The sequence below is a fragment of the Onychomys torridus genome, chromosome 2 (genome assembly GCF_903995425.1).
Source record: "Onychomys torridus chromosome 2, mOncTor1.1, whole genome shotgun sequence".
NCBI classification, from domain to species: domain Eukaryota; kingdom Metazoa; phylum Chordata; class Mammalia; order Rodentia; family Cricetidae; genus Onychomys; species Onychomys torridus.
The window spans coordinates 140,027,859-140,099,725 of record NC_050444.1 but is presented as its reverse complement, the minus strand read 5'-3'; the positions used below and the strand labels follow the sequence as shown (position 1 = coordinate 140,099,725).

Below are 71,867 nucleotides of genomic sequence, written 5' to 3'. Positions count from 1 at the left end.
AATAATACTTTTGTCTAAAAAAAAAAAAAAAAAAATACTTTCAGGAGCTAGAGAGATGATTCAGAGGTTAAGAGCCCTGGCTGCTTTTCCAGAGGACCTGGGTTCAATTCCTATCACCCACATGGCAGCTCACAGCTGTCTGTAACTCCAGTACCAGGAGATCTGATACCCTTTTCTAGCCTCCATGGGCAACAGGCGCAAACACGGAGCACAGACGTACATTCAGGCAAAACACCCATATGCATCAAAATGAATAAAACATTATTTTCATCTATTAGTCTAGTCTTTCAAGAAGTTAGGCACTTTGGATTTTGATACAGCGCACAAGATATTTACAAGCTGGTTCTAGGCCAGCAAGCTGGCTCAGCAGGTAAAGGTGCTTGTTGCATAGATCAGTGACCAGCGTTCTGTCCCTTGAACCCACAATGGAAAGAGAGCACTGACTCCTCACAGTCACCCTCTGACTTCCACGTGGATGTTATGGTCCATGTGTGCTGCACTCACTCACGCACATTGTACACATACAAAAATGACCTCAAAAAATAAAAATAAATTCTGAGAAAAACAGAACCTAACATGTTCAGGCAATTGCCAAGTGTTCTGTTATGATTTGTTCCGTGGCAGATAAACAAAACAGATGCTAGAGATTAAGAAAAGCTTGAAGAGATGTCTAAGCCCTGCCTTTCACTCCTTTGGATTTTGTTGCTGCTAGGCTGAGAATCAAAGCAAGGAACCTCATCCATGTTAAATTAGTGTTCTCCCATCCTGATCATTCTCTAGGTTTTCTTTTTCTTCTTTTTATGAAAGAGAGCCTATCATGTTACAGTTTTACTACAATTCTGTAGAATTTGTGAACTGCTGTATTCGAAAGGCCTAGGTCTGGGGTGCCTCATTTCTGGAGAAGCACTGCCCCCAAGTGGTAGGTCTCCGTCATGTCAGTCTACTTTTTTGTTGTTCTTGAGACAGGGTTTCGGGCTGTCCTGGAAGACTTCCTGAAGACCAGTCTGGCCTTGAACTCATAGAGATCCACCTGCCTCTGCCTCCTAAGTGCTGATATTAAAGGCATGTGCCACCATGCCTGGCTTTAATTTTTTATGGTAACTCCCCCCTTCCCGTTTATTTATTTTATTTGGCGGGGGATGGGTGGACATGCCAAAGCCCGTGTGTGGAAGACTGATAACAGCTTGTGGAAATCAGTTTTCGCATTCTGGCATGTGGGTTCTGGGACTCGAATCTCCTAAAGCTGGAGTAAGAGGTGGTTGCAGATCCCCAGATGTGGGTGAAAGCAGTGAGCACTCCTCTGAGCCATCTTTCCAGGTCCCTCATTCTATTTCTCATCTTAAAGAAGTCTTGAGTTGTGTGTGAGTGGGAGAGTCACTGTAAAATTATTCAAAGAGTTATTTAAACTGCGGTGGTGGCGCACGCCTTAATCCCAGCACTTGGGAGGCAGAGCCAGGCGAATCTCTGTGAATTTGAGGCCAGCCTGGTCTACAGAGCGAGATCCAGGAAAGGCGCAAAGCTACACAGAGAAACCCTGTCTGGAAAAACAAAAAACAGAAGAAAAAAAAAACAAAAAAAAAACTTGTCTTTGGTAGAATGACATATTTATATCACCTTACATTCTGAAGCATGGGACTTCAGAAAAATTTCCTATTTCAATTTCAAACAGCTTTAAAGCTCTTAGAGAATGTTCTTGTTAGAGGTTGCATCTGATTGTCTTGCTTAACACAATACCTCCTGGTCAAAAATAAAATAAAATAAAAGGTCATGCAAGACTTGAAACAGAGTAGGTGCTTAATTGTTGAATGAGTGAGCAAAATGTCATACTAAAAGCAGAAAATGGCTAGCGCCTTTCTTCAAGTTAAGCCAGCATTCTTTCTGTGCAGAGGCTCCTGCGTTACAACTTTGTCCAACTCAAGTACCTGTAAAATAGTCACCTGTTCGTTCAACAAACGCCAAGCTCCTATTTTAAGGCTATGTTAGACCCGAAGAATGCAAAGACGTATAGAAGGCAGTGTGTTCTCAGAGGGTCTCCCACTGCCAGTTGGAGACAGGCGAGCAAGTATGTGCAATATGTAAATGTGTCCACGAGATTGTGGGGAATTGGAGGGAGAGGCCACTAGAGCTGGTGGCAGACTATGGCTGGGGCAAGTCAGGGGAAATGACTCACCAACTGAATTTCAAAGATGAATTAGTCCCTAGGCAGCTCAAAGAGAAGAAAGAGTTCCGAGCATGTGTAGGGCTTGATAAAGCATGTTGTGTTTAGGGAACTGAAAGTAGGTCACTACGGCTTGAGCACAGGGTGTGTATGGAGGTTTGGAGGAGGGGTCAAAACCAAGGCTGCAAGTTACACCTGGAACAAAATGTCTGGAATGTTCTACTCCGAATTTAAACAGAATGAACTGGGCAGTTGAGGAGCAGGGGTGGGCATTGTTAAGGAGAGCGATACAGCAAATACACGCCAGAGAAAGATTATCCTAGCAGTGTGTGAAAGATGAATTGAAAGGGGATTAAACTGGAGGAGAAAGACCAGTTGTCTCTGGGAGATTATGGGAACCTGAATTAGGTCAATGGTAGTAACAATGAAAGAGAGGGGATGGATTGGAAAAAAGAGACAAAATTAATAGTGATTGGTGAGTGATTAACCTTGAGGGGTGAGGGAGAGTCAAGGTGACTCCAGTGATGTCCACATTTTCGGTTTGATATAGGTGGACCATGATACTATCCATCAAAACTAAGAATGCACGTCACTGATTAAAAATCCACGCATCACTCAGGAGGTCTAGGGAAGGAAGAATCTGAGTTCGAGGCCAGGGGAAGGAGGAGAAAGAGACAGACAGACAGACAGAGAAAGAAGAAAAAGGAGATTTGAAATGTAGCTCAGTTGCTAGAGTGCATGCCCAGTAAACTCAAGGCCCTGGATTCCATCCCTAGCACCAGAAAAAGTGGGTATGGCGGCACACTTCTGTCATCCTAGCATGAAGGAGAACCCCAAGGCAGTGGCTTTTTGTGTTCCACTGACATGTCATCTCTTCACCACTTCATTACTTCCCTAGTTCCCTACCCAAGAAATACATAGAGCAGAAATTCCTCCACCCTGGTTGGATTCAATTTTCCCAGGTGTTGTTGGGTTTTTCTTTTTTGTTTTGTTTTGGTTTTGGGGTTGTTTGTTTGTTTGTTTGTTTGTTTTTGTTTTTTGAGACAGGGTTTCTCTGTGTAGTTTTGCGCCTTTCCTGGAACTCACTCTGGAGACCAGAACTCACAGAGATCCACCTGCCTCTGGCTCCTGAGTGCTGGGACTAAAGGCGTGCGCCACCACCGCCCGGCCTTCCCAGGTGTTTTTATATCAGTGCAAAGAAAGTGTATTGAGACATGAGCATCCCCAGCTTGATCAATCAGTCTGGGCTTTAGAGATGGCTTAGCAGTTAAGAGCACTCGCTGCTCCTGTGGAAGACCAGAATTCTGTTCCCGCGCCCACATCAGGTGGCTCATAACTGCCTATAACTCCAGCTGTAGGTGATTGAACATCCTTTTTTGTCTTCCGTGGGCCTCTGTACACACATTTGCATACATACATATGTAAATAAAACTACAGCTTTTCAATGTATATGTGTATCTATAAAGAACATATATTATGTATATATTCATCTATATTATTATAAACTAGCTAATCATATATATGTATACTTTGATCATATAAACCTCAGCCAATGTAGGGAGACTTGTTATTAATTATACATGTTTGGCCGATAGCTCAGGCTTATTACTAGCAAGCTCTTAAATTAACCCATTTCTGTTATTCTATATGCTGCCCTGAGGATCATGGCCTTTACTTTTCCTGCATGTCCTGCTTCCTTTCCATCTGGCTGGTAACCCTCCTCTGACTCTGTCCTTCTTCTTCCCAGCATTCTTTCTGCCCCCAAAATCCTGCCTAGCCATCAGCCAGCCAGCTTTTTATTAACAAGAGCAATGCATATCCAGATTCCAGAGTATAAATCTTTAATCGAGATCCTTCTATCAGCTTTTTTTGTTTTGTTTTGTTTTTTGTTTTTTGTTTTTGTTTGTTTTTGAGACAGAGTTTCTCTGTGTAGCTTTGTGCCTTTCCTGGAACTCGCTTTGGAGACCAGACTGGCCTCGAACTCACAGAGATCCGCCTGGCTCTGCCTCTCGAGTGCTGGGATTAAAGGCATGTGCCACCACCACCTAGCTCTATCTGCTTTTAAATCTTATAAAATCACAAGAGATCACCTCTGGAAGAAATCTTAGAAATCAGCTTGTCTTGTCTCATCACATCACTGAACTCCAGATAAAGTGTTACCTTTTCTATAATTCTTTAAATAGTGTAAATTAGAAACAACATAAAACATCATATATTTGTATATATGCTCTGTATATGTACAAATCATAGTGTTTTAATGTACATTAAGATTTGACACTTGCATGTGTCAACTATCTTTAATGTAAACTCCAGAGGCCATAAGAAATATACATTCCAGAGGTGGGAATGTAGCTCAATTGGCAGAGTGCTTGCCTCACATTCACAAAGCCCACAACATATAAAGCTAGGTGTGGTGGTGTATGCCTCTAATCACAGAACTGGAGAAGTAAGGCTGAAGGATTTGAAGTTTAAGATCATACTTAGCTATACAGCGAGTTAGTTCAAGATCAGCCTGGACCATATGAGACCTAGTCTTAAGAAAAAAAAAAAAAAAAGGAAGAAAATACTTTTATCCTCTAGGAGTGGTTAGAAGTATCTGAGAAATTCCAAGCAATAATTCCAGTGCATTCCAGTGGCAGTTACTGTAAGAGCGGCTGTCATTCCCTCCAATCAATGCTCCAGGGTTTTAAATGTATTTCAGCTTTGGCCATGGCTTTTTCTAAGTGAAATGGGTGGGAAGAAGGTGTGAGATTTGGTTAGATTTGCATTGCTTCTTACAGCCTTCTCCACCCTTGTGTATTCAGGCAGAAGAATCTAGTGAGGCCAGGAACTAGATTGTTCAGAGTAATGTATAGGCTAAGTCCTGTTCAGGCCTTTACACCTCTTTCAGCCTAGAATTCTGTTACCTGTTTCTGAGTAGGATAGACAAATCTGGTCAGAATGTCTAATTTACCTAAAGTAAGGCTTGCGTGAAAGGTTCTTGACTAAGTACCTAAAAAAAAGGGGACCCAGAGCTGAGATATCATTGAGCTTATAACTTGTATGAGTAAGTAGTTTTACTTGATTGCTAATAAATGTTTGAGCCTGCGTCCGATTTCAGTCTGAGATTTGGTATAACTGTATCACGGGACTTGGTAGTAAGATTGAGGAACAGGTGGCCAACCTCTCAGTGTTGAGGTGATGTCCGCTCTCCACTCTGCGACAACAAAGTCCAACATGACAATACGTTCATATAAGATTACTAATAAAAAAAAGATTACTAATAAATGATCAAATTGGATCAACTTGAAACAGAAGATGGCTTACCTCAATTCACATAACAGGTTGGTCCTTGGTGGCATTAAATACCCAACCAAATTAAACCTGTTACCAAAGAGAAGTCAAGCTGAACAATCAAGTTGGACAATGCAGTGTTTTCTGAAGTTGAATTTGCTTCCGTCTGGAGAATGGACCAGGAAGGAAAGTACTGGATCCAGGAACATGGGAGAGGAGATTGCCACTGTGGCCCAGGTCAAACAGTGAGAAGGGCAGATGGTACACTGGAGCAAGGTAGGCCCCAGCACCAGAGGCATCCTTGTTCAGACACTGCCTCTGCCACTCAGCCGTGTAGCTGAAGAGAAGTTGTTTCTCTTTCCTTAGCTTCAATGAGCACGTGCGCGCACACAAACACAATAATACATTGGTACCCATCAAGTTCTCTAACTCACTGACTGGTATGTGGCAAGTGCAAAATAAATACCGATTAAGTCAGCCACCATCACAACCATAAAATGCTATGGTAGATGGCGAAAGCTGAAAGACTAGTGAGTCTCGGGTTTAACTATTTCTCTGTCACTGAATATTACAAGGAATTCTTTGACGGAAGTTGGAAAAATGCTCTTGCTCGCCAGGCGGTGGTGGCGCATGCCTTTAATCCCAGCACTTGGGAGGCAGAGGCAGGCGGATCTTTGTGAGTTCAAGGCCAGCCTGGTCTACAGAGCAAGATCCAGGAAAGGCACACAAAGCTACACAGAGAAACCCTGTCTCAAAAAACACCAAAAAAAAAAAAAAATGCTCTTGCTCTTCTGTCATGGCAAAGTCACTTTAACAATACTTAGATATACTGAAAGTATAGCGGTGATAATAAGATGTCGGCTTTCAAAGAAGTTTAGTGTTACTGTTTTGTATCAATGCTTATTCTCAGTCTGAGTTAAAACTAGCCTTCCAACAGTGTGACATCAGATTCAACTGTTTTGTTTTTGCAGTACTGAAGATGAAATCCAGGGCCTCCTACATGCTGGACAAACCAAGATACTCCTGAGCTTTATTCTCAGACATACCCCACCTCCAGAATCAAATACTGTTACTATTTTTTTAAAGATTTATTTATTTATTTATTATGTGTACAGTGTTCTGCCTGCATGTGTACCTGCAGGCCAGAAGAGGGCACCAGATCTCATTACAGATGGTTGTGAGCCACCATGTGGTTGCTGGGAATTGAACTCAGGACCTCTGGAAGAGCAGTCGGTGCTCTTAACCTCTGAGCCATCTCTCCAGCCCCACTGTTACTATTTTTTATTTTATGTGTATGAGTGTTTTGCCTGCATATTTGTCTGTGCACCACTTTTGTGCCTGGTGCCAGCAGAGCCCAGAAGGAGGGTGTCAGATCCCCTAGAACTGGAGTTACAAACAGTTGTGAGTTGCCATGTGGGTGCTAGGAACCCAGGTCCTCTGGAGGAGCAGTCAGTGCTCTGAACTACGGAGCCATCTCTCCAGCCCCCTCAGCTATTACTTCTGAGAAATGAATATGTAAAGCACTAGGCTAAATCCATCATATACATTATTTAACCAAATACAACTAATCTATAAGGTAATACTTTTATTATCTTCTTTTTTATAGCTTAAACTGAGATCCAGAGAATTTAAAAAAAAAAAGATTCATTATTCAGCATCACATTGATGGTTAATAACTTACATGTTATTTTATGAGAAGACAGTTATCAATTGACAATGTGTGTGTGTGTGTGTGTGTGTGTGTGTGTGTGTGTGTGTGTGTACAGGTAATTTACTGTCTGTGCTGGGTGTGTGTATGCTAGGATTCAAGTACAGAGCCTCATTCATGCCTGCTAGGTATTCTACCACTGAGCTATCACCCCAGCCTTAGAGACAATTTTTGAGAAGTCATTTTGTATTTCTACAGATACTTAGAATGTATTCTGCTCTTCATTTCTCCTAATAGGTCCACACTTAGATCTAGTGTCATTTTCTATCAGTTTCTAGAACTTCTAGCATTTCTACAATGCAGGTCTGCCTGAAATAAGTTCTTTAAGGTTTTGTCCTGCTGCAAATGATTTTATTTTCTTTAATTTTTAATTTTGTTGTTTTTTTTTTTTTTTTCAAGACAGAGTTTCCCCTGTAACAGCTCTGACTGTCCTGGAACTCACTTTGTAGACCAGGCTAGCCTCGAACTCACAGAGATCTGCCTGGCTCTGCCTCCAGGCTAGGATTAGAGGTGTGCACCACCACTGCCAGGCCTGACCTCCATTTCTTAGTCTCCCTTTGTTTCATTGTTCTTCTGTATATAATATTTTTATTCCTGACCCCACCCCCTACTACTTTTAACTTTTTTGTTGTTGTTTGGTTGGTTGGTTTTTTTAAATGAAGTCTCACTATGTAGCCAGGCTGGTGGCAAATTCACTTGGCTTTATCTCTGCTGGGATTAAAAGCATGCCCCACCACACCCTGCTTCCCCTCTGCTACTTTTAATACAGCTGACTGAGAGTGTGCACATCTGTGTATGGGTATGTGCCTGTGAGTGCAGATGCTCACAGAAGTCAGAGGGGTTGGAGCCTGTAGGGAAAGATTTGTTTGTGTTGATTGCTCTGAGACTGTCAATGGAGTCCAATCTTGTGTTAATACACCATGAGACTCTTAATCTCAGGGTCCTGGGTTTGTGCTCCAGGTTGGGCACCAGATATTGTGATTTCTTTTTTCATCTTATTAAAAAATAAAACTCGGGCTGGAGAGATGGCTCAGAGGTTAAGAGCACTGCTTGCTCTTCCAAAGATCCTGAGTTCAATTCCCAGCAACCACATGGTGGCTCACAACCATCTGTAATGAAATCTGGTGCCCTCTTCTGGTCTGCAGGGATACATGTAGGCAGAATACTGTATACATAATAAATAAAGAAATAAATCTTAAAAAAATTAAAATAAAATAAAGCTCAGGAGTAAATATTAGGGAATAAACCTGAGGGATCCAGGGAGCGACAGAGCCATGAACACCTTCCTCTCCCCACTTCCCAGATTGAGGAGACTGCACAACTTCTTGGCTCCTCCCTTTACTCCTTCTTGTGTCTTTCTATCTCCCCCTGAGTCCTCCAGGAAACTCTATGGTCCATTCCGTCCAGCTGAATGTGAACTCTGCCCTCCAAACCAAGGTTGGATTCTATTGGTGGTCTTGGAGTGATCAATGCAAACAAATCTCCCCTAACCAGAGCCCCTGGAGCTAGTGTTTCAGGTGGTTGGGAGCCACCTGATGTGAATGCTAGAACTCAAAGTCAAGTCCCTTAGATGAGAAGTATGTGCTCTTAACTGGTAAAACATCCTGTTCTGTTTTGTTTGGTTTTTCAGTAGTTTGACTATAATATGTCCAGGTAGGATTTCATATATATTTATCTTGCTTACAGTTTTCTAAGCTTCTTGGAGCTGTGCATTTTATCTTCTATTTGTTTTAGGGAAATACATGTTAGGCTTATATTTATCTCCTTTGTACTTTGATTTCTCTGTCTGTCTGTCTGTCTGCCAGTCTGCCTGCCTGTGTCTGCCTGCCTGCTTGCCTGTCTTTCTATGTGTGTGTGTGTGTGTGTGTGTGTGTGTGTGTGTGTGTGTGTGTGTGTGTGTGTAAGAATAAAGGTCAACACTCTGTCCTCTTTAATTACTCTCCACCTTATTTTGTTAGACAGGGTCTCTTATTGAGCCTGGAGCTCACTGATTTGGCAAGACAGCTGGCCAGCAAGCCCCAGGGATCCTCCTGTCTCTGCCTCCTTCACGCTAGGATCACACGCATGCACCATGGCATCCATCTTTTCACCCAGGTACTACAGATCCCAGTTCCTGTCCTCATGCTGTCAAGCAAGTGTTTTACTTTCCCATGAGGTATGACAGCACGATGAAGCTGGTGATGAGATGGGCCAGGAAACAGATGTGGCTGCTGCAGTAATGGCAGGAGGTGACAATGGCAGCGTTCAGACCACCCAGGAGTGGATGGCAGTCATCATCTTACTAAACAGTCACCTTCCCTGTCCCTGCTTTGATTTCTTTAACAACAAATGGGATATGACGGTGGTAACGACATCATAGCCATGTTGAAGATTATATAGCTAATATGCAATTACTTATTTTACAAGTAAGTATTTAGAGCTGTGTGTGGTGATACATAATCTGAGCACTCAGGAGATGCAGGCAAAGAATCGAGTTCAAAGTCATGCTCAGCTATATAGTGAGTTTGAGGCCATCCTGGGCTACATGAAACCCTGCTCTAAAAAACAAACAAACAAACAAACAAAAAACCCGAAAACCAATGGGACTAGGTATTGTAGCACAGTTGGTAGAGTGCTCACCTAGCATAGACAAGATACCATGGCCAAAACCTCAGCTACAAAAACAAAACAAACTTGAAAAGCCATGGTGGGCCTCAGCCGTTGAGCATGCATATTACAGAGGATCTGGATTCAGTTCCCAACACTGAGGAAACAGAGAAGGAGGAAAAGGAGGAGGAAGAGGAAACAAGTTGGAGAGATAGCTTAGTAAAGTGCTTGCTGTATACAAGCCTAAGTACCTGGGTTCAATCTCCAGAACTCATGTTGGGGGGTGTGGGCAGGGGAAGGCAGCTTTGTGATTCCGGGACTGTAGGACAAATCTAGACCAGTGAAAGACTCTGTCTGTAAAAGCAAGATGAATGAGGACTCCTGAGAAACAACACCTGAGGTTGCCCTCTGGCACCCATAAGCACATGTATGTGTGTACTCAAGGAACACACACACACCTTAAGTATCTAGAATAGTACTGTTTTACAATGAATATTATGGAAGTGTTATCAATTATTCTTAGCATCAGCTTTATAATTGGGCAGCACATTCTGGGGACTCCTCTGTGCTATAGAGACTGTTATTCCACTTCTCAATAAAATCTCGCTTGGTTGTCAGAGAGAGAGAGAGAGAGAGAGAGAGAGAGAGAGAGAGAGAGAAGATGACACTGATATAAATTTAAATTTGTGACCTAAATCACCCTTATCCATGCCACAAGCATGCGCTCAGTCCAAAGTTTGTAAATATTTTCTCCATATGACTTAAAGATTCCTTGTTATCATTTGCTATTTCTTTGAGGACTTAATATAGTTGTGCATATTGTTCAATGACAAGTTCTACGTGACACACAGGCTTGACAGTGAGGAGTCAGCTTGAGTTGATTCCTTGGAAAGTAGGAGATGCCCCTGTAGTCAGCTAGCTGGAAAATAGCATGTGGACTGTGCAAACAATACTGCTGATTCACTTTAGCCTCTGGAAAAAAAAAAAAAAAAAAAGGAACTCCCAGCATCCCAAGGGGCCTGCAAGAGAAGACTTTCTCCCCTGAAATTCTGTTCCCAGAGCTGATAGCTAAGCAGCAACCATATCAAAACATGCTTGATAAGGAAGGCAATGATGGCATTGAACATAGATGCTTTTCTCCTGTTCTTCCCAGAGCTCCACCAAAGTGGGAGCACGTGAATACCACTGGAATAAACCCACGAAGATAAGGAGTGGGAGCATGTGAATACCACTGGAATAAACCCACGAGGATAAGGAGTGGGAGGGGAACATCAGATGAAAGAAAGGCTGAGTGGAAAAAAAAGAGCCACACTGAGAGAGTGGTAGAGCAAGTGTGTAGAAACCATCCTAAGGACAAGCAAGCTCGTCCAGCCCCAGAACTACAGCTCGGTTCAAATACTAGAAAACCTTGAACCCCAAGTAGAAAGACCAAGGAGAAGAAGGGGCTGAAGACAGGCGCATTAGCGGGAGGTGCCGGTCAGGGGCTTTCCTTTCTGACTCCGAAGGGTTATATAGAAAATGAAAGAAAAGGGGGAGGCGGATCCGAAACTTATGACTCAGTTCTTTGTCCACTCCCATTTCAGCCCCCACAGACTCCTTATTCTGTAGTGAGGCATGGAAATGGTGAATGCTCCAGAGAACTGAACTCCCTTAGAGAAATGAAGCTTCTGTTATAAAAGGCCATCAACTGGCAACACTCATAAATAGATAGAAAATTCCAATCAACTTTTTTTTTCCATTTTGAGATAGTATCTTACTTTGTTCCAAAAGCTGGCCTTGAACTCACTATCCTTCTGTCTCAACCTTGAAAATGATGGCGTGTCAAGCCTGTGGCACCAAGCCAATTTCCAATCAACGTTTATTTTTATTTGTATTTATTTTTTCCAGAGCTGAGGACCGAACCCAGGGCCTAGCGCTCTACCACTGAGCTAAATCCCCAACCTCTTATTTTTATTTTTAATGATTTTTATTATGCACATGTCTGGGTGTGGGTTTGAACACATGCATGCAATGCCCAAAGAGGCCAGAAGATGGCATCAGAACCCCTTGGAGCTAGAGCTATAGACTTGGCTGTGCCCACACACCTGTAATTGCAGGACTGGGGAGGTGCCACATTTGGGGCAGTCCTGGGTTATCTTACACATCACTGTCTCATGTGAGGGAGGTAGGAGCTGGGCTATTTATACACTGATTCCAGAGAGCTTGCTTTTTTTTTTTTTTTTTAAATGCAGTTTAATCTCTGGCACTCCAGGTCTAAGACTGGAACTGTTAGGGTAGCTTTTCTTTATCCTTCTGGGAAAGCCCTCAGGCATGGAGAGGCAGATACCTGGAGCACTGACAGCACCGGAATTTTGGAATCATTTTTAACCACTCTCCTTTTTTCACATGCCAAATTCAGCTCATCAACAAATTCTATGAGCTCTATATTAAAAACACAGCTGGGACTTACAGCTACACCCCTTCACCTAAGCCACTGTGGCGGTTCACTCTGCGACCTGCTGCTTCATCTTCCTGTTTTTGCTTCTGCCATATTCGTTTCCTAGAGCTGCCATAACAAGCTAGCTGGTACAAGCAGCAGACGTGTACTATCTCACAGTACTGTAGGATAAAGATCTGAGGTCAAGGTATTGGCCCGGCCACACTTCCTTTGATGACTGAAGAGCTAGCTTGCTTTCCTGGTCTCTTCTTAGCATCTGGTGGTTTGCCAACAATCTTTGAATTTCTTTGGCAGGTAGATGCATCACTCCAAACATCTGACTGCACATGTTGCTCTTCCTGTACCTCTTTTGTTTGTTTGAGACAGGGACTCATTATGTAGCATTAGCTACTCTGGAGCTCTGTATCTAGACCAGGCTGGCCTCTAACACAGAGGTCTGCCTGCCTCTGCTTCCCCAGTAGTGGAATTAAAGGCGTGCACCACTTTGCCCTTCAACCTAGCCTCCCTAAATCTCTGCATGTCTGTGTGTTTGCCTGGGTGATCTGTTTCCAATTCTTATTCTTCTTCTTCTTCTTCTTCTTCTTCTTCTTCTTCTTCTTCTTCTTCCTCTTCCTCTTCCTCTTCCTCTTCTTCTTCCCCTTCTTCCTCTTCCCCTCCTCCTCCTCTTCCTCCTCCTCCTCCTCCTCCTCCTCCTCCTCCTCCTCAATATGGAGCTCTAGTTGTCCCAGAATTCACTCTATAGACCAGGCTGTCCTCAAACTCACCTGCCTCTGCCTCCTGAATGCTGGGATTAAAAGTGTGTGCCACCACACCTGGAAAAATGTCTTCTTTTAAGGATGTCAGTCATGCTGGATTAGGATCCATCCTAAAGATGCTATGTCATAATAATTGGCTGTATCTACAAAGACCCTACTTCCAAGTAAAATTTTGTTCAGTGCTATTAAAGACTTAACCTACCTTTTGTAAGGAACACTAGTCACTATTCCTGCCCATTTCCATCGTCCATTCTTAAATCTTATTTATTTGTTTGTTTATTTATTTATATTGAAAGATCCCCTACAATAGCTTTAGCTTGACTGCTGTAACGCCATTTTGCAAGGCTTAAACATAAAGAACAGGATATCTGCAGTTCAGGGGAAGAAAGCCAAACAGGAGTTCATAACTATAGTCAGCTACCCGGCCTTGGGAGAGAAACTGTTGAGTCAAAGCAGGATATCTATGATGGGCCACCTGGCCTTGGGGAATAGACAGTTGGGCTAGGAAAACACTCACTATGCCCTAGACAAGGCCAAGTCAGTCACACACATCCAAATTCCGAGATGTCCCCAAGTTCACCCTGGCCTTATTTGAATCAACCAATGGGAACCCTGTAACTATGCTTCTTGCTTCTGTAACATGCTTCTGCTCCTGGGATCCTATAAAAAAGTCCCCCTTTCCCTAGGAAGGCGCGCAAGACCTCCGAGAGACTTGTCGCCCCAGGTACCTGTGTATTCAAATAAACCCTCTTGCTGTTTGCATCTGATGGATGGTTTCGGTGTGTTCCTTGGGTCCGGGGTCTCTCCTGAAGGAAGATCCCCCCCCCCCCGGGAATCTTTCAATATGTGTGACTGTATGAGTTTATGTATACCATACACATATAAGTCCGCTCGGAAGTCAGAGGGTATCAGATCCCATGATGGAGTTACAGGCAGTTGTGAGCCACTTGATTTGGGTGCTGGACCCAAGCCCAGGACCTCTATAAGAGCAATAAACTCTCTTAGCTGAAGAGCCATCTCTCCAATCCTTCATATTCTATTTTTTAAAACTTTTATTTATTTTTGAGACAGGGTCTCATGTAGCTCAGTCTAACCCTCAACTATGTAATTAAGGATGACCTTGGACAACTTCTCCTTTTTTTTTTTTTTTTTTTGAGACAGGGTTTCTCTCTGTCCTTGGTTGTCCTGGAACTTGCTCTGTAGACCAGGCCAGCCTCAAACTTGGAGATCCACCTGCCTCTGCCTCCAAGTGCTAGGATTGAGACACACAACACCGTGACCTGGCTGACCTTGAACTTCTGACCTTCCTGCCTCTACCTCCTGAGTGCATGTGGGGGGAGGGGTCGCAGGCAGGCATGCACCCCAGCACACCCCATTTTTGCAGTGCTGAAGGTCAAGCCCAGATCTCTGAGCATGCTCAGCAAACACTCTACCAATTCGGGTCCCACTCCCAGACTGTATTTTGATTCTTTCAAAGAGCAGATGAGGTTTTTATTTCTGTTTAAATGATCTCAATGATTCAGAGTGAAAATCCAACATTTTTAAATGGTCTATGACACCACATTTGTCAGCCTGCCCATCTTCTCTCTGACTGTCTCTCATTTTCTTCATTTAGTCCATTTCAGTCCACAGCTTTATTGTTCCCTGCAACCCTATGATGCCCCATACTCAAAAGATTAAATGTGTGTATTAGGTGAGGACACTGTCAGCTTCTTCCCTCCTATTCGACATCAGTGAGCAGTCAAGCTCATATTTCCCCATTTGGAGATTTGAAGCTCTTCCCCAGGGAAATTAAGCCAGGAGAAAGCCCACAAACTCACAACTAGAAGTCTTCTAATGCAAAAAGAGGTGTCAGGATGGCCAAGTGGTCTAAGGTGCCAGACTCAAGTTTAACTTCCTCACATTGAAGGCTCTGGTCTCCCATGGAATCCCACTTCTGACACATCTGCTTTTCTGGGGGCTGGAAAGATGGCTCAGTGGTTAAGGGCACTGGATTGCTCTCCCAAAGGACCCAGGTTCAAATCCCAGCACCCACATGGCAGCTAACAACTGTCTGTAACTCAAAGATCTGACTTGCAGGCAAAACATCAATGCACATAAAATAAAAGTAAATAAAAATTTTTAAAAAGAGGAAAAAGAGACCACCTCATTTGTAAAGCCCACCAGAAAATAAGCCATGCCTCTGTGTACAAATATCCCACTGACTTTCATCAATGCTTCCCTCTCTGCTAGATGTGGTGGTCCACACTGCGGAGGGGCCCCAAAACAGCTTGACCACACAGCTGCCATGACAGGGCTAGGGGCCTAGACATAGTTTCTGAGACAGGCTTACTGACAGGCAATACCCAGATCCAGGAAAAGCCTTAAGCGACACCACCCAGGGATCCTCCCAGGGATGAGGAAGTACCTGACATCCCAAACATCCAACCTTTAGATAAGGTGGCCAGATGTCCTGGAGCCTATCCTACACAACTATCTCCCCTTCCCGTACCTAGACTATCGTCAGCTAATCAGGGTCCTGAACCCTGGAAATCCCCACACCCCAACCTCTGCTATGATAAAATCCCACCTGCCTGGGCTCGGGCACTCTGCTCTCACCGCTGTGTCAGACGGACAGAGGGGCCAAGCTCCGCAGTTAAAGTAAAGGCTCTTTGCTTTTACTTTCAGGACTTGTCTCCGTGGTTTCTTTGTCTTTTTTGCCAGAGCTGAGGGCTGAACCCAGGGCCTTGCGCTTGCTAGGCAAGCGCTCTACCACTGAGCTAAATCCCCAACCCCTCCGTGGTGGTCTTTTGGGGGTCCCTGCCATCTGGGCATAACAGCACCTGTAACAAGAGCCAGGACAATCATGTTTAAGGCCAGCATCAGTTACACAAGGAGTTGATGTCAGCCAGGGCTATATAACTAAACCATGAGGAAGAGATTTCTTAAAAGACAAATGAACAAGAAACATTTCTCTGGGCTAGCAAGACAGCTCAGCAGTCAAGAACACCTGCTACCTGCTGCTCTTCCAAAGGATGAGGGTTCAATTCCCAGCACCCACATGGTGGCTGATAAACACCTGTAACTCTAGTTCCAGCGGATCTCACACCCTCCTTGCGCATGTTGCACAGACATATATGTGGAAAACATCTATACACATAAAATGTTTTAAAAATAAAGTAAGATGGCCGGGCGGTGGTGGCGCACACCTTTGATCCCAGCACTTGGGAGGCAGAAGTAGGTGGATCTTTGTGAGTTCGAGGCCAGCCTGGTCTACAGAGAGAGATCCAGGAAAGGCACAAAGCTACACAGAGAAACTCTGTCTCGAAAAACAAAAACAAAAACAAAAACAAAAGAAAGAAAGAAAGAAAGAAAGAAAGAAAGAAAGAAAGAAAGAAAGAACCTAATTGGGGGCTCACTTACAGTTTCAGAGGGTAAGTCTTTAGCCATCATGGTGGGGAGCATGGTGGCAGGCATGGTGATGGAGCAGGCATGGTGATGGAGCAGGCATGGTGATGGAGCAGGCATGGTGATGGAGCAGGCATGGTGATGGAACAGGCATTAGCTGTTAACTTACATCTTATCCACAAGTTGGAGGGAGGGAGGGAGGGAGGGAGGGGGAGGGAGAGAGAGAGAGAGAGAAAGGGAGAGAAAGAGAGAGAGAGAGAGAGGCCGACTGGGCCTGGCATGGGCTTTTGAAACCTGAAAGCAGTCAGACATGGTGGCGCACACCTTTAATCCCAGCCTACAGGAGGCAGAGGCAGGTGGATCTCTGTGAGTTTGAGGCCAGCCTGGTCTACATAATGAGTTCTAAGACAGTCAGAGCTTATATAATAGTATCTCACAAAAGGGGAAAAAAAAAAAGGAACTTCAAGGTCTACCCCCAGTGACACACCTCCTTCAACAAAGCCACACCTCCTAATCTTCCCAAACAGTTCCATCAACTAGGGACCAAGTACTTAAATATGTGAGCCTATGGGGCCATTCCCATTCAAACCACCACAGAAGAGTTGGAAAAAAAATTGGAAATTTGGAAGACAAGAAAATGAAGATAAATTTAGGAATAATCAATTAATTAGGAAGTCCAGAGAAGAGAAATTAGGAGAAGAAATTATCAAAGAAATAACAGAAGAAAAACTCCAGGGGCAGGCTGGAGAGATGGCTCAGAGGTTAAGAGTACCGACTGCTCTTCCAGAGGTCCTGAGTTCAATTTCCAGCACCCACATGGTGGCTCACAACCATCTGTAATGAGATCTGGCACCCTCTTCTGTGTATATAATAAATAAAAATAAATCTTAAAACAAAAAACAAAAACAAAAACAAACAAACAAACAAAAAACCTCCAGGGGCTGGAAATGTAGTTGGTAGAATGCTTGTCTAGCATGCATAGTGTTCTGGGTTTGATCTTCAGCATGGAATAAACTGGGTATGACAATGGTACATAGTTATAATGTACTGGACACGTAGAGGTGGATACAAGAGGGTTAAAAATGCAAGATCATCCTCAGCTACACACTGAGCTCCCAACCAGCCTGTATTACATTAGACCCTGCCTCAAAAATAAAAAAATTAAAAAATTAAAAAAAAAAAAGAATGAAAACAAAAAAACTTCAGAACTTAAGATTTTTAGCACTAAGGAGTTCACTAAATTGCCTGATGACTAAAAGAGAAATCCACAGACAGGTGTATTATTCTAAAATTCCAGCATATCAGATGTAAAGAGAAATTTCTATAAAACGTTCTAGAAAGGAAATTAGGTCACATACAAAGTATCAAGGAACAGAATGGATTTCATTTTCTCTGCTGATAACCTAGGACGTAAAGGAATGGTGTAGGTCTTGCAGGCCACAAGATTATAGAGATTCAGCTGTGAATGGAAGCTATACTTAGACATGCCAAAGGTCTGTCGAAAGGCAGGCCATTTATTACGAATATTTGGTGTTATACAACTTTTAATATTTCAGCTGTCTTCTCCTATGAAATTCTTGTGTGCCCAAATACTTCCATGCCATTTTAACAAACAGCTAAGCTTCTCAGACACTGTTCCACGGGGTACTAACTCCCGCCACCCACCGCCAACTGAAGAGACTTACAGCATAGTAGATGTATTGTTTGCAAATCAAGTTCAGATTTTGCACTGCTCCAGAGCAACTTCTTAGATCAGAGGGGTTTCCTCTCACCAGGTGCTTCCAGCTGTGATGCCGCTTGACTAGCTGTCAGTACTCCTCCCCTGCCCTGTCAGGAAACTGGTAGTAGAGAAGAACAGTGGCAGTTTTTTTATTTTGTTTTGTTTTATTTTTTTTTTTTTCGGAGGCAGTTTTATTTTTAGTGACTTATAGATTTCTTTCCCTATCACCTGTAAATTTATAGTTTGAGCACATCTATGATAGACTCGTAATGTCTTCACCTAACCACAGTAAGGATATATTCCTAGCATGTAAATTCCTTCTCTTATTTATTCTTTCTCCTATCTAACTCCACCTTTATTCTCCTCCCCTTTTTGGGTTGCAAATGAAGTTGCCAGGAAGCTTCTGGTGGGAACCTTGCAATTTTTTTTTTTAATATTTTTATATTTTGGTTTTTCCAGACAGGGTTTCTTTGTGTAGCTTTGGGAGGTGTCCTGGAACTTGCTCTATAGACCAGGCTGGCCTTGAATTCACAGAGATCCACCTGGCTCTGCCTCTCGAGTGCTAGGTTTAAAGGCATGCACCACCACCGCCCGGCTGGTCCTTGCAATTCTTATGTTGTATTGTAAATATGAAGATGTTGCTGGCTTGGTATAGATATAGACAAGTCCCGACAGAGGCGAGGAGAATTTTTGGACAGAATGGTGGTGGCGGACGAAGAAATGAGTTGGACGAAAGAGCTCCGTGTATCTAGATTCATTCCTGAGGTGCTGGTAGCATCACTTCTGGGCATCCTGGGATAGTATAATATTAAGGCTGGTCTTATAATATTATACAAAATGTAGGCAATGTTCTTAAGAAGAATTATGCTAACCCAGAGTTCTATACCCAATTAACAACTGGTCAAGTATGAGAATAGAATCAGAATGAGACAAAGACGCTGGGATATCCTAACTTTAATCACAAAGGTTGGAGGATGGAGAGCAGGAAAGATGTCAAAAGTCCATAACTAATAACCTTGAGGCAGAGAACAAATCAACATAGGAGCTAGAGAGATGTCTCAGTGGTTAAGAGCACTGCTACTCTTTCTGAGGTCCTGGTTTGGTTCCCAGCACCCACATGGTAGCTTATATCCATCTCTAACTCTTGTTCCAGGGGAGCCAATGCCCTCTTCTAACCTCTGTAGGTGCTAGGCAGGCATGTGGGTCAGACACATGTAGACAAAACTCATATACATAAAATAAGCTTTTCCCTTTTTCCTACTGGATACAGAGATCATGGCCTACATAGCAAGTTTGAAGCCAGTTTAGGCTACATGAGACCTTGTCTTAAAAACAAAAAGAAGGGGCTGGAGATAGCTCAGTAAAGTGCTAATCATGAAGACACAATTCCAGTTCTCAGATTCTATATAAAACATGCATGGTAGCACACACTTGGAACCCCAGTCCTGGGAAGGCACTGACTGCTGATCCCTGGGATTCCCCAGCTCGCCAATCTAGCTTACTTAGCAAGTTCTAAACCAGTGAAAGATCCTGCCTCAAAATAATGATGAATGGCACCCGAGGAATGACATCTGAGGTTATCCTCTGACCTTTGACTTCACTCACTCACACACACACACACACACACACACACACACACACACACACACACACCCTAAGGGGGAAAAAAAAGAAATGAAAGAATGTGAAGAAATTATAACCTTCATAAATTGCCAGTGGGAATGTGGTGGTCACCACGGAAAACAGTGTGTCAACAAATTGAACATAGAATGATCATATAAGCCTGCAACAATTTCATCTCCAGCTATACATCCAAAAGAGATGAAAATTTATGGTCATACAAAAAGTTGTGTATGAATGTTTATATTGGTATTACAGCCAAAACATGTACAACTCAAGTGTTAACTAACCAAAGGATAAATAAAATGTGGTGGCATAAGGCTGGCAAGATTGCTCAGTGGGTTAAGCCACCCCAAGGCTGATGACCTGAGTTGGAACCCTGGAACCTATATGGTAGAGGAGAGAACCAACATCCTCAAGTTGTCCCTTGACCTGCCTATGTGTGCTAAGGCATGTATGTACACCCAATCATTCCAAGATAAATAAATGTGCTTAAATAAACCCCACATCTTTTTTATTTACATCTACATGCCTGTGTCTGTATAAGTGTATGCCAGATGCCTGTGGGTGCCTGCAGAGGCCAGAAGAGGGTGTTTTATTCCCTGGAACTGGAGTTATAGAGGGTTGTGAGCCACCTGACATGGAAGCTGGGAACTGAACTCTGGTCCTCTGGAAGAGCAACAAACGCTCTTTTTTTTTTGAGCTGAGGATCGAACCCAGGGCCTTGTGCTTGCTAGGCAAGCGCTCTACCACTGAGCTAAATCCCCAACCCAACAAATGTTCTTAATTGCCGAACCTCTCTCTCCAGCTGCTGTAATAAAGTTTTTTTTGTTTTGGTTTGGTTTTTTTCGAGACAGGGTTTCTGTGTAGCTTTGGAGGCTGTCCTGGATCTCGCTCTGTAGACCAGGCTGGCCTCGAACTCACCAGGACAGCCAGGGCAGTTACACAGAGAAACCTTGTCTCAAACTCACCCCTCCAAAAAAATATATGATGAGTGGAAGAAATGAGACATAAAAGGGCACATATTCTATGATATCATTGATGTGAAATGTCTAGAATGTGAAAATTCACAGAAATAAAGGTAGATTTATAGTTCCCAGGGCTACGTGAAGGAATGGATAGTGAGTAACTATGAAGCTTTATTTTGGGGGTGATGAGAATATTCTGGAGTTCTATAGTACAGCTGATTACATCTCGTGAGTAAACAAACAGCCATTGAATTGTAACTTTTTTTTTTCCAGAGCTGAGGACCGAACCCAGGGCCTTGCGAATGCTAGGCAAGCGCTCTACCACTGAGCTAAATCCCCAACCCCGAATTGTAACTTTTAAGATGGTGAAATTTACCCAGGCATGGTGGCACACACCTTTAATCCCAGCACTCGGGAGGCAGAGGCAGGAGGATCTCTGTGAGTTCAAGGCCAGCCTGGTCTACAGAGCAAGATCCAAGACAGGCTCCAAAGCTACACAAAGAAACTTGGTCTCAGAAAAAAGAAAAAAAGTAGAAAAGAGCAAGGGTGCTGTGGCCTAGGAGCAGGTGGTTCAACATTCCGTTTCGGTGGCTCTAGGAGAGCTGGTTTAGTTAGGCACATTGTTGTCTCAGTTTAGTCTCCTGTTGCTGTGATAAACATTGTGACCAAGAGCTACTTGCAGGCCAGGGCTTATTTGGCTCCTACACCATGGTCACAGTTGATCACTGAGGAAGTCAGGGCAGGAGCAGAGGCGGGAACCACAGAGGAAAGTTGCTTCCTGCTTGGTCTCCGTGGCTTTCTCATACAACCCAGGATCACTTGCCCACAGTGGCTAGTCTCGCCCATATCAATCAGTCATTATGAAAACAGGAATTGGAGCCCAGACACAGTTTCAAAAAACAAACCAAAAAATTTTGAGTTGAGAGGTTCCCAGCTGAAGAACAGCAAGATTCCTCCCTACTGCATGCAGCTGGTCAACTGCAAAGAAGTTCCTTCTCAATGTGTAAGCGATGGGCTTTCAGAAATGCTGGCAGGAAGGGACGCTGTGGAGTCAGAGTACAGACCAGAGGCAGACACAAGGGTGGAGTGTCACAGGTAGACTGGTGGCCGGAGTCCTGCCTGTGAGTGAGCTCAGCATCCACTAGTGAGAATCCCTTTGGCATAGCCTGCCTCTGGGACAGCACTAATTAGTTCAAGTAGTTCAGTCTCCTTCGCCAACCATAAGTGAGCACGCTCTGTGTGCCCAGCTCTCTTCTCCAGATGGGTGAGCCAAGAATCTCTCTTTGAGTGGCTCAGGTACAGAATGTGTAAACATGTTTAGTCCCTGGGGGATCTGTTCTCTTCTCTTACACTGAGCTGAGATCTGGAGCATACTGTCTCTCAAGGGACAATCCCAGCGCCTCACAGAGAGACACTGCATTATGGGTTTTAGCTGGGGAAGGACAAGGAACAAGAAGTAGCAATGATTGGGTGCGTGCTCACTCGATCCCCAACACAGAATAGCACACACTGGGCTTAGAGGATTCAGCTCCCTTTCTGAGATGACCTTCAGCCGGTGAGGGGTCGTTCCCAAGGTACTTAGGGTTAGTAAGTTACAGAACAGGAATTGGAGCCCAGACCCATCTGATTAAAAACAGAAATCATCACTCAGAGAAGCTGGCACTTTGCCCAGAGAGTCTCATCTAGACTCTGACTCCAACACTATACCATTTCTAGCTTCCACCATTGACACATCACTTGTTCACTCATTCGTTCATTCCATAGGCTCCACCCCCAAAGTCATTTGCTACCTGGAAGGTTGTTAGGAAACAGACACAGATCTGAATACTTGAATAGAGCCTAAGACCTGTGTTGGTGCGTGAGATTTTGTTTGTGTTCTGACAAATAAAACTTGCCTGGAGATCAGAGGGTAGAGCTAGCTACTAGTTAACCATAGAGGCCACACACCTTTTTTTGTTTTGTTTTTGTTTTTGTTTCTTTTGAGACCAGGCAGAGGTAGCACACACCTTTAATCTCAGCTCTGGGGAGGCTCAAGCCTTTGATCCCAGCACGTGGGAGGCAGAGACAGGAATATAAGGTGGGTAGAAACAGGATCTCAGTCCCTATTCAGTCTAAGGATTCAAAGAGACAGGATGCTCTTCTGTCTGAACATTAGTAGAGACTACTTAGGCTCACGCTTCAGACCTACCCTCAAGGATTTATAGAGCAGTGGGGAGCCAGGCCCCGACTGAGATACAAGCAAGAAGTTGAGTTGATTGCATCATCAAAGGAGGCCCTAGAGTGGTGGCCAGGGACAAGAGGACCTATAGGAGAAAATAATAATTCAAGTATTGGCAATAGAGGCCAATTCTCTACCCACCCCCTTCCTGGAAGTGTGTGAGGTACAGGGGGCTGAGCAGCCACAGGCAGAGAGATCTGAAGGGGAAGTGGTATTGAGGCATGGCTTCTCAGCCACAGCAGGAAGCAGAGCAGGAAGCTGAGGGTAGGTAGGCGGAATTCCAGAACTGAGACCTGGGGCAATTTAGTGACTACAGAACTGCCATAGAAAGGGTGACTAGGAAGAGGGTAAAGGGTGTCTCAGAGGGACTGAGTTTGAGAATGGAATGGAGATAATGGAGTAGCCAACAAAGACAGGGTTGGGGTATTTGAGGGGTGCAACATTGCAGTCCTGACTGGAACTGCATATTTTATGCTTCAGTTTCTAAGCTAATGATTTCTGAACTATTTTTTCAAAGCAAAGAACAAGCTATAGTCAGGGTGCCTAAAGAATGAGGAAGCTGGGAAAGTCTGCCTCAAACCAGGCCAGCATTGTTTGAAAAGTTTTGTTTTGAGACAGGGTCTCATGTAGCTTAGGCTATCCATTTTTTTTGTTTGTTTGTTTGTTTGTTTTTGTTTTTTGAAGACAGGGTTTCTCTGTGTAGCTTTGCGCCTTTCCTAGAACTCATTTTGTAGACCAGGCTAGCCTCAAACTCACAGAGATCTGCCTGCCTCTACCTTCCAGTCCTGGGATTAAAGGCATGCACCACCACCTCCGGCAAAAGAACTTAGGCTAGCCTTTTACTCACTGTGTAGGTGAGTATGACTTTGAACTTCTAATTCTCCTGCCTCCACCTCCGAATTTCTAGGATTTCAGGCATATGCCACCATGACCTGTTTTGGCAGTGCTGGGGAATTGAACCCAGGACTTCTGGCTTGCGAGATAAGGTCTCCACTGACAAAGCTTCAACTCCAGCTCCACCAACATTATTCAGATTGTACGAGGAAATGCTGTGAGGTGGGGAAGGGAGGTTAGCTACCAGGTTTGAAAACTTGAGCCCTGCTGCTAGAGATGACTCATCTATTAAGAGTGTGTACTAGCTGGGTGGTGGCAGCACACATCTTTAGTCCCAGTACTCAGGAGGCAGAGCAGGCAGATCTCTGAATTCAAGGCCAGCCTGGTCTACAGAGTGAGTTCCCAAAGCTACACAGAGAAACCAAACCCTGTCTCGATAACAAAACAAAAGCAAAAAAAAAAAAAAAAAAAAAAAAAGTGTATACTACTCTTTTGGAGGACCAAGGTTCAGTTCCCAGAAGTTCATAACTACCCTTAACTCTAGTGTAGTTGGAATTTTCTTTGGGCAGCCGACCAGCTCTCAAAGATATGGAGATTTATTATGAATGCTCAGCCTTAGCTTAGGCTTGTCCCACTAGCTCTTGTAACTTAGTTTAACCTGTTTCTCTTCATCTTCGTTTTTGCCTTGGGGCTTTTCACCTTCCTTTCACTCTGTCTGTCCTGCTTTCCTGCCTCCTCCCTGTCTGTCTGGCCCCGGCTGTCTATCTGGTGTCTCTTTTTCTTTTCTTTTTCTTTTAATGGAGCTGAGGATGGAACCCAGGGCCTTGCGCTTGCTAGGCAAGCACTCTACCCCAACCCTTAGTGTCTCTTTTTCTGTCTGAGCCTAAATTCCTCCTCCTCCTTACTCTCCCGTCCTGGAAGGCCCACCTACACCTCCTCCCTCGCTATTGGCTGTTCAGTCATCCAGGGCACTCAGCATGTCCTGGGTCAGCCAGGGACACAGGAGACCCTTGTCTCAAAACTGCTAGCAACAACAAAGTCCAAACCAAACACCTTGAGCTCCTAGTTATTTTTTTCTTTTCCTTTTAGCTGTATACCAACCAGTCTTTCTTGTGTGTGTGTGGGTGGGTGGGTGGGTGTGTGGGTGTAGCAGCTCAGGGATCTTCCTCAGGAGTTATCTCTTTGTTTGTTTGTTTGTTTGTTTGTTTGTCTGAGAAAGTGACTCTCGATGACCTGGAGCTCTCCAAGTTGGCTGAGTTGGCTGGAGCTCCGGTGACATGTCTGACTTTGCCTTCTCAGTGTTGGGATTACAAGTGTGACCATCATGCCTGGCTGCCTACTGCTGCTGCATCTAGTAGATTGAACTCAGGTCATGCTTAGAGAGCAAGTACTTTAACTGACTGACATATCTCCCCAGCCCACATTTATTTCTTGAATACTTTCTCCTCCAATTTTCTGCACCCTCCCCCCATTGTTGTTATTTAAGCTAATATCTGACTTGGTTTTTATTGATTGATTGATTGATTGATTGATTGATTGATTTGATTTGATTTTTGGAGACTATGTCTCTTAAAGCACAGGCTGGCCTTGAACTCTTCGGTAGCAGAAGCTGGCCTTGAACTCTTCCTCCTCCTACTTCCATCTCCCAAGTGCTCCACCATTCAGGATCTGGTTTTGTTTCTTAAAACAGTTTAAAGCATTTGTTTATTTATATGGGGGTGTACCCATGGCACTCAAGTGGAGGTCAGAGGACAACTTCCAAGAGTCAGTTCTCCCCTTCCACCATATCGGCCTTGGAGAGCAAACTCAGGTTGTCAGTGTATAAAGTGCCTTTACCCACTCAACCACCTTCCTCATAAGAAGAGGTTAGGGGCTGTGGAGATGGCTTAGTGGTTAAGGACACTTGGGTTTTTTTGTTTGTTTGTTTGTTTTTTCCTTCCCTTTCTATTTTAATAAAAAGAAAAAAAAGGAAAAAGTTATAACTAATATAAGAAAAACTATATACAAAAGTACAATAATTATATATCATATATACAAGTAGTAAATACCTAAACAATGACTAGTCCATTTGTATTTGACAAATTCAGAGAAAATAATTCCATTATCTATCCTATTTTGGTAAGTCCAAAATGTACCTGATTCACTTTCTATCCTAACTTAATATTACTAACAGTACTATCTTATAACGTCTTTCAAATTTATACACTTACTCTTTAGTGAGTTTCTTTTCTAAAATTCTTAACAAGGAAAACTATAACTATCTAAACTTTAACTGTAACTATCTAATCTTCAACTCCCTCAGAGACCCAAGAAGGAAATATTACCTAACAAAAATAAAACAGGAAGTGCACGTAAGCAGCTTCCAAAAAAAAAAAAAAAAAAAAAAAGTGAGTTGACAGAAACAGCCAGCTGCCTGGACAGTCACCGGAGGTTTCTCCGCAGTGTTGTGACATCATCTCAGCCTATAGGCATATCTGACAGACTCATTTGTGAACTAGGATGTTCACAAGGTCAACAGTTCGACCTCACATTTGGTGAGAGCAGTCCAGGTACCAGAAACACCTGAATTCCACTAGTGTCATGTCATGATTCAGGATTTAAAATTCTGGAAATTGTAAGGACACTTGTTATTCTTGCAGAGGACCCAGGTTCGATTCCTAGTGCAGTTTACACTACCTGTACTTCAATTCCGGGGATACAGTGCGGTCTTCCGGCCTCCGAAGGCACAAATACATACATGCAGGCAATACATAGAGGCAAAACATTTAGACACACAAAAAAAATATTAATACATCTAAAAACAGAAGATACAAAGGGAATTTTGTGTGACCACACAGGAAGACAGACATCGACAACCGAAGGGGAAAAATCTCAGAAGAAACCCCCGCTACCTTACCTTATTCGAATTTCAGTCTCCAGAACTGAGAGAAAATGCATTTCCATTGCATTAAGCCACACAGTCTGTGATACTCAACGGCGGCCTTAGCAAACCAGAACACTACGGTGTAATGCCTTTCAAACTAGCAGACCGCCGCTGCCCCGTTCAGTTGACTGACACCCTATGGTCCTGTCTTTTTGTTTGTTTTTGTGTTTTTCGAGACGGGGTTTCTAAGTGTGACTTTGGAGCCTGTCCTGGAACTCTGTAGACCAGGCTGTCCTTGAACTCACAGAGATCCTCCTGCCTCTGCCTCCGGAGTGCTGGGATTGAAGGCGTGCGCCACCACGCCCGGACTAGGGTCCGGTCTTAAATCAAGCCCCGACTGGAAACCTGAAGCACTCGGCGCCTGCTGGGGTACACGCTGCCTTGGAGCGGACCGCTGCGAAGGCTCGGTGGCCATGTTGACCTGTTGTGGGACCCAGAAGAGAACCTGTTGTTGCAGCACAGGTAAGGAGGGTGACTCTGTGTGTGTGTGTGTGTGTGTGTGTGTGTGTGTGTGTGTGTATGTGTGTGTGTGCATGCATGCGTGTGTGTGTGTGCATGCGTGTATGTGTGTGTGTGCATGCATGCGTGTGTGTGTGTGTGTGCATGCGTGTGTGTGCATGCGTGTGCGTGTGCGTGTGTGTGTTGGCTGAGGGGATGAATGAAGGGCGGCTGTGCCTGAGGTATGGGGTGGGGGGAGAGAAGGGGCCATCATCTGGGGAGGGCGAGGAGAGGTGCCGCCTGAGGCGAGTCTCTGGACGCAGGGGAGGACTGTGCCCGCGGGACCGCAGGGATTGGAATCCCGCTCTTTTCGAGGGGCGGATTTGAGGAGCAATCGCCGCCCGAGGAGGAGGAGGATCCGCCGAGCGGCGAGCAGGCGCGCGCCCGTGCCCGCCGCCCCCCCCGCCCCCCCCGCCCCCCCCCCCCGCCCCCCCCAACTCCGGCGGCTCGCGGGACCCCGCGCGCTGCGGGGCCGCGCACGCGCCGCCTTCGCCGCCGGCCGGGACCGCGGGTGCGCGCGCCCGGCGCCCGCCCTCTCCCGCTCCCCGCCCGGCGGGCGCGCGCCGCCTCCCGCTCCCGCTCCAGCTGGCGGCGGCGGCGGCGGCGATTGTTTTTGTTGTCGCCGAGGCCGGAAGAGCCGTGAGAGAAGCCGGGTCCCTGTCCCCGGGCCGGGCGCCGCCGCCGCCGCCGCCGCCCCCTGCCCAGAGCCCGCGTCTTCGCGGCGCAGCTTCAGCGCCAATATTCCCGAGAGCAAGCGTTACGCGGCGGCGGCGGCGGCGGCGGCGGGGCCCGGAGCGGGAGGCGCCGGGGACCGGAGCGAGGCAGCCCCTGTCGCCGCCATGGAGGCGCTGGGACCCGGTGAGGAGCGCGCTCAGGCCGGGGCCGGTCCCGGGGCTCGGGGTGGGGGGTTAGGGGAGGGCGGACGGACCCGGCGGAAGGGACTGTCGCGGCCCCGCCGCCGCTCGCGCGGCCCCGGATGCGGGTTGCCAGGCCCCGGGAAGGAAGGGTCCCCGTCCCCTCGTCCCTGGGAGGCGGGAACCGCGCCCGGGCTGAAGACTCGGGGTCTAAGCGAGGGAGGCTCTGGAGGTGACCCGAGTCCCCCGAGCTAGGGCAGACCCGACCCCGACCTCAGGAGAGCTCTGTCCACGGTCGCCGCGGGGCTAGCCCGGGCCTCGACGGGCACCGTGTGTCTGGTGCACGCGGAGACCTGGCCCAAACCTGCAAGGCCTCCCACCTTTACCAAGGGTGCTGTTGGTGTGGAGCCGAATCCCCTTTTCTCTTGGCACTGGCAGCTGCTTCCTCAGATGAGGAAGGGAAACCCACTCACCCCCAACCCCTGGAAGCCTTTCTGTTTTCGAGATCCTGAAGTTTGCTATCTGTCAGTTTTCAGTCCCAGAGTGCTGCGGACTAGACCTTGAGTGACAGAATTGTCGGCCAGGACTCCCCAACACAGAGATCAGTGCATTCTCTTTTAATTGGGTTATGAGTGCTTGCGGAGAGCAAATGAGAAAGTGTTTTTGAAGCTGTGGGATTCGTTTCGGGTATGGGTGGCCCCTTGGGTATCTGCCTTTCTGCCCCAACCTAAGGAAGCATTCCATACTCTAATGAATGGTATGGGTGGCCCCCTGGTTATCTCCCTTTCTGTCCCAACCTAAGGAAGCATTCCAAACTCTCATGAATGGTATGCGTGGCCCCTGGCTATCTGCCTTTCTGCCTCAACCTAAGGAAGCATTCCAAACTCTAATGAATGGTATGGGTGGCCCCTGGCTATCTCCCTTTCTGCCCCAACCCAAAGAAGCATTCCAGACTCTCCTGGATGCTCTGCAATTGGAGCCTAGTGCTTCTGTCTCAAGCCCCAACAGGTTGTTAATGACTTGGCTAAGTAGGGCAAGGTTGAGGGGCAGTGATGGAATTAATTTTCATATTCAAACCTTGTCTATCTATATAGTGGATTTAGTTGTATGCTTTTTTTTTTAAGAAGAAAAAAATATGGAACGCTTCACAAATTTGCGTGTCATCCTTGCACAGGGGCCATGCTAATCTTCTCTGTATCATTCCAATTTTAGTGTATGTGCTGCCGAAGCGAACATAGTTGTATGCTTTTTAAGTACATGGAAAAATTAGGTTTATTGTTTGAATTTGGAAACTTAGCAGGTTTGTTTACTTGAACATATTTACATAACTGAGTAATTAACTCCTATCTTCATTTTGCTGCTTAAAGTTAAAAAATTAAAGGCCATCACATTCAACTTTCATAGGCCTTTAAAAAATGAATTGGCTTAGCTGGGCATGGTGGCATATGCTTATAATCCTAACAGTTGGGAGGTAGAGGCAGGAAGATCAGGAGTTCAAGGCCAACCTCAGTTATAAAGTGAGTTTGAGGTCAGCCTGGACTACTTGAGACCCTGACTATGAACAGATTTGAGCCTGCTGTGCTGTTGAACACTTATCTCAGCTTCCGGGAGGCTGGGGAAAGGAAGAGAAAGAGTTGGAAGCAGCTTGGGCTACATAGACACTATCCAAAAGAAAATGCTGCATTGGTTAGTTATAGATATCTATTGGATAAACCTCAACATAGTACGCTAAGTTACTTCAGACCTGATCCCCTAGATAAAAGCATGCTTGTGGCTTTAGGACTATATCAAAGTTCCATTCAAATCTAATATAGTAATTTCATACTTGTATAACTCCCTGCCTCTGCCACCACTTCCCCACAACTTAATTCCATTGAACTTCAATTTCCTTTTCTATAAAACCAGGCTAATAGGTGCTGCAAGACTGAAGTGAGAATGGAATGGGACCTTTGTGAGAAGTCTTCTTGTCAGGACTAGTACAGATGTTCAACAAATGTTTCTTCTCTTCCCTCCCATGAGTAACATAATTGAAGCAACTGTTGCAATCACTAGCTGATATAGAGACTATGTAACTATGTGTACAAGCTGAGTTTCATGAAAAGAAGCAGCATGGGGATGTAAGGAACTGCCCAGGAGACCAGCTGCTCACCCTCTTTGATTTGATTTTAGATCTTGCAGGTCTGAAGACTTAACCGTTTTCTTAGACTTGCTTAATTTGTAGAGAACGAATATTCATTAATCCTATTGAAAAGACACCAATGATTAAGCTGAAATTTTACATAGATCTTCTCTGTTGAGTAACTTTTTTCATGTTTGCTGTATAGCAGACTTTGTTTTGGTATCTGACTACCTTGGAAACCTAGTTAATAACAAATAATAATTGCTTGTTGAACATGGAATCGGAACAAAGGGAGTCAATGGGTCTTGTGGGGTGTTGCTTCCATTAGATCATGCCTAGATCTAGTGTGTTGGATCTTTTTTTGGTTTCTTGAGACAGTTTCTCTGTATAAAAACTCTGGCTGTCCTAGAAGTCACTCTGTAGACCAGGCTGGCGGTAAACTCAGATTCCCTGGCCTCTGCCTCCAGAGTGCTGGGATTAAAGGTGTGCGTCACCACCTGGCTGTATGTTGGAGCTTCTGCTCCAACAGTCCCTGGAGGCCTCTTAGTCCTGCTTACCTCTGCCACTGCCCAGATGACCTTTATTTATCATTCATTTTGGTTATAGTGATCATAACCTTAATTTTTGCATGGTTCCTTTTTATTTTGTGGTTACTTGTTTATTTATTTGTTTGTTTTTGCAGTGATTGGGATGGAGCCCAGGGCTCTATGAATGATGGGCATCAGCCCACCATTGAATTGCAGTTCCCCAGCCCTTTGTAGTGCTTCTGTGATTTGTAAAATACTTATACGCTCTGGGTTAAGAGTACTGGGTGCTGTTCCAGAGGACCTGGGTTTGATTCCCAGCAACCACATAGGGCTGGGAAACTGTAACTTCAGTCCCAGGGGATACAACACACTCTTATGACCTCGGTGGGCAGTTCATGGTTTGTGGTACACAGACATACATGCAGGAGAAACACCCACACAAAAAATAAATACATCAAAATAAATATTTTTTTTAAAAAGCACATACTTTAATAATCATGAGTTCATTTGAGCCAGACCAGGTGGTTTACAATTGTAATCCCAGCATTTGGAAGGCTAAAGCAGGGGGATTACTGTGAGTCCAAAGTCTAGGCTACTGAGTAAGACCCTATCTTCAGGTGTTTTGTTTGTTTGTTTGTTTGTTTTTCTAGACAGGGTTTCTCTGTGTAGCTTTGCACCTTTCCTGGAACTCGCTTGTTAGCCCAGGCTGGCCTCAAACTCACTGAGATCCACCTGACTTTGCCTCCTGAGTGCTGGGATCAAAGGCATAGAATATAATTTCTAAATAATAGATCTAAGATTATTAAAAGGAGTGGTCACTCACCTAACCTTTCTTTTGTTAAAATAAAATAAAAAAAAAAAGGTGACACAGGGCTGATGGCTGTGAAGAGCACTGAGTACTCTTCCAGAGGACCTAGGATCAATCCCTGCCACCCACATGGGAGCTAACAATCGTCTCTAACTCTAGTTCCAAGGGGGACCCTGTGCCCCATGCTGCTGGCAAGACACCCATACATATAAAATAAAAATAAACCTCAAAAAAGAGAACAGGAAGTTTTTGGACAGGGGCAAGCATGGCACTACCTGTGAGATACTCCATCCCCAGCAATCATCTGTGTAACTTGGAGGAAGGCATCCCTAGCACCTACACCTACACCTGGTGCGCTTCCTGTGGTGTCTGGGACGAGAGAAACAGCCCCAGTTACTTCCAGATGTGGGCGCTGTTGTCACCTGTAAGGTCTGGCATCAACTCACGTTTTGCGAAAGGACACATCTTGTATGTGGGGGGGTCCACACCACTAAAAAATGCTTTTCGAGAAACTATTCCCAAGGAAGATAGCCGAGCAACTGAAAAAGACAAGGTTGAAATTTACAAGAGTTTCTGCCCGGGTGACATAGTTATTATCTCCCTTGGTGATGCACAGTCCAATTACCTGCTGACTACTGCTGATAATGAGTTAGGAGTAGTGGTAGCCCACAGTGAATCAGGGGTCCAGATGGTTCCCATCAGCTGGTGTAAGATGCAATGCCCTAAGACCCACTCTAAAAAATTCTGGAAAGTGGCCAGAGTGCAGCCTGAGTGCAAGCCTAAGCACACTTTACCCCATGACAGAGTCAACTCTTTCCAAGAGTACGAGTGTGAGAGAACATCAAGATGCCATGGTCTTTATTAAGATACCTACAGTCAGCTCAAAACCACCTCTTGAAATATCTGCCAGAAATACATTGGTGTTATAATGAGCACCCAAGACCAAGGCCCATGCAGCCGAGACAGGAAAATTGTTAGTTCCCAAGTTTGAGAACAGCGTGGGCTAGTAAGACTCTTTCAACCCCCCCCCCCTCAAAAAAAAAAGAAAGAAAATGTACTCCATTTGAAACATTATTCTTGAGTAACAGTGATTTTTTTCTCTGGGCTGGTGAATCTTATTTAAAGACATTCAGCAAACAAAACCATGTTATATTGGAAATAGCTTATGCCTTTATAAATGTGTATATGTGTATTTTGCTATGACTGGGGAAAAACATGCTTTTCATTTGTTTAAAACAAAACAAAAAAACCAGAAAACAGGAGACATAAAATATTTTACTCTAGCCGGGCGGTGGTGGCACACGCCTTTAATCCCAGCGCTCGGGAGGCAGAGCCAGGTGGATCTCTGTGAGTTCGAGGCCAGCCTGGGCTACCAAGTAAGTTCCAGGAAAAAGGCACAAAAGCTACACAGAGAAACCCTGTCTCGAAGAAAAAAAAAATTTACTATGTAATTTTTTTTTGGTGCTAAGGATCAGGTCAGGGGCTCATCCTGTACTACTGGTAGGGGCATCCTGTACCAGTGAGCTATACTTCCAATTTTCTATTGAATCTCTTTTATTTCAGTCCCTCTGCCTTTAGAGTCCTTTAGAGAAGTATAGATAATCAAAACCCTGTGAAATCTGGGGAAGAAATGGGAGACCTTGATCCAGTCATTATTAAAAATCAGATTCATAGGCAACTCATTTGATCAAAGTTTCCGCTTCTAAATTTCTCTTATAAAAAGATTCCTTCTAATTATGTTATGATGATTGTTTAAGTGTATTTTCTTACAAATCTGATTTGTCTATATGGTTTAATTGGGTTGATTAGTAATTGCCTTATCACACCCAGAATAGATCTCTGTGCATCACAATAGTACTTTTCATATGTGTTTTTTTATGTTATATGCTTTTGCTTTATTGAAAAATAATTGTCACATTTTGCATATTAGGGTTAATGTTTCTCTTTTGTTTTTACCTGGAACTAATGATACTCTTCTATGTTTATTGAATTCATACAATTTGCTGGGTGATAAGTTAGGTGTGGGAACCATAAACTAGAATTCTAGTTCTTCTGAGAATTTATGAGTCCACTATAGAAGACAGGATAGTTTAAACAACTTAAACTCCTTTTTTTTTTTTTTTGGTGTTTCAAGATGGTTTCTCTGTGTAATTTTGGTACCTGTCTTGGATCTCGCTCTGTAGACCAGGCTAGCCTTGAACTCAGAGATCCATCATCTGCCTCTGCCTCCCAAGAGTGCTGGGATTAAAGGCGTATGCCACCACCGCCCAGCAACAACTTACTCTTTTTTAAAATTATGGTGTGTGTGCACACATGCATGAATCAATTCACTCTTTTCACCATGTGGTCATAGGGATCAAACTGAAGTTTGGCAGCTAACTAAGTACCTTTACCTGCTGGGCCGAGCCATCTTGCTGGTCCACAAGTGATTTTTTTTTTTTTTTTTTGAGCTGAAGATTGAAGTCAGGGCCTTGCACTTGCTAGGCAAGTGCTCTACCACTGAGCTAAATCCCCAACCCGTGATTTCTTATACTTGAACTAAGTCCTACCCTGCACACAGGGTCTTCTTTTTCAGAAAGTTGCACCTCATCTACATTTGAAGTTTTGAAATTAGGAGGAAAATGAACAATTAATTGAATAATGGGAAGGTATTTTCAGTACTTTAACTATTATATTCGTGTATGGTGATTTGTCAATACAAATTTCATGAAGATACTTGCTGTGGTGTCCTTAAGTGATGTTGGAACAGAGCAGACAAGTATTTCAAAGCTTTCCCTTTTTAGTGAATTGTCTCCGTTTTCTGTGAAATGTCACTTCAGTAAGAGAACTGGTAACTTTCCATTGTAACCACAACCCACTTTGCTCAGTGTGCCTATTCATAATAGAAAAGATGCTTATTTTTTAGGCCAGTGTCCACTTGATATTCTCATTAGAGGGAGATTGGTTAGATAAGTATCTTCAGCCCGTGTCTACACAATCCTTTGCTGATGGAGGTTAACAGAGGTTCTGTTCTGAGGGGGACTGGGAGTCAAGAGGGAGGAGGGAAGAAAGCGGGGTGGGGAGGGAGACAGAGCTGTTGTATGTACAAATGAGTTGAGTAAACGATCAGTTATTTTGTTTATTCATTACATAACTCTTTGGAGAACTAAATATGAGAATGTATTTGTAGGGCTGGGGAGATGGCTCAGTGGGCAGTGCAAGCGTGAGAGCCCGAGTCCCAGCATCCATGGAAATCAGAAGTCGAAGGGGCAGTGCTCAAACAGGCAGAACTTAGGGACTCCTGTTGCCTGTCCAGTCTAGCTGGACCAATGAGCTTTAGGTTCAGAGAGACCTTGTCTCAAAGGAAGGTGGAGGGGCCCGGAGAGAGGGCTCTGTGGTTAAGAGAATTTGTTGTAGAGGATCCAGCCTGGTTTCCAGCACCTACATTCCAGTTCCAGGGACTTAGGATGTCCTCTTCTGATGTCCATGGACACCAGGCAAGCTTGTGGTATACATACATACATGCAGGCAAAATACTCATACACATAAAAAATAAATATATCTTTAAAAAGTAACGTGGAGATTGATAGATGAGAATAACTGGTGCTGACCTCTGGCCTCCATGCACGCACACATGGGCATATACCTAAGTTCCAGAATTAAAGGCATGCACTATATCATGCTCCTGGGTTTGTTTATTATTATTATTATTATTATTATTATTATTATTATTATATTAATTTTATCTAATGAGTGTCTTGCCTCCGTGTATGTCTGTGTACCATGTGCATGCCTAGGGCCCACAGAGGCCAGAAGAGGGAATCCGATCACCTTTAGAGTTACAGATGGTTGTGAGCTGCCGTGTGAATTCTAGGAATTAAATCCAAGTCTTCTAGAAGAGCAGTCAGTGCTCTTAGTGGCTAAGTTGTCTCTCCAGCCCCCTAATTATTTTAGTGCATTCAGTGTGTGTGTGTATGTGTGGAGCACATCATGCAAGTAGGGTCAGTTCCTTCCTTTGACCATGTGGGTCCTGGGTATCAAAACAAGGTTGTCAAGCTTGGCAGCAGAGTTTTTATTTACTGAGCCACCTCACTGGTACCTATTGTTTTTTTATTTTATTTTATTCCGAGACAGGGTTTCTCTGTATAGTTTTGCGCCTTTCCTGGAACTCACTTTGTAGACCAGGCTGGCCTTGAACTCACAAAGATCCTCCTGCCTCTGCCTCCCAACTGCTGGTATTAGGTGTGCGTCACCACGGCCTGGCTATGTTATTTTTAAATGTATATAATTTTGTAAGCCTCTGTATGAGATGAGTTAATCATAACTGTCTAACTTTGATCCTTATATTAAAAATAATAGCGAAATGGCTAACTACTTAGAAATCTAGAGAAATTTAGTATATTAAATAAATACCTCAATTTAAAAAGAACAATTATGTGTATGAGTGTTTTCCCTGCAGGTTTGTATCATCACATGTGTGCCCGGTGCCCATGAAGGCCTGAAGAGGGCATTAGATCTTCTAGAACTAGAGTTATACACTGTTGTGAGCTGCCATGTAGATGGTGGGAACTGAACTCAAGTCCTCTGGAAAAACAACCAATGCTCTTAACCTCTGAGCCATCTCTCTAGCCTCAGAGATTCCAGATTTTTATATCAGAACATGTTCAGTGATGAATAAGATCTCAATAATTGTAACTGTCATTGTGATGGAGAGAATATTCTCCTTATTTCCTAATAACATACTGGATATCTTCAATCTCTTTAGGACCTCCAGCCAGCCTCTTCCAGCCACCTCGTCGTCCTGGCCTTGGAACTGTTGGGAAGCCAATTCGACTGTTAGCCAATCATTTTCAGGTTCAGATCCCTAAAATAGATGTGTATCACTATGATGTGGATATTAAACCAGAAAAACGGCCTCGCAGAGTCAACAGGTAAGGATTAGAAAGAGTAGATGTCTGTATATCTGTAGATGTGTGTATCCAATTCACATAATTTACTATGTATCATTGTTTTCTGAAGTCTCAGCAGGTAGGCATTATTGTATCCTCTTTGGTTGTTTTGGCAACTCTGCTGGATATATCATTATCTATCAATAAATACATATTGTATGATAAAGTGACTATGTCATTGGTCATCAACAATCAAAGGTACCAGAAGTTTATAACAATAGATGAAGATGTTAGTATATGGGAAGTAGAACTATCTGGAGATGCAGATTTGTATCACTTTGTAATGACAGTGTAATGGTGTAAGAATTGTCTTAGAGTATTAAAAAGAAAGCCCCAGGAGAAGCCCTGCTTCTTTCTAGCATTATGCAAGTGTGGTTCTGATAAGGTGATAAAGTGTTGCGGTCAGTTACCAACATGAAGACACCCTGGAGCAAAAGCACATATTCGCTCACTTCACCCATGTCTCTGCTTCCACTGGTCATCCCAGTGCCTCCTATACTAAGCTTCCTGCTCTGCTGCCAAGGGAGCTAGTTGGTAATACTTAGGGGGTGGGTTTTTTGGTTTTTTTTGTTTTTGTTTTTGTTTTTCTTTTTCTTTTTTTTTTTTCGAGACAGGGTTTCTCTGTAGCTTTGGAGCCTGTCCTGGACTAGCTCTGTAGACCAGGCTGGCTTTGAACTCACAGAGATCCACCTGCCTCTGCCTCCCGAATGCTGGGATTACAGGTGTGCGCCACCACTGCCTGGCTGTTTTTTTAGCTGAGGATCGAACCTAGGGCCTTGTGCTTGCTAGGCAAGCGCTCCACCACTGAGCTAAATCCCTAACGCCATCTTTTTTCTTTTTTTTTTTATACTGCAATAATTTGCCTTCTGGCACAGTTCAGTGTTGTGTAAGCCCATGATTATTCAGCTGGAATATAACTGAGATCACTCATAATAAACATGCTAATAATAGCTACTTTTAATCTGTTCAACAAGCACTGCATTCTGTATTAACTTGTTTATTTTATTTTAGTTATTTATTTTGAGATAGGGTCTCTTTATAGCCCAGGCTGCCTTTGAATTCCTGATCCTTTTGTCTCTACCTCCCATGTACTGGAATTGTAGGCACGTACCCCTTACTCAGTATTTGTTTGTTCTTCTGAGACACAGGGTCTTGATATATAGCTCAGACTAGCATTGGTTTACCATGTACTTGAGCCAGGCGGAGATGGCACATGCCTTTAACCCAACAGAGCCAGGCGGATCTCTGTGAGTTTGAGGCCAGCCTGGTCTACAGAGTAAGATCCAGGACAGGCACCAAAAACTACACAGAGAAACCCTGTCTTGAAAAATCAAAATCAAACCAAACCAAACAAACAAACAAAAACAGTGTACTTGAATTCAGATCTTCCAGCCTTAGCCTTCTAAGTGAGGACATGTGTTTTCAAGTGTGTGTGTGTGTGTGTGTGTGTGTGTGTGTGTGTGTGTGTGTGTGTGTTTATCCATGAGGACCAGGAAAGGGTGTCAGATTCCCTTGAAGCTGGAGTTATAGGCAGTTGTGAGCTGCCCAACATGGGTACTGGAAACCAAACTTAACTATTCTTAACTACTTTCGGCCCTAGGATCTGCTAGACATGCTAAGGTCATGATATTAGTTGTACAGAGTGTGTGAAATTGGATTCTGGGGAGAAGTGTGCTGGAGATAGGCATCTGAGAGTCATGAGCATTGTTGGTATTGTTGGTATAAAGCTGTGATACTGAACGAGATCCATGTAAGAAGTAAACTTAAGACTCCAAACAGCCCTGAGGACTGGGATTGTAGGTGTAGGCCACCATACCTGGCTCAGCACAAACTTGTCTTTCAGCCCGAATTACAGCCTTTCAGTAACTCAGCAGAATGATGAACAAGAAGGGAAAGAGGAAAGGCATGCCGAGTCTAGGCCTTTCAAAAGTTCCTTTGGCCACATATGAATGAATACACAGGAAAGGTGAAATTGTAGGCATCAGAGGGATGGGTGCTGGTGCTATCAGAAACAAACACCTACAAGTGTTACCATCCTACAAGTCAGAAAAGTCTCTGCTGTTTGCCAGAATGCTCTTGACGTTGCTGTATGCAAACAAATGAAGGGCAAGATTCTTGCCGAGAGAATGAGCATACTGAACATATTAAGTTCTCTTAAGAGCTGAGCTACCTTCTGAAAATCATGAAAGAGCATGATTAAAGAAAGAAGGAAGTCAGAGAAAGTACGTGTGTTCCACTGACAGGCCACTACCTCCACCCAGAGGTGTAAACTGTGAGAACTGATGCACAGGAGCAAGCTGCTGGAGTCTACCCCTGTGATTCATAATCAAATAGGTGTAGAAGGAGAGGCAAAAGACCCTCTAAACTGTTGGGGAGGCAATGTTTGTGTCTTTGAGAAGTTTATATTCTAATGGTCAAAACTTGATAAATCAGCAACTAAAGCATCATTTATTAGATGGTGATAAGTACAATGAAAATAAAGCAGGGATGGGACCCAAAACTGTAGCTTAGTAGAAGAATTCCTGCTACTATCCACAAAGCCCTGGATTTGATCCCCAGCACCATCCATGTAAACCAGGCCTGTCATCCCCACACTTAATATTAGGTTCAAGGCTACATAAGACCCTGTCTCCAAAAGAAAAAAATACCAGCTGAGAAGTTATCCTTTTCTAATATAGAAAGAATATGTAGCTCTTAAACTAGATTTTTTTTTCTTTCTAGACAGGGTTTCTCTGCATTGTCCTGGATCTCGCTCTGCAGACCAGGCTGGCCTTGAACCCACAGAGATCCACCTGGCTCTGCCTCCCAAGTGCTGGAATTAAAGGCATGCAGCAACGCCGCCAGTCTCTGATTTTATACCATAGTGTAATGGTAAAACAACCATGCAAAGCTTAGATGTCTGAAACAGATTCTTATAAAGCTATAGTTACTTAATTATTTTGTGTGTGTATGGTTTTCTTCTACCATGTGGGTTCTGGGATTGGTAGGAAGCACCTTTATCTGCTGAGCCATCTCATTGGTCTATTTTTTTAATTTTTTCTGGGACTGGGTCTCATGTAGTCCAAGCTGGTCTCAAACACAGTATTTAGCCAAGGATGACTTTGAACTCCTGAATCTTTGCCTTCACCTCCCCAGTGCTGGGATTACAGGTATATTTTATGTGCTCACTTGTTACTTGAGTCAGCTTTGGGGGTGAATACACACACACACACACACACAAATGAATCTATATTTTTAAAAAATCTAATCAGGGCCAGGCGGTGGTGGTGCACGCCTATAATCCCAGCACTCAGGAGGCAGAGGCAGGCGGATCTCTGCCAGTTCAAGGCCAGCCTGGTCTCCAAAGCGAGTTCCAGGGAAGGCACAAAGCTACACAGAGAAACCCTGTCTGGAAAAACCAAAAACCAAACAACAATTTGAGTCAGCTTTGTGACTTCCACTGTTTCCTTGTGGTCCCACACAGAGTATATTTGAAGGCATGGTGACACTTTGCTTTCTGTTGATCACGTCTCAAAGCTAACTGCCACTGTCTCCATTACTGTTAAGGGAGGTAGTAGACACTATGGTGCGTCACTTCAAGATGCAGATATTTGGGGATCGGCAGCCTGGCTATGATGGGAAAAGAAACATGTACACAGCACATCCACTGCCAATTGGACGGGACAGGGTAAGTGTTGGCGGGAGAAACCCTGTGTAACTCAGCAGTGACTACAAGCAGCTGAATGCTCCCTTTCTGGTCACTCTAGCTCTTACTCCTTTAGTCACTAACTGTGGGGGCATGTGCACGCCACAGCGCAGGTGGGTTGGTTCTCTCCTTCCCCTGCGTGGTTTTCCAGAGGTAGAATTCCAGCTGTGAGGTTTGTTGGCAAGCACCTCTTCTCAGCCTTTTGCCAGCTTCCTCCTCCTGGTGCTCTTCCTCTTCTTGCTATGGGGCTTGAACTCGGGGCTGCACACCTGCCACCCTCACAGCCTCCTTCTCTTCAGTTCTTAGAGTGGTTTTTCATTGTGATGACAGATCTTCCCTCAGTTATTGCCTCTTAGCTGACAATGAAAGATGAGAGGAACACTGGGCTACACTGATTTTGTCATCCTTACAGATATTCCACATTTTCACATTAACCATGCACTGGAACAAAGCACTGTCTGACTTCATTTATCAAAATAATGCCACAGCACTTTCTTCTTTTTTTCTTTTTTCTTTCCTTTTTTTTTTTTTTTTTTTAAATGTGCATTACTGTTTGGCCTGCATGTATGTCTGTGTGAGAGTGTCAGATCCTCTGGAACTGGAGTTACAGACAGTTGTGAACTACCATGTGGGTGCTGGGTATTGAACCTGGGTCTTCTGAGAGAGCAGCCAGTGCTCTTAACTGCTGAGCCATCTCTTCAGCCCCACACAGTACTTTCTTAAATATTTACTTTAATAGTAGTAAAAAAAAAAGTACCAGGTATGGTGGTACACATCTTTAATCCCAGCACTCAGGAGACAAAGGCAGGTGGATCTCTGTCAGTTCCAAGCTAGTGTGGTCTACCTAGCAAGTTCCAGGCCAGCCAGAGTTACATAGTGACACCCTTTGTTAAAAACAAACAAACCCCAACATGGTTTAGTGAGGCCCTCGGATCGGCCCCGCCGGGGTCGGCCCACGGCCCTGGCGGAGCGCTGAGAAGACGGTCGAACTTGACTATCTTTATTTTATTTTATTTTATTTTATTTTTAGAGCACTTGCCTAGCAAGCACAAGGCCCTGGGTTCGATCCTCAGCTAAAAAAAAACAAAAAAACAAAAAAACAAAAAACAAAGAGTTAAAAAAAGTAATTTTAAAAATTATGTTTTGCCAGGTGGTGGTAGCAGTGCACACCTTTAATCCCAGCACTCAGGCAGGCCAGTCTCTGTAAGTTTGAGGCCAGCCTGGTCTACAAAATGAGTTCTAGGACAGCCAGGGCTGTCACACAGAGAAATTCTGTCTCTAAAAACCCAAATATATATGTTTTTATGACATTTACGTACACGACTAAAGTATTTATCTAATAATTATCAATAAAAAATTGAGAGTCGGATACCAGATATCTGACCTGAAAGATCAGAGAAGCAGGGAGCAGCCACCAGTCACCTCCTACCTCTTCCATTTCTCCAAAAGGGCCAAGATCCTTACTACTTCCTATCTCCTATTTGTCTACAGTCCTCCAAACCTCTATGGTTAATTTTGATCAGCTAGTGGCTAGCTCCTCCCTCTGACTCCAAGCAAGCTTTATTTGTCAGAACACAATTAAAAAATATCATACAACACATGACTGTGTGTGTTTGTGCACATGGACATGTGATGCCCGCAGAGGTCAGAAGAGGGTATCAAATTTTCTGGAGCTACAGTTATAGGGGATTGTTAAGCCCCTAATATTTGAAAATTAGGAATGCTGAAAATGGCTTGGTTGGTATAATCTAAGCGAGACAATCTGGATTCAATCCCTGGGAATCACAGGGTGGAAGAAGAGAATTGACTTCTACAGGTGGTCCTCCGACCTCCACACATGTGCCCAACCACATACTAACCTACAGACATGTACACACACACAAACGTAAGTGAATAGATGTAATAAAACCTTTGTAAAAGGTACTGAAGAGATGGCCCAGCAGTGAAGAGCACTTGCTGCTATTTCCAAGGACTGAGGCTGGTTGTTCCCAGGGCTAACCTCAGGCAGCATAGCTGCCTGTAATTAAGCTCCAGGAAGTCCATATTTCTCTTCTGGCTTCTGTGAGAACCTGAACTTATACACATAAATAGACAAGGAAGTAAATATTCTAAAAACTGGCTTTTAAAAATATTTTTAAATTTAAAAAGGTAGGGTTGGAGAGATGGCTCAGTGGTTAAGAACACTTGTTGCTCTTGCAGAGAATTCAGGTTCAATTCTAAGCACCATTTGTAATTCCAATTCCAGGAAACCCAACACCTTCCTACTTCCTTGGGCATCAGGCATGCATGTGCTACACATACATATACACAGGCAAAACACCTGTACACATAAAATACAATTCTAAAAGGTAACTCAGTGGTGTGACACTTGCCTAGTATCCACAAGGCTCTGAACTTAATTCTTAGAACCACAAAACTTTTATTGATTTAAGTGAAATTTATAAGTAATATGTGAGCCAGACAGCAGTGGTACACGCCTTTAATCCCAGCACTCGGGAGGCAGAGCCAGGGGGATCTCTGTGAGTTCAAGGCCAGCCTGGTTTACAGAGCAAGATCCAGGACAGGCACCAAAACAACACAGAGAAACTCTATCTTGAAAAAAACAAAACAAAGTAATAAGTGAATACATGTACCTTTTTTTTTTTTTTTTTTAAGATTTATTTAATTATTATGTGTACAGAAGAGGGCACCAGATCTCATTACAGATGGTTGTGAGCCACCATGTGGTTGCTGGGAATTGAACTCAGGACCTCTGGAAGAGCAGTCAGTGCTCTTAACCTCTGAGCCATCTCTCCAGCCCTACATGTACCTTTTAGACTTACTAGACAGTCCACAAAAACTGTGGCTTCTTGACTTTCCTGTGTTTATATCTTTCAGTTTTCCTTGTTAAGGTCCTACATTGATATGTCACTTTAGATATTTCATGTGTATTATCTTTCTACGTAGGTATTTTGTAAATGCTTTTTTTTGCATATCATTCTGTGATTTCTTTTTTCATTAAACAATATGTCTAAGTATTGTTTCCATTTATGTACAATTAAGAAACACCTTACTGTTTTTTTCTAACTCAAGACAATTTTTTTGAAATGTGGATTAATCTTGCCTTGAATTCATGGTCCTCCGAATCAGCCTCCTGAGTGCTGGGATTATAGGTATGAAAACGACTCCACCACTTTTTTGTTTTTGGTTTTGGTTTTGGTAGACAGGGTTTCTCTGTAGTTTTGTACCTGTCCTGGAACTCCCTCTGTAGTCCAGGCTGACCTTGAACTCACAGATCCGCCTGCCTCTGCCTCCTGAGTGCTGGGATTAAAGGCCTGTGCCACCACCGCCCGGCACAACTCCATTTCTTTCTTTCTTTCTTTTTTTTTTTTTTTTGGTTTTTACAGACAGGGTTTCTCTGTGTATCTTTGTGCCTTTCCTGGAACTCACTTGGTAGACCAGGCTGGCCTTGAACTCACAGAGATCCGCCTGGCTCTGCCTCCAGAGTGCACCACCACCACCCAGCCTACGACTCCATTTCTAAGAGCATTCACATTGTTGTGCATCTGCACTACCAACTGCTCTAGAATCTTTCTGTTATCTAGAATAGGAACTCTCTACCCACTAAGCAATAGTTCCGTGTACCTCACTGCCACTTGCTCTGGTAACCACTATTCTACTTTTTGTTTCTATGAATTTGACTTTCTGAGTACCTCATTTAAGCAGAATCATCAATGTTTGTCCTTCCATGTCAAGTTTATTTCACTTAGCATAATGTTTGCAAGGTTCGTCCACATTGTAGTATCTTCCTTATTTTATCTTAAGTTTTCATTTATTTTTTATTTTTCATTGGACTTGGTGGTAACAGCACTCACCTACAGTTCTATCCCTCTGACTCCTTATTTTTAATTATTGTATAATATTTTCTATTAAATTATGCATAATGGACAATTACATTGTTTCCAATGGTCTACAATTACAAAAAGTGTTAAGAGAAATATCCACTATGCATATGCCATATTGAATACTCCTAGGGTCTTTCCCACAACCTTATAAACCTGATCGAATGTATGTATTTCTCCTTAGGTTGACATGGAGGTGACCCTTCCAGGTGAGGGTAAAGACCAAACTTTCAAAGTATCTGTGCAGTGGGTGTCAGTTGTGAGCCTTCAGTTGCTTCTAGAAGCTTTAGCTGGGCACCTGAATGAAGTCCCGGACGACTCAGTCCAAGCACTTGACGTTATTACAAGGCATCTCCCCTCTATGCGGTTAGTACCTTACTTTGCATCCCTTTCCACAAATGTCAGGATTTTTCACAGATTGTATTTAGCCATGCAAAGGTTCTGACATAAGTCACAGTTCAAACTTGATTTTAGTGCACAAACTGACCTCAGAATATTTTACATGAAATATTCAAACCCCTGTCTCTTCAGGTACACTCCTGTGGGCCGTTCTTTTTTCTCACCTCCTGAAGGTTATTACCACCCTCTGGGAGGTGGCAGAGAGGTCTGGTTCGGCTTTCACCAGTCTGTGAGACCTGCCATGTGGAATATGATGCTCAATATTGATGGTGGGTTGGAACTCTCTGTTAACCCTGGTTTTCCGTTTGATTGGTTTGGACCCTTTTCCTTGATGTTAAATATCCTTTCTCTGTTCGTTAGTATCTGCAACTGCTTTCTACCGGGCCCAGCCTATCATTGAGTTCATGTGTGAGGTTTTAGATATTCAGAACATCAATGAACAAACAAAACCTCTAACAGACTCCCAGCGTGTCAAGTTTACCAAAGAAATTAGAGGTAGGTGTTTGTTTGTATTAGTGTCTTCTTGGAGTGAGTGCAATACAGTGCAGATGATCTGGGCTCGAGTCAGAGACCTGGGTCCCTTCCTGGCCTGAGAGCCTAGCAGTGGGGCCTTGGATAAGTTCTTTAGCCATGTTAACTACAGAGTCTCAGTATATACTTAGACTTGAGAAGAAACAACAGAACATTGATACTTACAAAAATGTATTGACGAAATAATGAAGTCAGTTATGTAGCCAGGCATGGTACTGCATACCTGTAATCTCAGCAGTCGGGAGGCTGTGGAGGAAGATCACAACTTCAAGGCTAATCTAAACTATGTAGAGAGACTTTGTCCCACCCACCCCCAAATCTTTTTGCCTTTATATGATGAAATTGTCTCTATTCCTACAACTTTTGTTCTGTATTAAATTATTGACTTTTTGTGTGTATATGGAGAAATCTTTGTTATCTGCAGTAGGTAAGGAGAGCATGAGAATTCTTTCCAAAGTAATGTGCTCCTTGACTTTTTGTTTGGTTTTTTGAAACAGAGTTTCACTTTGCAGCCCTGACTGTCCTGGAACTGTGTAGACCAGGCTGGCCTCTAATTCACAGAGATCTGCCTGCCTCAGCCTCCTGAGTGCTGAGATTAAAGATCTTATAAAGATGGGGCTGGAGAGATGGCTCAGAGGATAAGAGTACTGGCTGTTCTCCCAGAGGTCCTGAGTTCAATTCCCAGCAACCACATGGTGGCTCACAACCATCTGTAATGAGATCTGGTGCCCTCTTCTGGTGTGCAGGCACCCATGCAAGCAGAACACTGTATACATAATAAGTAAATCTTTAAAAAAAAAAATTATGTGGGGAGAAAGAGAACACAATTTAAAAAAAGAGAGAGATTAAAGATGTGTTCCATGTCTGGCCACTCCTTTACTTTTTGAAGACAACATTTGGTTTTGTCACTATGATTTTAATTAAAACTGATAATCTAGCCTTTTTTTTTAAATTCTTCTTCAGGTCTCAAAGTTGAGGTGACTCACTGTGGGCAGATGAAACGAAAATATCGAGTTTGTAATGTCACAAGACGACCAGCCAGTCATCAAACGTATGTTGATCACATCTAAAATAATATGGTAGCCACGAATGATGGTTTATACCTATAATCTCATGCTTGGGAGACTGAAGCAGGAGACTCGCTGTGAGTTTGAGGCCAGCCTGAGCTTTCCCAAAAGACCCTGTCTCAAAAACTAAAAAATCACAAAATGAAAGAAAAGACAACAAAAACCCAAGTTAACAATAAAATATGGTAGCAATTTGACACCAGAGGAATCTACTGAATGCCTGAGTTTGGACCTCCATTGCCTACATAAAAGCTAGGCATGGTGATGACATCTGTCCTCCTAGTGCCTGTGGGGAGAGATGAGAAGACCCCCAGAACTTGCTGGTCAGCCAGCATAGTCAGTAGGTGCTGCACTGCAGGTTCAGTGAGAGACTCTGTGTCAAAAAATACATTGAGAGGGATAGAAGGAGATGCTGACCCCAGCGTGCACGTCAGTGTGCTATATATAGTGTACGTGTGGAGGTCAGAGGAAAACTTAGGAGTTGGTTCTCTCCTTCACTGCACAATCCTGGGGTTGAACTCAGGATATTTATTTGGCTTGCAAAGTGAGTTTTTTTTAACCTCCTAACCCGTCTCCCCAATCTTGTGTATTTACTCTTGTACCTCCAAACTACATAATTTTCCCTAGCTTAGGAATCTGACAACTTGGAGACCTAAAAATGTGGCTCCAATAACTATACTCTGTTCATTTAGAAAAAGTTACTCTTACACAAATAAATGTATGTGGGTGACTCCAAGTGCTTATTTGAAGTTACTCATCTCAGTAGCTAGCAAGGTGGGCTGTTAGAGAAGGCTCAGTGGTTAAAACTTGTTATTCTCGAGCAGAAGATCTGGATACAGTTCCAAGGGATCAGTGGCCCTCTACTAAATGCTGAGGCATCCACACGGTGGACATAAATACGTCCAGTCTGGCCTTGAACTTGAGAGGTTCTTCTCCTGCCTCACTCTTGAGTACTAGGGTTTCAGGTGGAAAAATAAATAAATAAAAATTAAATTTTGGGGCTGGAGAGATGGCTCAGAGGTTAAGAGCACTGGCTGTTCTTCCAGAGGTCCTGAGTTCAATTCCCAGCAACCACATGGTAGCTCACAACCATCTGTAATGAGATCTGGTGCCCTCTTCTGGTGTGCAGGCAGAACATTGTATACATAATAAATAAATAAATCTTTAAAAAGAATTAAATTTTGTATTAAAATTTTCTTTCTCAGCTTCAACAAACATTGAGATTTCAATGGAATTGTTCTGGTGCAGCACTGAAGTGATACAACTGAAAGCAGTCAGACTTTCATCACTGTGCTGTACCCCAGCCCCTGATCCGTGTGTGTGCGTGTGCGTGCGTGTATGCATGTTCTCGCTCTCTGTGTGTGTGTGCATGCATGCTCTCGCTCTGTGTGTGTGTGTGTGTGTGTGTGTGTGTGCATGAATGCTCTCGCTCTGTGTGTGTGTGTGTGTGTGTATGCATGCTCCCTCTCTCTCTCTCTCTCTCTCTTTCTCTTTCTCTCTCGGCTCATGTGGAAGTCAGAGGACAGCTTACTGGAGTTGGCTCTGTCCGTCCATCACTCGGGTCCCAGGGATTGGACTAGGTTGTCAGGCTTGGTAGCAAGCACCTTCACCTACTAAGCCATCTTGCTGCCTCTCCCAACCTGCTTTGAGAGTCCAGGCTGGCCTCAAACTTACTATATAAGTGAGGGTGACCTTGAATTCCTGATTCTCCTGCCTCCATCTCCTAAACTCTGGAATTACAGGCATGCATCACCATGCCTATTTTTGTGGTTTATGTAGTGCTAGGGATCAATCACACAGTGGATCAAAAACCGTTTAGCATGTTAAACAAGCTTTCTACCCACTGAGCCCCAACATCAGCGCTTGACCTTTGTTTCTTAAGTGACTAATCAACATAGAAAGTGTTAGTAGTTTTTGTTTACTTGTTCAAAAAATAGTAAAGTGTTCTAAATACACTTTCTTTCCTCTAGCTTTCCTCTGCAGCTAGAAAACGGTCAAGCTATGGAATGTACAGTAGCTCAGTATTTTAAACAAAAGTATAGTCTGCAGCTGAAGTACCCCCATCTTCCCTGTCTTCAAGTGGGACAAGAGCAAAAGCATACATACTTGCCACTTGAGGTAAGCCAGATGAGATTTTCTTTTGCTAATCTCTTGAATTAATTTTTCTTTAAAAAAAAAAAAAAAAGTGTTCATGCCTTTAATCCCAGTACAGGGGAGGCAGAGGCAGGCAGATCTCTGAGTTCCGACGCCAGCCAGGTCTACACATGAGTTCCAGAACAGCTAGGGCTACATAGAGAAACCCTGTCTTGAAAAACAAACAAACAAACAAAAGATGTTCTAAACTAGTGGTAGAATTTACTCTTTTTGAAGTATTTTGTGCATAGAATTTTATAACTTTTTTTTCCTAGAAATGGACAAAAAGTTCATGTATAAGCCCATTTCTACAAAACCTGGCTTCTCTGTCTCTTTGCAGGTCTGTAATATAGTGGCAGGGCAGAGATGTATAAAGAAGCTCACAGACAATCAGACATCCACAATGATCAAAGCCACAGCAAGATCTGCTCCTGACAGACAGGAGGAAATCAGTAGACTGGTCAGTAAGTTGTGATTTTCAGATTAGCCCGCTGTGAGATGAAAAAAAAAAAAAATCAAAGAGTAAACAATCCTGAGGGGCATAGTTCCTGTCTGGTTTTATATGCAGCTTTTCTGTTAGGTCAAGAGCAGCAGCATGGTGGGTGGACCTGACCCCTACCTGAAGGAGTTTGGGATTGTTGTCCACAATGAGATGACGGAGCTCACAGGCAGGGTGCTTCCAGCTCCTATGCTGCAGTACGGAGGCCGGGTAAGCTGCTTCCACACCACTCACATAAAACAAACAAACAAACAAACAAAAAACCCCACCTTTGAATTTACCTGCCTTTGTGCTTCTTATTACCTTCTGTCTTCTGACTGTACCAAATAAAGTTTTGTTTGTTCCCTCTTCAACATAAAAATGGTCTTAGATTGTAATACCTTTTCTCTTTTCTTTTGTTTCTTTTTTGTTTTTTTAAAGAATAAAACAGTAGCCACACCCAACCAGGGTGTCTGGGACATGCGAGGAAAGCAGTTTTATGCTGGCATTGAGATTAAAGTTTGGGCAGTGGCTTGTTTTGCGCCTCAGAAACAATGTAGGGAAGATTTACTAAAGTGAGTATCCCATTTTCAGCTCAGTAACACCCCTTCTAGATACGAAATGCCGTCTTTATGTGACTGTGCTGGGTACACTGGCACTGACCCCCTGATGCCTATAGTGATGTCGTCTGGCTCTACAGAAGAGACCCTGTGCTGTGTTATAAACTCAGAATCTTTAGACTCTAACTCAGCTTCCGCATAGCTAGAGTAGAAATTTGTGAGTGACAAGGCTGAAGCCATGCTATTTGGAAAATTCTTCTGGCAGGAAAACTGTCTAAGAGTATCACTCATATCACCTCCTACAGACATGCCTTCTGTGTAAGGAAGTCCATTAAAGGGTAAAGAAAGTCAAGAAGCAGACCTGGGGTGGAAAAAAAGGAATATATACAAAATAAGTCATGTTGAGGCTAGGTGTGGTGCCACACACCTTTAATCCCAACACTGGGGAGGCAGAGGCGGGTGGAACTCTGAGTTTGAGGCCAGCCTGGTCTACACAGCAAATTTCAGGCCAGATAGAGTTAAATCGAAAGACCCTAATTATGTATAGATTGAAGTAATTTCTTAAATTTAAAATTTAAAACTTCGAAATGAAAACAATTAATGTTGACTTATTGAACCAAACCTATTACAAGTTTTCTTCTAATTCTAACTTATATTTACATGTTCTCAGTTGAACAGGAACTCAACTCTTCTTTTACTAGCCTTACCAAAAGATGTGTTACCTAAAATTCTGATCCTATTTTTGTTCATTTCTGGATTACTTATTTGATTATTTTTTAAAAAATCTTTTGAATATAAATGCTATTCTAGTCCCTAAGTCTCAGCTGAACCATAATTTTTTTAGAAATTAAAAAAATGGGGTTTGGAGATATAGCTCAGTGGTAGAATGCTTGCTTACCATATTTAAAGCTCTGGGTTTATTTTCTGATACCACAAAAAAGTAATAAAGATTCAAGCTGATGATTTCGTAGTGTACTAATACAGATTGTTCTGTTATAATTGCAGTGGTACAACTGCCAATCTATTTGGCGACCGCTGAAAGTTTTTGTTTGTTTGTTTACACGTGAGAACGAAAGCACTGTGCCACTGGTTCTATCTTAACAGGAGTTTCACTGACCAACTTCGTAAAATCTCCAAGGATGCAGGGATGCCCATCCAGGGTCAGCCATGTTTCTGCAAGTACGCTCAAGGTGCAGACAGTGTGGAGCCCATGTTTAAACATCTGAAAATGACATATGTGGGCCTGCAGCTAATAGTGGTTATCTTGCCTGGAAAGACACCAGTATATGGTATGAACTGTTTTAATGTTGCATGAGGGATGATTTCAAGTCCCAGGTTTGACAGGATAAGCTAGGTGATGCCACAGTTCCAACTCTCCATTCTCAGTGGTCTAAGACACAGAGACAGCCTGTGTGTGTAGAGGGGACAGCTTAGTGCTAGAGTGCTTTGCTTGGAGGGATACAACATGACACTTTCTTCTTTTCTTTCCTCTTCTCCTCCCTTCTGACCCCCTCTCTCTTGTTGAGACAAGATCTTATGTAGGTTAGGCTAGTCTTGAATTCCTTCTGTGGTAGAGAATGACCTTGAACTTTGAACCCCACCTCCACCTCCCAGTGCTCAGACTCTGGGAATGAATCTCTACACCTGATTGTGTGGTACAGGAGGTCAGACCCAGGGCTTCATACATGATAGGAAGTACTCTATCAACTGAGCCACATCTATGTCTATTCATGATAGACAGTGGCCTCTGCTTCATATAACCACATCCTTCTCATTCCAAGACCCAACTTGGTAGAGCAGACTCTGTTTACGAGGTTTCTGCCACCATGTCTGTGGAGACAACCAGCCATATAAGGCCTTACCCAACCTTCGGGGAGGAGGTGACTAGACACGGGTGGAAATGCTGGGTAGGCTTCCATAGTCCGGGAACGGAAGCTGCAGACTGTTCCGGAGAAAAGCGCTTAAGAATATCAGAGTGCGAATATGGAGCAGTGGGTGGGGCTGCGTCAGGAGGGGATGTGCTGCTGCCTTTGTGTCTGCTGTGGACGAGTGACACAGCTTCTCTGGCTGCCCGAGAGAAGACCGATGTCCCCGGCCTTCTTCCTGTGCTGCCTGTCCATCTCCTGTGTATCTCTAGGGTTTAGACAAGGAGAAAAGTCAATTCCAAGGGCTGGTGTGTGCTCTGAGGAGGGAGGAGCCAGATTAGTTCCTTTACCAGGCCAGTTCTGAGGAAGAGGGGCTCTCACAGAACCAGGTGGCAGCAGGCAGCACCCAAAGAGTAAGGAAGTGGGCTGGGTTCCAGACAAGGCAGGAAAGGGAGACACGCCGTTGACCTGCACCTAGCACTGTGTGTGTGTTCATGCTCAGCACTTTTTCCTTTACTCACATTAGGTGACTAAGCATATTAAAGTGAACTAATTTATTGACTTATTTTATAGCGGAAGTGAAGCGTGTTGGAGATACCCTTTTAGGTATGGCCACACAGTGTGTCCAGGTCAAAAACGTTGTGAAGACCTCACCCCAAACCCTTTCCAACCTTTGCCTGAAGATAAACGCAAAGCTTGGAGGAATTAACAATGTACTTGTACCTCATCAAAGGTAAGGTCATGACTTGTTTTTCCCACTTTTATTTAAAAATCTAAATTATGTGACTTATGATAAAGGACACCCTTCTAGCCAGATATGGTGGTATACACCATTACTGGGGGGAAAATAAAGCAGGAGTATTATGGATTCCATGCCAGTCTAGGCTACATAGCAAGACCTTGTTTCAAAAAAAGAAAAAAAGAAAAAGGAAAGAAAGAAAAAGATAAACCAAGGATTTAGCTGGGTGTGATGGTACAAACTCTAATCCCAGCACTCAGGAGTCTGAAGCAGGCCAATGTCTAAGAGTTCCAGGCCATCCTGATCTACATAGTGAGCTCCAGGACAGCCAAAGTTATGCAGTGAGACCCTGTCTCAAACAAAACAAAATCAAGGTCTGATATGTAGAGTGGTAGAGCACTTGCCTAGTGGATGCAAGGCCCTGGGTTCCGTTCCCACCAGGGCAAACCCAACAACCACACATCTCAAATACGCATCTCATGAGCAACTGTTTCTTACTAGTGTTGTGTAACCCATGTAGCCACCACCACCACCACAAAGACTTAGTGTTTCCAGACTCTATCAGGCTTTCTCTTCCCACTCCAAATGGATGACTCCCAGGGCCAGGACTGTAGCTTACCTGCACAGCTCTTGCCTCTTGTGTGGAACCCTGATTATCCTCAGACAGATAACCCACAAGAAACAGCTCTTCTGATCTGCCAGTATAGATTGCTTTTACCTTTTGGCCTGCCTATAATGGAATCACTGGTGTAGCATGCTCTATTTGTCCTTCCTTCTTTCCTCCCTCCCCCACTCTCTCTCTCTCTTTCTGCACCAGGTTATGTAAAAAAATCCACAAATGTGGTGAGGGCAGACTTTTCTATCTGAGGGCAAATGAGGAAACACACACTTTCTGATGATAACTCGCTTAAAAAACCCTCTTTCTGAACATCTCTCTCGTCTCCACAAAGCTACATCTCTTTACATACATACATCTCTCTCATGCACAGCCATAATTACAGTTACCCATCTCTCTCTTCTCTACACATGTCTTCTCTGCTCTGTGACATCCCTTCATACTGGATGCAGTGATTCATTCACTCTTTGCAAATTCAGTCTCTCACTCATTCATCTCTCACCTTACTCTCACACTTCTTCATATTCAGCGACATCTCTCTTTCAGCACATACACACACCTCACTCTCATACTCACTACCCCTAGCAGCCAAACTCTGTTATATAATTATTATATAACGGACAATTATATGTTGTATTTTCAGGATCCGACCCATTCTCACAACACATGATAAATCATAGTTTTTCTCAGACTAGGGAGGTCACACTGACCAGCCAGTGAGTAACGCTTGACTGTGCATGTAGTTCTTTCCCAAATAGAAAGTGACATTGAAATTCAGGACTTACAATAACAGTTAGTTGCTGAACCTTGGGGTTGGGAGTACGTGCAGAAAGTCTATTACTGCAGAGCGTTATGTCTACCAAAGTTGCTTCAATCCTGACCTTGATTCCGCAATAAACACCTGGGAGTTGTCTTTGTGTATTCTCTGCAGGGGCAGCTGGTCTATTTTGAGTTTGTTTTGAAGTCTAAAAAAAATTAGCTGTCTTTGTGACTTAGAATACTGTTACTTTCTTGTGTCAGTTGTGAAAAATATTCTAGTATTATTTCTATTCATCAAAATTATACTGCTTAAGTAGAAAATCATCTTCCTGACCATCCACAGTGTACCCAAAGATGGAATATTTTCTCCAGATAAACACACAAGCAGTGGGACTTCCATCAGAGAGTTATTTGTCTGGTGGGTTGACCTGTTGAATACTATTTTTCAGCTGCTGTATAGTTCCATGGCCTCTGGTAAAGCCATTGCTACCAGCAGCTCTCAGAATCTAGTTATTCCACATCTTTATCAATACTTGGCAGTATTTTTAATTTTAGCTAATTTTAAGAAATAGTATCTTATTATTTCAATTTGCTTTCCCCTGATTAATGATTATAAGCATGTTTGGGCTTAATTTGGGGCATCTTTTGTAATGAGCCAATTAAATCCTTTTATCTGTCTGTCTCTGTTGTGGGGTTTTGATTTGGTCTAGAAATAATTAGCTGAAGATGACCTTAAACCTCTACCTCCTGATAGATTGAGTGATTTATTTATTTGTTTGTTTGTTTTAGCTGAGGATCAAATCCAGGGCCTTGCACTTGCTAGGCAAACTCTCTACCACTGAGCTAAATCCCCAACCCTTATTATTTATTTTTATTTGTTTGTTTATATATTTGTTTGAGACAGATTCTTTTTGTACTGTCCAGATTCATCTTAAAGTGGAGGACTTTGGTTTGGAGAGATGGCTCAATAGTTAAGATCTATTACTGTTCTTGCAAAAAAAAAAAAAATCAAGTTCAATTACAGGCACTTACATCAGGCAGCTCACAACTGTCTGTAACTCTAGTTCCAGGAATCTGAAGCCTCTGAGTGTGTCTACACACATGTGGTACACATGAGCTTATGCAATATATATATACAATTTAAAAAAATCTTGCCAGCCATGGTGGTGCGCACCTTTAGTCCGAGGACTTGGGAGGCAGAAAGAAGCAGGCAGTTCTGTATGAATTCAAAGATAGCCAGGGCTACACAGTGAGACCCTGCTTAAGTCATATTGCTTCACAAGAAGCTGAGATCACAGCCATGTGCTACTACATCTACATCTGGAGGGAGGGAGGGAGGGAGAGAGAGAGAGAGATTGACTTTCTGTAGGACTAAGGATGTAGCTCAGTGATAAGCACTTGCCTCACATGCACAAGAACACACTGCTCTCCACATTACAAAGGGGAAAGGAAAGATAAGGAGAAAGGAAAGGGAGGCAAGGAGGGGCTGGAAGAGGAGTCTTTTGCCCAGGCTGATCCTGAATTTCTAGCTTAAGCAGTCCTGTGTTGTAACCTTCTGAGCACCTGGAAGTACAAATGCCACTCTATATGGCTTCTTTGCCCATCTTCATATTGGCTGCAAGTAATTTTCATTGATTTGTAGTTGTCGTTTTATGGGGTTTCTGGTTGTAACTCCTTGATAGCATATAGGTATTGTAGCTATGTTTTCAAGTCTGTGTTGTCTCTTTACTCTGACACTATTTAATTTTTAGTTTGTTTGTGACTGAGACTCACTATGTAGTCCTAGCTGGTTTGGAACTCACTACACTGACTCAGTCTAGCCTCAAACTTGTAGTAATCCTCCTGCCTCTGCTCTGGAGTGCTGGTATTATAGGTGTGCATCACTATGTCCAGCTCTTCTAAATAGAGACTTTTGAGGAACATTTTGTTGTGCTGTTGCTGTGGGATATAAAACAAGCTACATCAGCCCTCTACCACTGAGCCACATCCCCAGGCCTCAGGGATTCCTAATGAGACTGAGTGATCTCCACTCCAAGTGATAGGCTTTTGTTTAAAACTGAACTTGTTGGATTGGCTCTGGAGTAACCAAACACTAAGACAAGATAGTGCTCTTGTCAGCAGAGTACTGATGAGGATTGAAAGATTTGGGTATTTCTGCCCATGTGGATTTTCAAGGTATCTGGTCCTCAGTTCCATGATAACATTTTTATATGAAATCTTAGATGTGAAAGTGATTTGAAAAGTTACACCAAGGGCTGTAGCCTTTGTAGCCTTGGCCATTGATATTGGGCAGAAGGTAAAGTTGAATGCCTTCCACACAGTTCTCATCTCTGTGAGTGTAAGTTCTAGGTAACTAAATTCTTCCTGAAACATTGGTAATAAGGAATGTAGTTCACAGGTGAAGTTAACCTAAAGTCTGGAACCACTGAGTTTTACTCCAAATATTTGAGCTAATATGATGACCTAGGACCTTAGGACCTGTTATTTGGTATCAACTTTTTTTCTTATATATTTTTAAATTATGTATGCATGTGTGCAGAGGTGTTCCCATGTGCACATGAAGGTGCCAGTACAAGTGCTCACAGAGGCTAGAGATGTCAGATCCCCTTATGGCTGGAGTTGTAGTGCTGTGAACTGCCCAGTGTGGATGCTAGAAACTGAACTCAGATGCTCTGGAAGAACATCTACCATCTTCACACTGACCATGCCATCTCTCTAGCCCCTGATATACCTTCTTAGGCTCAGATTCTGGGCTTGTACATTATTTATTCTCTGATGTGTTTTTAGAAATTCATTTATTTGTTGAGACAAGGTCTTTTTATGTAGACCAGATTGGCCTAGAACTCAAAATCTGCCTGCCTAAGTATTAGGAACTGTGGGTATATGCCATCATGTCTGGATTATGTCCTTTTGAGATGGGGTTTCATGTATCCTAAGCTGGTCTTGAACTGAACTCTTTCAGGGCCAAAGGTAATCAACTCCTTATCCTTCTGCTCCCATCTCCTGTAGTGAATGTTGAGTTATAGACAGCACCACACCTGGATTTCTTTGACTAGCTTTTATCAGAAAACCATTCATACTTTTCTTTGATTTCTTAGAGGAATCAATGACACTGAATGAATTTGTATTTTCAACAAATATTTACCAACTGCCAAGTATGAGCTAACGAATGTTCTATGTTCTAGGTGTTAGTAATGACCAAGATGTAACAAAATTTCTTCTCTTGTAGGGATTATATAGGTCTGTGTGTACAAATAAAAATAAGTAAAATATGTGGTATAAGTGATAAATATTATGTATAAAAATAAAATAGAAAAATGGACTTGATTCTCTTTTCTTTAAATTTCACAACTTAAAGAGATTTGGGTTTGGAAGGCTAATGTTCTTTCCTAATGGACATAGGTCCTCTTGTCTAAGATTACAGTTATCTTGGTGATATGTTTCTAGACTCGAAAGATTTTTACCCATATGTCACTGTCTTCTTAAATCTGGACAGGCCCTCAGTGTTCCAGCAGCCTGTCATTTTCCTGGGAGCAGATGTCACTCATCCGCCTGCTGGGGATGGGAAGAAGCCTTCTATTGCAGCTGTGGTGGGCAGCATGGACGGCCACCCCAGCCGGTATTGTGCCACAGTTCGGGTGCAGACGTCTCGGCAGGAGATTGCTCAGGAGCTCCTCTACAGTCAGGAGGTTGTGCAGGATCTGACGAGCATGACTCGGGAGCTACTGATTCAGTTCTACAAGTCCACACGCTTCAAGCCCACTCGTATTATCTACTACCGTGGAGGGGTGTCCGAGGGGCAGATGAAACAGGTGCTCCCATCAGCCCAGGGCCGTCCTCCCAGCACTCTGACAGCACCCTCCAGTCTGCTGCTTGAGAGCTGAGTCCTCCATGAAACAAAATCTCCTTCTGTCTCCTAGGTAGCCTGGCCAGAGCTATTAGCAATTCGAAAGGCATGTATAAGCTTGGAAGAAGACTATCGGCCTGGAATAACCTACATTGTGGTGCAAAAGAGACATCACACTCGACTCTTCTGTGCAGATAAAACAGAAAGGGTAAGAAGTCATGCTGTATAAACTTCTACATCTGACTATGTGGCAGCAAGTGTGGTTCTGAGTAGATGTATACAGTATTCCTCTAAAACTGGCCATGTCTAAGGAAAATTTAATAACTATATTAACTGCAGTTGAACTTAGGTGACAGATTCTGGATAACAGGAGTTTTAAAAATAAATGTTTCTTGCTGGATGGTGGTACCACATTCCTTTATTCCTAGCACTCAGGAGGCAGAGGCAGGTGGATCTCTGAGTTCGAGGCCAACCTGGTCTACAGAATAAGTTCTAGGACAACAAGGGCTACACAGAGAAACCCTGTCTTGAAAAACAAAAACAATGCCGGTTTCTAGAATTTTGGAGAGGGGGTTGGGGGAATTGTATATTAGTTATTTTTCTTTTCTTTTCTTTTCTTTCTTTCTTTCTTTTTTTTTTTTTTTTTTGAGACAGGGTTTCTCTGTGTAGCCCTGGCTGTGTTGGAACTCACTCTGTAGCCCAGGCTGGCCTCAAATCTAGAGATCCGCCTGCCTCTGCCTCCCGAGTGCTGGGGTTAAAGAGGCAAGCACCACCACCGCCCGGCTAGTTACTTTTCTTGCCACTGTAAGTAAACACCTGATGGGAACCTCACTGTGGCTCAGACTTTGAGGGTGCAGTCCATCATGATGGGAAGTCATGTGGCAGCAGCTGGAGGCAGCTGTCACATGACGTCTGTAGTTTACAAGTGCTCAGCTCACTTTCTTTGTTTTAGTCTTGGGTAAGTTACAAGAACATTATATTGGCTGACTGCTTTTTGGATGTTTTTCATGACATTATTTCATCTTGTCCAGGCCTAGGGAGGACCAGATCTTTTCTGTTGCTTAGTCGTGTAAGCTTGCTGGCTCCTCCAGCTGTTTTCTAGGACAAAAACTGTCTCTTTTCCAAGAGACGAGTTGTTTTGTGCATCACGGAAGACCTGAGTTTTTTTCCCACGGTCCCCAGATCTACTAGTTGGTTTATATTAAATCGTTGTCCTCTGATTGTTCAAACTCTGACTCAGTAATACTGCTTAGATTTTGATGATACAGATGATCTGAATGCTTGCCTGTCTGTCACCCCTCTTTTATTACTATGGCTTCCTCGCTGTCCACGCAGTTAGCTGTGGAGTGGGAGGAAATCTAGGCCCTAGATTACTCACCCCCTAACCCCAGTGCTGGGGATGGGACGTGGGCCTCACACATGGTAGGAAGCAGTTTACCACAGAGCTATTTCCAGACCCTGAATTACCTTTCTCTCCTATAGCTCTCAATCATTCAGGATTGACAGTTCCAATTCTTTAGTTTACTTTATACCCTGAACAGCTTCTCCAGTTCTCTGAACATGCCTCTTGCCTGCCTCCAACTCCAAAATGTATCTACTTGCTCATTTGCTTTGCTTTTCTCACGATGATGGAGTTGCTGGCTGAACAAGTCACTTGTGTAGTCGTGAACTGTGTTATAGACACGTGAGAGCAAACCTTAAACCTTAAATGCTGTAATTGTTCTCATTGCTCTATTCCCCATAAGTGTTTGTCTCGAATCTTTTTTTTTGAAGTACTATCCTTGATGTCTTAACGCTAACAAAAACCTGTTTCTGCTCTGCCAGTACAGTGGCAAGCACAGTTGCCTTCCGAATCCTACCTTCTGTTTTCTGGGAAGATGGGACCTGGAAGGCCATGGATTTTCTCAGTTACCTACCCTCCCTTTCAAATGTGATTTTTTTTTTTGCTTTTATTATCTCCTTCCTCAAATCTCAGGCTAATCTCCCCATCTGTGCTTTTGACTCCACTTCTTTCTACCATTTCTAGAGCCTCACTTCATAATGATTCTTTTTTTCTTTTTTTTTTTTAAGTTTTAGTCTTTCTCATTCTTTAAAAAAAATTAAATTGTATTTAATTAATTAATTTAGTGTGTAGGTGTTTGTAAGTCGGAGGACAACTTATATCTAGGTTGCAGAGATAGAGTGCAGGTCATCAGCCACTGAGCCAGCTCAGAGACCTTCAGCTTTCTCTTTCCATGGCTGCCTTCTCCTATTACAAAGGTTGTTCAGTTCTTCCTCAGTTCCAGCTCCCCCCAATAAACACCTGTTACCTCTGCCTCTCTTTCACTTGCTATTTCACCTTTTTTTCCCTTTTGTAAATTTCCTCTTAGAAGAATCATCACTTGGCTTGTTGTCAAGTGTACCGTCACAACAAGTTTCATACTTTGATTTTCAGGAAGTAGGGAGTTCAAGAGAGAACTGAAATTTTGCCTCTGTGTCTTCATCTCCAGTCAGCTCAGATTCCCACACTGACCTCTTAGCCACACTTACGACAATATGACTTTCCAGGCTTCTCACTCACCTCTGCAGTCAGATTATCTTTACTTAAGAAAATTAGATTCATTTATCTTATTTTATGAGTGTCTTGCTTCATGTATGTATGTGTACCACATTCATGTGTGGTGCTCACGGAGATCTTTAGAGAGGGGGCAGATTCCTGGGGACTGGAGTTACACATGGGTGTGAGGAGTGTGGTTGCTGGGAACCAAACCCAGGTCTTCTGAAAGAGCAGCAAGTGCTCTTGACTCCTGAGCCATCTCTTCAGCCCCTCAAGGATAAGTTCCTTGCTTATCAACTCTGAATCCATAATTCTACCCTAGATTGCTCTGTCAGACTCTGGATCTGTACTTTGAGTTATCTACCAGACACGTTGACTCGGGTGCTCTGTGCCTTGGCTCCGTCTCCACAGAGCAGGCTGTGTGGTGGTGATAACAGCAAGAACCTTTCGTTGTGGCTGACAAAGATTCATTCCTTGCTCACATCACACCGTCACTGGGGCCCTGCTGCAGCTGTGACCCTGTTGTCCTCCCTTTGGAACCTAGGCTGACAGAACCCATCTGGAACCTTGCCAGTTACTGTGGTGGGAGGGAAGAGATACAAGACAAGCCATATGCTAGCCCTTAAGGCTTCTGCCCAGAAGTGCCATATTTTATCATCAAAGCGGTTCACATGGCGGATCCTGTGATGGCTGGGTGGAACTGTATAATCTTCCCCCAGGGAGCGGCACAGAAATATTTGGCACCAGTAATTCAGTCTACCGTAGGCATGTCAAGCAAAACACGTCCAAACTTCCCACTTATTGTTTAATCCCCATCCAAAACCTCCCCTGGTTTTCCTTAGATTCTGTTATTGGCATCACCGTGCTTTCTGTTAGCCAGACTGGAAACTTTAGAGTCGCTTTTAAGTTCTTTTCCTGCCTTGTTGTTCCTGCCCTGTCCAGTCCGTCAGAGGGTGTCCTGTGTGCTGCCCCTCCATCGCTCACCTCGAGTTCATGTGTTCCCGATACTCAAGGCAGAACGTGTCTGTCATGCCAGGACGCCCAGCAGTCTGTTCCTTGCCATTGCTCCCCAATCCTGCTATCAGGGGCTGGCTCTAAAACACACCCCACTGCTCAGAAGTCTTCAAGTGCTCTCTAGTAGTGCTTTGGACCTTGGTTGACCACAAGGAACTGAAACCTTACCTTGAGATAAGCAGGAGATACTCTCTGGTTTGGCTAGATACCAATGAATTTAATATGAATTTGAAAGAAGAATTCTCCATATGCCAGGTTTTTATATGTATTGTTATGTGCTCCATAGCTGGAGGGAACAGTAGTTAGAAAGGAGTCAAACCCCATGGGAATGTGTACTTCTGTGCTAATTAAACTTTCTCATGGGTTGGGGATGTAGCTCAGTGGTAGAGCGCTTGCCTAGCAAGCACAAGGCCCTGGGTTCCATCCTCAGCTCAATTAAAAAAAAAAAAAAATCCTAGCTGGCGGTGGTGGCGCACGCCTTTAATCCCAGCACTCGGGAGGCAGAGCCAGGCAGATCTCTGTGAGTTCAAGGCCAGCCTGATCTACAGAGTGAATTCCAGGACAGGCACAAAGCTACACAGAGAAACCCTGTCTCGAAACAAAACAAAACAAAACAAAACAAACAACAACAACAAAAAAAAAAAAACTCTATTAAATTCTACTGAACAACAGAAGGAACAGGCTGAGGAACAAGATTTAATTCTGCTGCTATTCAGTTTATTCTGGAGTCCCCTCTGCCTTTCTAGAAGTTTGATTTTAGTGTTTTGGTTTTTGGAGGACCATAGAACTTTAGAAAAGGTCATCACCACATATTACAAATGATTAGGTTGAGGCTCTGCGCAAGGTGTGTGGCCTTGAGGCCTAGCCTGGATCTGAGCTGTCTTCTCATCTCCATCTCAGCCGGAGCTTTCGGAAATCCTCTGTGGGGGAACTTCTGTGACTGACCCCATGAGAGTATGAGCTTTGCTGAACATGGTGAGCCAGTTCAAAGATCTTCATCTTATCTTTTACTGAAAGCTGTGTGTGGTTATTTTTCTCTCAAATGAGGAATGAAAGCCATTTCTTCCGGGGATATTTATCTATCTCGGAGTTTTTCTTTGTTGTGGTGCTGGGGCTAGAACCCAGGGTCAAACTCATGGTCACGCTAAGCAAGGTCTCTGCAACTGAGCTACATTCTCATTCCTTAAATGCTGTTTCCCCCTTCTCTGCAGACAGACTGTCATCTACAAATATGTGGCAATATTGCTGTATAGAACTATAGATAAAGTCAGTATTTAGATTCCCCAGAAGAGGCTCTAGAGATGTGCTTGAGAGAATGCTTTAGAGCCAGGCACTCAGGAGGCGGAGCCAGGCAGATCTCTGAGCTCGATGCCAGCCTGGTCTACAGAGTGAGATCCAGGACAGCCAGGGCTACACAGAGAAACCCTGTCTCGTAAAAACAAAAACAAAAACAGAAACAAAAAAAAAGAAAAGAAAAAGAAAATGCTTTAGGATGGTGGCTGGGCTAAGAAAAAGTTACAATGGGATCCAACTTAGGTTTTTTAGAGGCAGGGTCTCACAGTGTAGCTCAAGCTGACCTTGCTAACCTTGAACTTAAAACAATCTTCCTGCCTCAACCTTCCAAATGCTGAGGTTTACAGGTATGAATCACCATTTCTGGCTTAACATCTTGAATTAATCTAGTTTTGAGGCTTCACATAAGAGCAATTTGCTAACTTATTACTAATTAATGGCCTTAAGCAAGCTTGTCACTCAGATGATTAACTGTACATATCTTTTTAACAGGTGGGGAAAAGCGGCAATGTCCCAGCAGGCACTACGGTGGACAGTACCATCACACATCCATCTGAGTTTGACTTTTACCTCTGTAGTCATGCAGGAATTCAGGTAATTTGGAAGCTGTTCCAGATCTCTGACCTGATAGGGAGATATTTGCCAGTTCAGCATCTAGCCTGAGGAGACTTGTCATTAAACACTGTGCTTAAGTTCTGTTAACTGCTCTGCTCCAGAGATCTCCTTGTAGGTGTGTGAGGCAGAGATACTGTTGAGCTCAATGTTTAGATTTCAGTCCCTCTCTTCTCCCAGCTAGCCGGGTCCTATGAAATACACTCATCCTAAAACTTTTCCCCAGGGAACCAGCCGTCCTTCACATTACCAGGTCTTGTGGGATGACAATTGCTTCACTGCAGATGAACTCCAGCTGCTGACTTACGAGCTCTGTCACACCTACGTGAGGTGCACGCGCTCCGTCTCCATTCCTGCCCCTGCATATTATGCCCGGCTGGTAGCATTTCGGGCAAGGTATCATTTGGTGGATAAAGATCATGACAGGCAAGTTCCTCAACAAAAATCTCTTCCTGTTATGGAAGCAGGTTTTTAAAAAACAAGCTATACAGAAAACTCTTAGAGATTTAACCTGCAAGGAGAATTAGAAGTGCATGAGGCTTTGAGAGATTTCAATGTGACTTTTGGTCCAAGAAGAGCTCAGGCTTGTTTAAACTTGTGTCTCTAGCAGTGTCTAGTTTGGAGCTGCTTGTGGTTTTCATGCAGAGCTAACTGCATTTCAGTTCTGCAGAGGTCTCAGGCAGCCTCAAAAGGTGCTCAGTACAGCACCCTGACTCCCGTCAGCGTAGTTAGAACCTGTGGATTTTAGTTCATGCTTAAGGGAGTCCCACCTAGTTCATTTTGCTTCCAGCATCCAGAAATGACCAAAGTGAGCCAGGGCTTATGAGGAAACAGAAGGGGTGACTATCCTCATTCCCAGATAGGGATCTCAAGGGACTCACATTTTGACCTATTACTGAGCTGCCAATAAATGGTGGCTAAATAAACTCTTTGCATTAATTTTCTTTCCCAAATGGCAATCTGTCAAGTGTAGTAGTTTCTGGGCTCTTCCTCAAGTCCCAATTCAGTTGCTAAATAGTAGACATTCCACTGCAAGTCTATTTCTGTAAGGATTGAGAACTACACTGTCACAGAAGAGGCCCAGCTGTGTCTTTGTACCTCGCATTCTCCAATATACATTCATTCATGTAATACATTTATTTGGTGCTAACAAGATTAATAAGCCATGTTTCTTGTCTGCAGGGATTTTATGTTTCAATATGGAGATAATAAAGGCAAATGTAAAACCGACAGCTAGTCTAACTCAGTATAGATAATTGCAGTGGGATATCAGAGGAAAGGCTAGCTGGGTGAGCAGGGCTTAGCTTTATACAGGAAAGAGGATTTTCCAGGCAGAGAGGACAGTGGCCATAAAGGAGCGAGAGAGTGACAGTTTTGGACAGTAGCAAGTTTCCTTTGGCTGGAGCATATTAAAGGGAACAGCAGCAGGCATGGGGCAGGAAACTGAGTTAGAATAAGAGTGTCCTTGCTAAAAGTAGACTCTTCCCGGGGTAGGATCATGTCAGTGGGGAGGAGAGGATGGAGCCACAGGTGATTAGGATGGTGATCAGCATTTAAGGGAGGCCAGAGGCCATGGTGTAGCTCAGTTGTGAGTGTTGCGTTTAGCATACTTAAAGCCCTAGATTGACTCTGCAGCACTAAAAAGAGATGGTTTGCCAAACTCCTGTTACCTGATACCCACCCTGAAGATGGATGTTGAAAGTTGTGAGCACTCTGCTAGGTCTATAGACCCATTAATTTAGGGAACTAGTATTTTTAGCAAGTAAAAACAAAGTTAAGTCAGGCATGAAGGTGCACACCTCAGAGACAGGTGGATCTTTATGAGTTTGAGGCCAGTGAAGCCTTCATAGTAAGATCCTGTCTTAGAAGAAGAAAAAGGAGAAGGGGAAGTGAGGGGGGCGGGAGAGAAGGATGTTCTTCTCTTGGTGATTTCATTCCAGTGAAGAAAAAAAAAAAACAACCAATAATACCTAGTAATGTCCCAATTAACAATTTCATTTTGGTTGTGTCTATTTCTATAAAAGGAAAGAAGAACTGTCTATGAAAACGTATTATCGGTGACCCTGACCTGAACTTGAGAGTCGGGGAAGATTTCTAAGAGGGAAATGACTTGTAATTGAAGCCTGAAGGATGAGTAGGAACTAACCAGACAGAGGGGACAGTAGAAGTCCTTATGTAGGTGCTATCAAACACCTGGTCTTTGTGAATATTATTTTATTTAACGATTGCAACCATCCATTGAATGAGTTGTCCTATATTTTTCAGTTGAACAAGCACGTCTAAGGGAAACTGTTCGAGTAGCCCAGCTTGATCAAGATGTTCTTGAGTCTAGTACTATCTGTGCTATCTGAAAAACTGAAGTTGGACATAGTCTTCTCGTAACACCTGTTTTTTGTTCTCATTATAGTGCGGAAGGCAGTCATATGTCAGGACAGAGCAACGGCCGGGACCCTCAGGCCTTGGCTAAGGCTGTGCAGATCCACCACGATACCCAGCACACTATGTATTTTGCCTGAGAGTCTTGGAAAAGAACTCAACCAATTTGGCATCCCACACATCCTCAAGTGTTTCAGATGCCTACTGCCTCTAGATGGTGCCACGTTGATTTCAAGTGGTCCCTACCAGCAGCTCAGAATAGATAGTTGCACTGAATCTGTACTTTGCAGCCCTGTCTGATGCATCAACAAAATTGAGCCATTTAAAAAAAAAAAAAAAAAAGGAAAAAAAAAAGAGAGAGAGAAATAGAAACTCATAGATTGTGTTTTCTGATGCACTGGACAAAATTTTTACCTCAACGTGCAAAGGCTGATCAGCCTTTACTTTCTAAAGGACTTACTTTCCTAGGAGGGTTTCTATGGGATATTTTGCTAGCTGTGGTATTCACCGCATCTAGTCTTATAAGAGGAATATTTCCTGTTTCCTGTGTTCATTGAGTGGGGTGTATGCATAAGTGGGAGAGAAAAACCAAACGACCTGTTTCATTTCCATGTAACTTTTTAATTGGGTGGGTCCATAGACTTTTTAATGGAGATTTCTGACTTCACCACTGTAAATGCCTTTAAGGAGCATTAATTTTTGAAAGTTTTACAGAACTTTATTACTTCCACTGCTTTATCTTACTGATCTCTTTGGGCCTGTGCTGTGGAGTACAGGCTGCCTGACAATTGCACTATATTTGGCTGCAGATTCGAACAGGCAGTTCTCTACTTGGCTGGCTTTTGTGACTGCGACATAAGCACATGTGATGTGTGTCTTGGGGACACCTAACACTGCCATGGTAAAAAGTAAAAGCTCTCCCTATTTGGAAAAAAAAAATTAGCTTTTAGTATTTTTCCAAGTTTTTGAAAGTGCCCATTTTATGCTGCTATGTGGTTGGTTAGCTCTAAATGATTTTTAGACTTCTCTCATAGAAAGTTAACTTTGGCAATAAGCGTTTTTAAGACCCCGTCCCCTTTCTCCCTGACAAGGTAGTTTTCTAGATGAAATTTTAGTATGATTTTATCAACTATTTCTTAATATATCATAACCTGAATATTCTGAAACACATATATTTCCATGCCCTTTAAAATAACTATTTGGATTGTTGTTTTTTTTAAAACCTATTTTATAGTCATAGTCTGTGTCCTGTCACTTTTTTTTTTTCCTTTTAAAATAAGCTGGAATCAGGATGCTTCCTGATTGGCCAGGCTTTGCCAATTTATAAGGCACATTGAGTGATGCTGCACTTAAAAAAAGGACCAGCATGTAAAACCTTCGCTTTCCCTGGGAATCAAGGCTGTACACACAGCTGCTTACAGTACAGTTCTGTTTGCTCTTCTTTTAGCCTGAAATGTGCTTGGGGCCTTTGCCGTCCTCTTTTTCACCTAACAATGTGTAGAAGAAGTTGATTTTTTTCCCCCTTTTCTATAGATTCTGGATTCCCTCATAGGAAGACAGGACTCCTTGTCCAACAAAGGGAGTTGATGTAAAGTGAGCATCAGTTAGAACATAGGGAAGATGTATTCTGTAGTTAGTGTAGATAACAACTTTGTAAAGGACAATGCTACACAGTCTAGGCAGCTCTAACCATGGTTTGCCAGCCCACATTTCATTCTGTCCTGGAAGGCCGAGGAGTGAAAGGTAAGAGGCTCTCTGGAGAACCTCACTTCTCCAGGCTGAGGAAGGGGCTGGGGAAGAGACAGGCACAATATACTAAAACAATTCTGTCGTCTAGAAACTGTTGTTGAGAAACACTGGATCAGATGGGGAAGGAGGGGTGTTTGCTTGAACTCACTGGTCAGTCTAAGGTCCAAATCTTTTAAACTAGCCTTCTCAAAAATGCCAGCAATATGAAGCACTGTTCTCCTTCAGTCTTTTCTACAAGCCTGTAAATACATTAATGTTTACATTTCCACGTGCGGTTGCTTAGCGGTGCCACCAGTGTTGGCTGAGCTGGTCTCCCAGAGTTTTATAATGTCACCAAGTCCTATAGCACACATGAGGATGAGTGCAGACATCCTTAGTCTCTACGGACAGTGGGGAAAAGCAAGTCCTGAGGCTGAAGCACGATGTAGGCAGGCGTGAAGAGACGGCAGATGCTCACTCCTTAAGATTTTCCTTTTTTTTTTTTCCAAATACCTCACTTGGATAATACAAATCAGGACATGTTGATGAGTGGCTGGCTGCCACTTTTATTCACACTTGTTCAGGGAGAGCACAGAAAATATGCTTCAGCATGGCCACTGTGGACCCAAGAGGACCCAAGAGAAGGGGAAAAAAGGAGTTTTTAAGAAGGAGGACTCGCCTGGGACTGTGATGTGAATGAACTCTTGGTGGCTGGCTAGCTGGCTGTCCGGCCAGCAGGCACCATACCTGCACTTGAGTGCCTCAGGTTTGCTGGTTAACAAACAACGCACAGAAGAAACCCATGCCATCTTCCTTCACGATGGAACAGGGAGCAGGCTGGGTATCCAGAAGCCCCGATCCACTTGTCTGCAGTTGGGCTCTATTCTTGACCTTGAACAGAGTGTCTGAAACACCTCAGTCTGTCCTAGTTCGCTGGGCCATCTGCGTGGTGGAAGAAAAGCCAGGAGGCCAGCTTTTGTAGGAAAACAGTTCCATGAAAGGCGTGATGCTGTTGTTTTGGACAAATGGAAAGAAATATGGAAGAATTGGGATTGTTGGGGGAAAACTTGCTGATGGATGAGTAGTTAAGAGGCGATCCCTGCAGAATCAGAACTGCAGTAATACTATCACCAGCAAATCTGAATGCATAGTTTAAACTTAATTAGGGTTGACAATTCAAATAGTTACCCCCCCCCCAAACTGACTGAATTGTTATGCATGTGTCAATCAATGGGAGGTGTGCATTCTCTAGAAGTAGTGTTGGGCTGTTTGGCTTTCTTAGACGCAGCCTGCTTAGGCACTGGATGTAGTGGAAGGCTGCAGTGCAGCAGCGCTGAAGAACAACAGTTCGGGGCCAGGAAGCACAGAGGACACTGAGAGTGGGAAGACCGATGTGGAGCCAATTGCGTTCTGTTGTTGTCGAGTCCCGAGCCGTTTATAAAGGGAACCAGCTGGCTTGCTGCAGCCAGCGTTCTGGGCAGGAGAACCACTTTCATTCTTACTGTAAACTCTACATGCTGCTTTGCTTCCAAAGGTGATGATCTACAAGCAGGCATGTCCTATATGGTCTGTATCTTAGAATCTGGTGCCCAACCTATATCCTATAGCAGAGCTTACCCACTTGGCTCAGCTGCCTACTCCTTCACATGGGAAAAGGTAATCCACTATTTTTTAACAAGGCTCACCCTCTCTACCCTAGTCACCCTCTGTGGATATACTATAAGATTCTCTTGCTCATTAGCAAGGTGGCAGCTCAGCTTTCATTTTAAGAAAGCAGAGGTTAAGGGCATTGTATTAATATTGCTTCAACTCCAAGAATTTTTTATTGTAAAATTAAAGGAAAGATCTTTATTGGCCAACCATTTTCTTTTCCTTGCTATTGACATACTCATGTTCTTTCTAAGTCTACTGGCTGGAAATGTTTGTATTTGTTCATCTGACTAATGGTATGGTTTTTGTTTCTCTATGGTTAGAGCTGTAATGTTTTAAAATGTATCTTATTAATTTGGACTGGATGTCTGTCTCTAGCAATACGAGGTACTTTCTAAGCTATTAAGGAAGGGTTTGTATCCCTGTGTGAGATAAGGTGATGGTTGTTTGTTTAAAATTTTGGTCTGCAGGGATATTTTGTGTTCATGTGTCCAAAAATGGGTGGGTGGGTCAGGGAGATAAATTGGCATTCTTGTGCTAAAAGTTGTTTTTCTCATCAGTTGTGTAATAAATATGGAAGATATCATAATGGCATCATACATGGCTATCAAGAGAAGTGAAACAACTGTCTCTGTTTGACTTCTGGGTCGCTCTATGTTTAGGAATTGCCATTTGGCAGTTTTTGAAGGATTTTCAGTGCCACTTCATACAGGGACACTTCAAGATCCATCATGGTTCTGGGCACTGCTCTCAGTGGGAAGTTCTGGTTAAGTGATGTCTTAAGGGAACTATTGAGGTGTGGCGGCTCACTCCAGTAATTCCTGCTGAGGCAGGAATATTATTTCAGTTCTGAGTCCATCCTGGGCTTTCGAGTGGGACCCTATGTATTAGCTACTTTTCTCTTGGATTGGATAAAACGTGACCAAAAACAGCCTATGGGAGAGTTATTTTTCCCTTTGCTTATGGTTCTGGAGGGAGAGTCCACAATGGTATAGGGAGCATGGCAGCAGGTAGCCTCTCAGCAAGAAGCTGAGAGATCATACCTCCAACCATGAGCATAGACCAGAAGTGATGCAGAAATGAGGCAAGGCTGTGAACTCAAAGCTTGCTCTTAGTGACGGACCTCCTCCCGCAAGGCTGCACAATTTCATAACCTCCCTAAACAGTGCCACCAACTAAGAGCCAAGCGTCCAAACGCCTGAACCTGTGGGGAGGGAACATTGCTCAGTCAAACCATTACACCGTGCTTGTCTCAAAGACAAAAACCAAAGTCCCAAGGAGACAGTGTGGCCAGATGCTTTTTTTTTTTTTCTTTTTGCGGGGGTGGGGGGGGGTGGGAGGGTGGGTGGGTGGGAGGGTGGGTGGGTTCAAGACAGGATTTCTCTGTGTAGCTTTGCACCTTTTCCTGGAACTCACTTGGTAGCCCAGGCTCACAGAGATCCGCCTGGCTCTGCCTCCCGAGTGCTGGGATTAAAGGCGTGTGCCACCACTGCCCGGCCAGATGCTTATATTTATGACTAAGTTCTCTAGAGAAGCTTCCCAAGTTCACACAAAATGGAGTTTCTAGTCTCTGGTTTGGGGACAAGGTCTCCCTGTGCAGGCCAGGCTAGTCTTGACCTCTTACTCCTGTTTCAGGCATCAGAACTCCAAGATTGCTGACATGAGCTACCATGCCCAGTTCATGACTTCTAAAACTTAGCAATAAAACCCTTTTGCTGAGTTATAACAATAATGCAGAGATTTGCCCAATCTGAACTTTATTCTTGGGGAATCTAGTTCATCAGGAGGGAAAGTCCTACACACAACCAACCCCGAGAAGGTGGCTTTTGGTTTTCCATCCATAGTTTCTCCTCATGTGCCAGTTATTAGACATGCCTCACAAATGAAGTGTGTGCAGTCTCCACCTAGATACTCAGAACACGGAAGAGTTAACAGTTTCCTCAAACAGTTCATTCTAGAAGCTAAAGAGAGGGCTCAGGGAGTAGAGTGCCTGCCACACAAGCATGAGGACCAGAGTTCAGATCCCCAGAACCCACGAGAGCCAGGTGGACACGTGCTTGCTTGTAATCCAGTAATTAGAGGGTGGAGACAAAGTCCCAGGAGCAAGCTAGTTAACTAGACTAGCCACACTGGCGGCCATTTTGAGACCCTGCTTCATTGAATAATGTGGAGAGTATGGACACTCCCAATGTTAGCCTCAGGCCTCTACATGGACATATGAGTGTGCATACTTACACACGTGCACCCATACATATGTGAACATGCATACACACATCTCAGACACATGCACAGTTGATTAAAAGAGTTCATTCTAACAAGGAATACAGTAGAGGAAGAAGATACACAGTTAACACATGAATGCCTGCTCCCCAGGCACTGAACAAGGACATCTTTAATCTTAGCAGCAGCTCTTTGAGGTTGATAGTAGGATCTTCATTTTCAAGGAAAAAAAAAAAAAAAAAGCTACTGGGTTAGGGGCATAGTTCATTTGTGCTATGTGTGCATATGGCCACAGGTTCAATCCTTAGCAATGCAAAAATAAAAAGCAGCCAATCAGCTTCCAGGAGGCTAAATAACACAATCAGAGTGGCAAAGCTCCAGTTCGTATCCATGCTTTAACTTCATTTCACTGTTGAGCATAAAGTGACAGATGCTCTGAACAGGAAGAGTTTGCCATGGGAGTCAAAGTCTTCACAGTATTAGCAACTGTGGGATAGATCATAGAACATAAGCAAGCTGAAGAAGGAGACAAGGAGACTCTAGGCAACTACTTCCTCAGAGCAGACTAGAGTAGCTATAATTGTCTGAATATGGTTTTTCACTCTTTCGGGAGACAGAATCCCTCTTTTATATGGGAGTCAGGAGAGTGGCCTTCCTTACATACCATCTATATATCATACTAAAGTCTTCCCCTGAATTACAAAGGCAGGAGGGAACAGGTGTTACCACAGCCAGGAATGACTTATGTCACTCCTGTTGCGGCCAGTAAACGGGAGAGAGACTGGTCAGCACCTTTGTGGGGCATGTGCCTCTTCTGTGTCTTTTCCCCTCTATTTGGCTCTGATTTCCCCTGTGCTAATATCTCCAGAAGCTAGCGAAAAGTTCTTACAGAGAAGGGATATAAGGGGGTATTTTAAAAAAGAAAACAGAAAGCAACTATAAGTTTACCAAGCAAAAGCAGAAATGGCTAGAACTAATTAACAAACATTTCCAGGGTTTCTGTTACAGGCTAAGGGTCACAAAGGCACAGAGTAAGCTCTGGCCATTGAGTTTGTTTAGTAAGCTTGGGGTGAGGCATCAGGTAAACAGGTAGCTTTAATGAGATTTCTGAGAGAGAACCTTCAATGAAGCCTTTTTCACTTACTGGGGGTACCTGGCAGGCAAAAGACAACTTGCAGAAACTGGTTCACTTCTTCCACCAATGTGACTCCTGGGAAGCAAACTCAAGTCATCAGCCTTGGCAGCAAGCACCTTCACCCACTGTGCCATCTCACTGGCCCAAGGAATGCTTCTTAGAAGAACCGATGAATGGGCTGGGGATTTAGCTCAGTGGCAGGGCACTTGCCTAGCAAGCGCAAGGCCCTGGGTTTGATCCTCAGCTCCAAAAAAAAAAAAAGAAGAAGAAGAAGAAGAACTGATGAGTTAGCTGTCATAAAGAATCAAGGCAGGATTATTGTGAGTTTTAAGCCCAACCTGGTCTATATAACAAGTTCTACTCCAGTCTGAGCTATCACAGCAAGACCCTTCATATAAACACAGTGATGGAGAACTACTTAG

The 71,867-nt window shown here is 43.6% G+C and overlaps 1 protein-coding gene, 1 non-coding gene and 1 pseudogene across 2 annotated transcripts; 2 read left to right on the top strand and 1 right to left on the bottom strand.

Annotated features, from left to right (window-relative positions):
* The first annotated feature begins 27,652 nt into the window (after nt 1-27,652).
* Nucleotides 27,653-68,583, top strand: LOC118577755 (protein argonaute-4). Its single transcript, XM_036178397.1, has 18 exons — nt 27,653-27,943; nt 36,138-36,303; nt 39,868-39,988; nt 44,072-44,253; nt 44,419-44,555; nt 44,647-44,781; nt 45,781-45,868; nt 47,855-48,002; nt 48,358-48,477; nt 48,598-48,726; nt 48,937-49,070; nt 50,160-50,344; nt 51,494-51,653; nt 56,531-56,846; nt 56,955-57,089; nt 62,217-62,318; nt 62,563-62,762; nt 64,744-68,583. Exons 1-18 carry the CDS (start codon nt 27,925-27,927, stop codon nt 64,850-64,852), a joined length of 2,586 nt encoding a protein of 861 aa, XP_036034290.1. The 5' UTR covers nt 27,653-27,924; the 3' UTR covers nt 64,853-68,583.
* LOC118578919 lies at nt 29,069-29,173 on the bottom strand. The gene has a single exon (XR_004944309.1). It is a non-coding gene; the product is annotated as a U6 spliceosomal RNA (small nuclear RNA).
* LOC118577390 lies at nt 31,659-32,258 on the top strand (annotated as a pseudogene).
* Nucleotides 68,584-71,867: the final 3,284 nt, after the last annotated feature.

Excerpts from the sequence above, each read along its gene's own strand:
- LOC118577755 (XM_036178397.1), top strand. Across the intron at positions 44,782-45,780 it reads GTTTACCAAAGAAATTAGAG|GTCTCAAAGTTGAGGTGACT; the intron begins GTAGGTGTTTGT and ends ATTCTTCTTCAG. Across the intron at positions 62,319-62,562 it reads GTAGTCATGCAGGAATTCAG|GGAACCAGCCGTCCTTCACA; the intron begins GTAATTTGGAAG and ends ACTTTTCCCCAG.